A 72089-nucleotide genomic window follows, 5' to 3' on the forward strand; every position below is an offset into this window, starting at 1 on the left:
TTTCTTATCACGTATTATAGCTTACGATTTCTTGTATATACCATAATTTTATAATGCGAGCTATTTAGTTTGTAGACGAGAATTTTAAGTACAAAATAATGACTTGAAATAATTATTACATTGACCACCAGCTGTTAAGTACTTAAAAGCCATGAAATAGTAATTTGCTCAAGCCATTAACTTTCGACTTTCCAAAATTTGTTTGAACAACCCTGTATACTCGGAACGCAATGGGTGCGCAACTTTCAACTGGTGAGTTTATTCCGCTGCAAGAACCTCAAGGTATAGTTTCTTATTCATACATATAGAGTCACCTATCGACGATTCCTCCAGTTGCTTACAAGAGGTGAAAGTCAACATTGGCGAAGAGTAGTACTGTCCAACGGAGCATGCGCAGTACGAAAAAAGCACTTGTATAAATAAAACGAAAGTCTGCGATCACTTCTTGGCTAGTGCTTGAAATTTCAGCATGGCTGACAAAAGACTATGGCTGTGTTGTTTTTTATTATTCACAATTGGTAAGTTTTTATTTTAATAATATTTCGAAATTTATTTAACATTACAATGTTGTCAACATGGTTAGCGGAAAATCTTTTTTTATGTCAAATGCAGTTTTGATGAACTTTCTCTCCAAGGCGTAAGGATTATCTACAGGGTGATCTAGTATATAGTGCTTACGCCTCACTACAGATAGCGGTCATTTTCACTAATCAACATATTATAGTATTATGATTATTCTTTTGTTTCTTATTTTATTTTGCAGTAGATGTCTTGGATTAATTAATTGGAAAAGGCATTAGATATAAAATATATTTAGTATATAGTTTGTTTATATTCAAGATACTTGCGATAATTGACTGATTAGAGTTCGCAGATGATTAATATTGGATTTCTAATATTTCTACGCCGTTTATTAAATTAAATCAGCTTCAGCTGAATACATTCCAGATGTGCGTCACCACAAAAGCCCTACCCTTTTTTCGATATTTATTATACCTGTCAGTTTACTCCTAGAAGTTTAAAATATTGTCTTCGTTACCTTTATTTTAGGTTCTGATACTTCCTTTTTTTCTTTTCTTTCTTAATATCTAACAATATGTTGCTGTCCAATAAAAATTCCATGCTTCTCACTACTTTATATTTTAATGGTACAAATTTTTTGACTTCTGTAGTAAATTTTCAATCTTTTTCTTTTGTAGATTGTTTATTTATTTCGGCCTTTCTAAGATGTTAGTGGATCAAAAAACATTAACTCGAACTACTGATATTTACTTACTTTAATCTAACGCAATTCATGCGTAGAATGTTGCACACAGCTGTGTGAATGAGAAACTCGTCTAACCTCTTAAAACTACGTCTCCGTGAAAATGTGGTTTAGTGACAATACTTGCGAATAAAATTGTTATTTACCTTTTTTTTATTTCGACCTTAAAAATAAATTATAAGGATTTACCTCTTGGAAAAAAGTATTCTTTGACCAACTCTCTCTTCGAATTAGAACCATCTGAAATTTCTATTAATTGACTACATTATATATAATTTTTAAGTCGTCATAAATTGATCGACATATTGCACTGTAAAGAGCACAATGTCATCTCTAGTTTTCCTCTTTTATGATGTTGACGACTAAAGAAATGTGAATATCTTGTTGGTTTTATGTTCATTGTGTGTAGTAACTTAAACATAAGAACTTAACGTTTCAAGGCACATTACCGTTTAATTAATGTATGCCGGCTTGCCTATTATGTATCAAATTGAGTTATTTTATATAGTTGTTCGTCATATGATAGAATTACAAGGATATCAAATGCATCCAAAGTCAAGCAAGCATTTGTTACATGTTCTCCACTAAAAAACTTCTATATAAAAGAGTAAGTAGCAATTTTTTTCCTTTCTCGAAACATCTTATGTTTTTTCTCTTATAGTTCTCCCGTTCTATTAATGTGTTTCTTTTTTTCTTTCTCATAACTATGGTTAATCTATTCATATATTCATTGGTCTTCCCTTTCTCTTTTTTGCAAGTGTTTTTCATTCCATCACTTGCTTTTTATTCTGTTGTCTTAAGAAAGCTATATGAATATGTGTCCATATTTGCCTGGCAATACTGTGTTGTCTTTTAAGTTTATTTCTATTTACTATTTTCTTTTTTCCGAAAATTTTATTATTAAGTATAGTAAATTTTATTCATTTTCTCCTCTCGGATTGATATTTCTAGATCCACTTTTTGATATTCTGATTTCCAGTTATTCTCTTTTTTGAAAATTTGTTTAAATTTTCAGATTTTCTATTTCTTCTACTTCTAATCAGGAATTAATTATTATCAAAATTATATTTCCACCAAGAAAAATGTGGAACTAGACAAATAAAATGGTGGACATGAGAAGCAAAATTAAATGTCAATTGAAATATTTTACTGAAGATATTAAAACAACTGTCCAAACATGAATGTCCATTCATACGTTCTTTAAACACTAACTTAGAATAAATGAATATGTTGCAAGAATTAAACACCCTTGTAAAATTCTGCTCAAAATATGATAATCTTCGTTTTATTACTAACATCTACTAGAGCGACGAATGTTTCTTGGCCAGTGTAAAACAAAGGGAAATACTTCAAAGATTTTGCAGATCGAAAACTTAGCCATCGATAGCCATTTTTTACCGATTTTTTTTGCCATTTATTTCGTATTTAACATCATTAGTAATTTGGAGATTTTTCAAATATAGGGTTTTCGAAATAACCCTCTATCACAAATGATATGAGATATGAGATGCGATATGACAGATATAACAACAGTCCTTCAACAACAGTTGGTTGGTATCTGTCCCCGTAGTTCTCATTTCGAGTAGGGTTCAGTATTTTCCCGTAAAGTTAAATCTTTTAACATCAACTGTATGTTCAATATAAAAGTTATTACACCTTTTTGGGTGGCTAGTTTTAATTGCTAACTACGTGTTTTGTAATTGCGGAAACTGGGGAAAAATTTTTCGAAAATAAAAAAATTTTCCCTGCTCCTGGTGCATACCATAGACTAAAATTTTACACATATTTGAAAGAAATAGAGAGTTATTTTGGGACGATTAGATAAAAATTAGAAATCATTTTTTTTAATTATCAGCTAATTTGTTTATAATAATTAAAAAAGTAATTAGTTTCATTTAAAAAATAATGACTTAAGGATTTATTACACAGTAGATTAATTAGAATGGTATGAAAAATTTAAATTTATTAAAAAAAAAAATATTTTTTTAGCTGTTTAAACAAATTATATTATTTTTTCATTACTAATATTATTAACCTCACATCATTATAATATGATAGAAAGGTTTTTTTATTATATATATTCTAATATTATTAAAATATTGCATAATTGTAATGTACGCAAAAATTACATACGAATTAAAAAAAATCCCCGAAGTAGAACCTGAGATTAAGAAATTTTTAACTGTATTGACCGCTCCAATTTTTAGTTCGCGCTTAACATGGTCCGACTAATCTTCATTTCAGCCTTATTTTTAACACTCACTGACAATCCTGTCTAAATTAAATCTTATCCCTACTCTTTACCTAATCGTTCTAGAAACTTTGTTTTTGTTTAAATTCGTGTAAAACTGTCAGCTTCTTAAATATGAAAGTATTTACGAGTTATAGCTTACAAGTTATTCTAATTGTTTATTTGTAAAAATACAAGCTCTGCGCTCCTGAGAAAGCTAAAGCTGTTTTCACTTGAAGATCCTTTTGTGTAATAGATCATCCCATTCTAGGTTTGGTTGTACAGTTTCTGGTATGACTTTGCGGTTTCCACTATTTTTCTGTATGCTTCTTTCTCATTAATTGTCGTTCCTATATTTCTAATTTCCATACGATTTAAGTCTTCTTCCATTTGTTGTCTTAATTTAAATTTAGGTAGTGGTATCTATTTCGTTATAACTCTTAACGGATTGCTCTTGTCTCTTCTCATCATGTGTCCATATCATCTAATCTTCTAATCCACATGGAAACTAAATTCCTGTAGTTGGCTGTATACCATTGTATTGCAAACATTTTTATTTCCTTTCTTCTTCTTCTTTAAGTGCCCTCTCCGTTGCAAACGTTGCCTATCAACATAGAAATTCTGATTTTGTTTACTGCGCTTCTGAATAGTTCGACCGATGTGTCTTCTCTTGCCTGGCCCTCGCTTACTGTCTACTTTCCCCTGGACAATCAATTGCAGTAGACGGTACTTATCGTGTCTCAATATGTGGCCCAGATATTTAAGCTTTCTTTGTTTGATTGTGTCACGATTTCTTTCTCCTTTTCAATTCTTTGGTGTACCTCTATGTTGGTGACATGTTCGGTCCAGGATATACGAAGAATGCGTCGGTATACCCACATTTCAAATGCTTCTAGTTTTCTCGTGAGCATCTCTGTCAGCGTCCAGGCCTCCATACCTACCATATAGTAAGATCGGAAAAATGTAGCATTTAACTAGACGTAGTTTTAGGGGAAGAGACAAATCCCTGCTTATGAGGAGCTTTTTCATATTGTTAAATGCTGCTCTAGCTCGTTTTATTCTCGCCTTAATTTCTGTGGCCTGTTCCCATTTTGCATTTACATTGGTGCCAAGGTACACATAAGATTCTACATGGTCAATTAGTATGTTACTTATCCGTAATTGTCGAGCAGGTTGTTGCTTTTTTCTTATCTACATCCACTTTGTCTTCTTGAAGTTGAGTCTAAGGCCGTATTCCTCACTAACTGAATAAACTCTTTCCATTACCTGTTGTAATTCGTCTATGGTACTGGCAAGGATCACCGTGTCGTCGGTATTTCTTATATTGTTCGTTAACTCGCCGTTTCTTTTTATGCCCTCATTTGCATTTTCCATACATTTGTTAAATATTTCCTCGGAATAAATATTGAATAGGAGTGGGGATAAGATACACCCCTGACGGACACCTTTTTTGATCTGCACCCTTCCTTTTTATTTTCTTTATAAAGATATATTAATAACGAACCCTGTCGGGATACATTACAGAACGTTTTCGGAAGAACTATTCCATCATCAGTGCTATCTGACTGTACATATTTGAAGACACTAAATATTTGGGTAAAAACCCTTTAAATGTAGTTTGATGAATTACATCTTTGATATTTAAAAACTATGATGTTTAAGTTATAAAAGAAATTGATCACATGGCAACGTAGGATTCTAATGGGGTTGCTAGTCCTTAAACGTTTAAGGACTGGCAACAGCAGTGAAGTCCTACGTTTCTATGTGATCAATTGGCATATCTGGATTTGTCACAGTCCCGAACAAGGTCCCGTTTTTGCTTATTTGCCTTTACTATGGTGTCTGATGACCTGATTTATAGTCTGACATATTCTCACTATTACTGGATCGATGATCGTCTTTTATTCCCTACCATGGTAACGATTTCCTTTAGCATTGCTTTTTAGAGCGCAGATTTTGTAGCAGTGGTCTGGTTTTCCCATTCAGAGATATTATTTATTACTCTTTATATCTTCTTGTTGAGGGACCGTTCAAGTATTACGTAACGCAATCAGGATGGTGGTGAAGGGAGGGCAATATTGTTATTTTGGTCCCTTTGTTTCTGTTTTACGGGAAATCCATCGACTGTATTGTATATCCTTTTTATTTTGTTTTCATTGTCATCAACATTACATACTGTAATGTCATCAAAAGTTTAAAAAAGACGGGAAACTACAATGTTTCGGCGGGATATAGCTTTCGGCATCCAGCAGAACTTAATCTGGCATGGTATATCAGTCACACCCGTAATTCTCAATATTTCTTGCAAGTGATCAAATGCGTGGACGAATGCTGTTCGGCAAATTTCCTGCAGTCGGCCTATCCAATCCTTCAAAACCTGAGTAAGCTCGAGGTGCTTAGTCATCTAGATAAAGGTTGCACCACTTCTTGTGAGATTTTCATTTGATATGTCGCCTCCACTAAAAACATTTAAGCAGGTTCCCACAATTTCTTTGGTTCATCACTACAATGCGACCTCAAGAACACAATATGTGCAACCAGTAGGATCTACTTGACGTCCCACAGCGACTTGCTGCCAAAAGGGCAAATGAACTTCTCTTCTTTGTGCGCTAAAATAAAACATCACCTGAAGATGCCGATTGGCTCAACGAAGCCCAAGTTGATGCAAGTGGTTTAATAATTCCAGAATCCACTTCGTTTGCTCTCCGGATGCCAGTAATGAAAACATCTCAGTGTCTGCACAGCTACGAACAGAGGAGTAGTAACTCAAATTGAATTGTTTTTAAATACCTTTTTCTTTTTTCCATTCTTATCAACAAAAGATTTATTAACTCTAGCAATAGAGTTACTACATACGCTGGAGCAGATATTAGATCTAATCACAACCTTTTAGTCGCCTCAAAATCAGTGATGGTAGAGATCTACGTTTTTATGAATGTTTCTAGGAGAAAATTTATGGTTTAAGTCGTCAACTTCACAACGATACTTTACTACAGATAGATGAACAAAATATTAAGAGAGTTACTAACTTTAAATATTTGGTATGCTAAGATTATCAGTAAAAGTTTATTATAGCGAGTTAGAAATCGTTTTATTTACTATTATCTCAAATACGGATAAAAAAATGACAAAGTAACCGACCTTTCGGTAATTTTCGCAACGTAATTGTTACTTTTAGGTAAAAATGGTCATTTGGGTGTTACGTAACGTTTAGGTAGAGGGAGGATGGTCGTATAAAACTTTACGTTCCGTTACATGGTAGGGCGGATCAAAAATCGTCAAAAATTGCGTTAGGTACTACTTGAACGCCACCTTATAAGTTGGTATTAGGGCAATCAAAATATTGAAGTATTCTTACTTATTGTCTATGTATTTTAAGTGACGTTTGGTCCTTGTAATTCCTAGGCGTTGTATAACAGAGAATGTTCATGTTATAGAATAAAAATACAAAACATCGTATTTATATAAATTATTTGTTTAGTATTTTCTTATTTTAATACCTAAATTCGTTACTAAACATTCATTATAATATAAATCTATACGTAAACTGTTTTAAATAAAAATATTAAGGTTATTATTTATGTTGAAATCTGATAATATTAATATAACAAATAAATAAGCGAACAAAAAAATGTTCTTCTGCTACTTATTTTTTCAAGGACGATTAGTTGTATTCCAGAGAATTATTATATAATTCTGTTATTTTTTAATACATATTTTATTGAGTCACGATTATTACTAGTTAATGATGAATTGATTATATAACGTTAGTATATTGATATTTGTTTTAAATATTCAGGACAATATTTATTAATCAATTCTATCTTTTATTGAATCTTTATCTGAATATCATATTTCTATTCACCCTTTATAAGTAGCTGTAACACGTTATAGCTAATCTATATTGTTAGTAAACCATTTTGTGTTTTATTTTGACTAATGTTTTTATCTACGGCAGCCCTTTATCATTGATTATATACAGTATGTATGGCACGTAGCTTTGTATTTTTAATTTCGCATTTTTTCAACGAGAATTTTTAAATCATGTAGCAGTGGCCAATACCAACTTGTTTATTTGAAATTATTTTAAATATAAATGTAATTTAAATAAAACACCCTGAATACTATCAAATTTTTAATTCTTCAGAATGGGCTTCCCAAAGTGTGAGTGGTGACCCCGTGGGGTCCACGTTCGGCGGGCGTAATTTCGGCCGGTAATCCCTTGGCCTACCTGCATAAATCAAGGGGTACCATTTATGACAGGGGTAATTTCGGCCGAGGGGTTGATGTTTACGATGAGATTAAAATATTGGTAATTACGCTTCATAGTTTCTGTAAAATATTAATTGTGTATTTATTTGGAAATACCTAATCCTGTGTATCTGTCGGAAATACCTTTAATTTACTTATCTCTTTATTCTAATAACTATGTTGTACCTACTTAAGATTATTCCTTTAAATGTATAAAATTCACAAATAACAGGTATAAAATTATTATAGCTAGTCAGTATTATAACTTATCTTGAAGCTACTAGTCGATAGAAAGCATAAAATATATTATTTGTATACGATGGCATCTGTTTCAGTAATTAAGAGTTCACGCGGTTGTGACTTACTAGTTGTAGAAAAGTTTCAGTTTTGTAAACAGGACGTATTAAAAAGTGGTGAAGTACGTTGGAGGTGTATAAAGAAAAATTTAAGATGTTTAGCCAAACTGTACACTGTTGGTGCGGAATACACAGTTACTAGAAGTGAATTAATCCACAACCACGAGTCCGATGAAACTACGTTGGAGAGAAAAATAGTGACGACTTCATGCAAGCGCAAAGCTGAGGAAGACATATCGGAGAAACCTTCAAAAATTATTAAAAGCGTTCTTTCAAATCATTTGCCAGAGAATTTGTCATCGATAGATGTCAGTCTAATAAGAAGAAATTTGTACAACAGCCGCCGTAAGCTCTTACCAGCCCTGCCTAAGGATATTCACGATGTACATTCTGTACTCGATAGTTATGGACCGAAAACCACAACAGGTGAAAATTTTTTGTTTATTAACAGCACAGCTGATAATATCATTGTTTTTTCTTGCCATACAAATATAATAAGTTTATGTAAAATGAAAGATTTTTACATGGATGGCACATTTTCTTATTGTACAAAATATTTTTATCAGTTATTTACCATCCATGGACTGGAAAATGGGCATTATGTTCCTCTTTTGTATTGTCTGTTGCCCAATAAGACCAGTGACACATATATGAGACTTTTTCTGTTGGTAAAATCTAAAATTTTTGAACTTTATAATATTGTTTTTGAACCGAAGGAGGTATTTGTGGATTTTGAAATCGCAATTCATAACGCATTAAAAGTTGTCTTTCCCAAAACCAAACTAAATGGTTGTAGATTCCACTTGCACCAGGCGTGGTATAGGAAAATACAATCATTAGGGTTAACCCAAATGTATAAAGATAAAAACTGCGAGGAAAGCAAATGGCTTACTCATACTTTTGGGCTAACTTATTTAGACCCCTCTGAAGTTGAAGATTGTTTCATATTTGATCTCATGTCATACAAACCGGACCATAAACTTATAGATAAATACGCAGACTATTTATTAGAAAACTACATAGCGCCAGAATCTGATTTTCCACCAAATATATGGGCATATGAAAACCCATCAATTAAAAGAACCACAAATGCCTGCGAATCATTCCATTCGCACTTTAATTCTAGTTTTTATTCAAGTCACCCTTCTATATTTATTTTTATAGAAAAATTAAAAGATTGTCAGATCGATGCATATTTAAAAATAAAAAATTTAAATATTCCAGCAAAAATTAAAGACAAACAAGTAAAAAACAAACTAAAATTTATCGAAAACATGGTAAATATGCTTCGATCTGACAATATTTCTAGAATTAATTTCGTTAAATCTGTATCACATCAAAACGTTTTTTAAAAATTTATAGTTTACTTAATTTATAGAAATAAGTTGATGTAATAATTTTATTGAAATAAAGAAATATTTTAATATAAAGCATTCTGTTATTTTATTTGATTTGCGGCCGAAAATACCTATGAGATAAGGAAGCAACTTAAAACCTCCGGCCGAATTTACCTACCGGCTTTTAGTACCTGCTCTTTTTCCGGCCGAAATTACGTCCGCCCGGCCACGTTAAATAGCTGAGAGATTCTCAGAATGCTGTCCAAAAAAAAATAGAAACCTTTTATAATGTTGTTTATTTTATAGCTTAAATAAAGACATGTAAAATAAAAATATAACGCCCGATGTATTATAATTTTTATTGTTTTTTGTTTAGGAACATAAACTTGACTATCTCGTAGAACATACATAATAATAATTAAACACTTTATGTTCAGAATCTATATTCATTTATTTTAGCTAGTTTAATATTGAATTTCTATGCGGTTTTAATAAATTTTTAAATTATTATTATATAGTATTAATATAAGTTAAATTTATAAAAGTCCGTTCCCCCCTCGTATCTTTTGAACGTTTATTGTTATAATAGTAAAATTTGGAAGGAGGAATAAACAGACGTAGGCCTCTCAACTAGTCATAACAGGTTATGTAATAGTGACAGATGAAGTTACAGCGCCACTGACAGAAAATTTTAAATGGGATCTTATGGCAAGTGATACCTCGTTTGAAAGTTATTAAAAATACCTATTCAGTCATAATAATTCTGTTTGAGTTTAAGCTCATTTTGATAAATAAATTAAATAAATACTAAAATTGTAGCTTCTCATTTAATTAATTAATATTTAACAACCAGTTCATATAGTAAGTGTTCAAAATGTGCTCCATCTACTTCCTGACAGTAATGCAATATATTTCTAAACTCTTGCCGTACTCATTCAAATGTGTCGGAGGAAATTGCCCTACATTCTTTAACAATTCGTTGTTTCAAAATGTCATTATTGTCGGGTGCTGTAGCGTAAACTTTAGATTTCAAGTATCCCCACAGAAAAAATTTCATGGTGTGAGTTCCGGTGACCGAGCTTGCCAATCTATCGTACCTCGTCGTCCAATTCATCTATCACGATCTATTCCTCATCTAGGTAACGTCTTACTGTACCATAATGGTGTGCAGGAGCACCATCTGGTTGAAACGTTATTTCTAAGTTGCCGAATTCATCTGGATTATCCTTGAGAATTTCAAGTATTAACGGTTCAATTGCATTTTGTAACATCTCCAGATACACTTCACCGGTTAAGTTAGTATTGAGAAAAATAGACCCAACTATGTGGTTTCCCAAAATACCTGCCCAAAAATTTATCTTTTTTGGAAATTGAGTATGTACTTCACGAAAGACGTGAGGATTTGGGTCACTCCAATACCTCATATTGTGTGTTTATATTTCCATTAAAGAAAAAATACTTTCGTCAGAAAAACAGATGGTTTTTATGTAATGGGGCTGTCGTTTAATTTTATTGGACATATTTTCACAGAATTATAGTCTTCGGTCGAGGTCATCATCTGAAATTTGGTGCACAATTTTTAATTTGTATTGATGAAATTTTTGTTTACAGCCAACACTCGTTGTACTGTCTTTTGAATGATTCCAAAGACAGATACAACTTGGGCTGTAGAAGAAGTAGGGTTTACTACCATTTCTGAAATTATGTAAATTTTTTTGTCATCACTAATTGTTAGTCGACCAGATTGTTTGACATCTTGAACACTACCTGTTCGTTTAAACTTCCGAAGAAGCTTCCTTAAATAAGCTCTCGATGTAGGGCGATCGGAGACCTCTCATTAAAAAGACGTTCCGCTGCATGGAAATTATTTCCACATTCACCAATTATTAACACAGCTGCTAATTTGTCGGCTACAGTACGTACCATTTTGCCTTTTTGAAAATTTAAACGTCTCGTTAAACAATAATTAAACTAAATATTAACTAAGAACAACTAACTAAAAATAACTTCACTAAACTTGACGTCCGCAACGAGCTTTTTGATATTTTCATGGAAGAATTCAGTACTTATTTTGCAAATTACTAAGAAAGTTGTGCTGTGATGAATTGAATAATCACTCAAGTCTACGTAAGTTACCTAAGTCCATTTTTTTGTTTAAAAAATAATAACTTTGCTACTTAAATGTTTTCATATTTCCAGCTATTATATTCACTTTACATAAAAATACATTACAAAGTAAAGATTTTAGAGCTTCGCTTACCAATTTAAATATTCTTGCATTCTGGTTCAAAATTGATTCAGGTCTTGAGAAGAAAGTCTATTTTAACATTCTATCACTTGATATTTCAATAAGTTTTTCTCTCATTTTTGTTGGAATATCAGCTTGTTGAAAAGAACTGTCCAAAAGAGGATTCAGTACTCATCTTTAATTGTCATGACAGGTTTTAATTTCTTTAGAGAAAATATTAACAGAACTGTTGTTTTATATTTTCCAAAGTAGTTTGCATATATGTAAAATCTTGCTCAAAATTTATCCCACGATTACACCTTGTTAATTCTTCCATGAGCTCTTGAACGGACTGGAGTTAATTAAAATTATTTTTTTTTTTAAATCAAAATCGGCTATAATTCAAGTGTTTTTTATAAATCTATTAACTGTATCTATTTAAGTAATTATAATGACATCATGGTCTTGCAAGTCACTATTTAAAATATTTAGGTATTGGAAAAAATCGGCAAGGAAAACTAGCTTAAAAAGTCAAACGAAATTTAAATATAGATCTTTTGATACCGAATTACTATCTTCCAAATATCAAAAAGTCTGCTCTTAACTGAAAACCTCTTTTCGGGATGTTACCCTTTGGAAGCCATCTTACTTACGTGTGGTAAAAAGTGTTGACTTCAATCTTACTTTTTAAAATACAATTCATTTTGGTAAAGATTTTAAGGCAAGATCTTCTCGATGTAAAAATCAGTGAAGACTAGATCAGTGACGTAGCCTTTGCCTCATAGATACATATAGCCCCATAGGTACATATAGCAATGCATTTCGCCCAGTCAATACGGTTTTTTATATGTACTTTGTATAAAAGTTACAAACACTTTCTGGTAGTGCTAGTTTCTAGTGGAGAACAAAATAAAATATCTTCTGTGACACCATTTATTCCGCTGTACCTTATAAGTATTATAAACTCGGCAGCACAGTTGGAAATATCTGTAGATTCGTTAATCTGAAGAACAAAGTATGTACAGTTTTTGATAATTTTAATATTTTCTTCTCAAATATCTTTTGACTTATTCTTCTCTGAATAGTATTAATATAAAAGAGTATGGTTTTTACTTTTGCAGCCTCTTTTCACAGATTTTTGCAAAGCGACAAGCAACTCTACAGCCTGCTAGTAATGCGTTTTCATTTATTGTGACTAATGATGAAAAAATCGCTTGTTGATTGTAAAGAGACCTTAGCTTTCTTTAAAAGAATTCTTCAGGCTTCTCTTTTTTTTGTCTGAATATTTGCTATAAATATTTATGCCGAAGCAGTTTCAAAGGTTTCATATTTTGGCATTCTTAAGCATACTCTCAAGAACGTATTGATAATATGGCAAATGGTTTAGTTTGGAGAACTGCCAGTTTGATAGAAATCTCTTGATAAAAGTTTTTTGCTACTGAGTCATGCCGTTCCTTATATTCAGTTGTAGCAAATGCCTAGCAGCATGCGGAAAGATGTTGGATGGTTTCATGGGCTTAAAGTCCATATCGGCATTTGTGATTTTGGACCTGAGGGTCTATGACGATATATTTCAGGTAGTTTTTGGTTGGAATAACCTGATCGTGGACGACGTGCAAGGAACCTTCTGTTTTAGGAAACATATTTCCTAATATGAACCAATAGTTCGACGCCTTATTGTCAACATAGTCTTGGCTGACTTCATTGAGATTTCGGCAATGTAGAGGTTTACCCATCCAGTGCCCTTTTTTTTTTCTACAAAGGTGGTTTATGCGCAATTCTGGTTCCCGTAAGTTAAGCGATGTTGTGTCGTCTAATGCGCAAATCGCACGATGTAATCTAGATTTTATACCAGTGATGTTCATTTGCTGAAGTAGGGACAATTGTAAATCTGTTAAAAAATTATATTTATGGACTAAACTATAAGCCTCGTAAATTCCCCTAAGTTTCCGTGCCTGGATATATATATAACTATTAGTGTTATCACATACAGAACAAGATATCTTAAACAAATATAAAATGCTTTTGAAGATGCTGTTGAGTACAAAAGATGGACAAAATAAAAAATAATGTCTAATAAAAATATTTATCATTTTTAAATTACAGTTACTACAATTATTAAACCAAAATAAGTAGTACTGCTAGTATAACATAGTTGAATGTTTTATGACAAATTTTTTAACATTCTACTGGGAAACGCCTTATAATAACAGTAAATAATTCTCGGTAATAGAATCAAGGCTATTTTTTGTCATAATTCACTTCTAATACTATTCGATAACAAGGTTCTATATCTCCGACATTTATTTGTACCTAGTGTCTTCACCAGACATTTTTAAAATGTCATTTGTTTTAAAATTCAATTATAAAATGAAATACACCATGTGTTGTAATTTCAAGATAGGTTTGACCTTTTTCTTTTGTGCTTTATTATACGGATCTCGACTGAATTGTTGGGGAAAGACTCACAAATGCTACGTGTTGAGATATTCGAAGGCTTGGCAAGGTTGATACAGGGTGAGGTCTCTTAATTTCACGAGTATATTATAAAAATATATATTATAAATGCGATTTTAATGATTCAAAAAGAAAATCAAATAAAATTTATTGATCGTTAGTTGCCAATTTACAGTTCTTTGCAATATAAAATATAAATAAGAATCATTAATGAGTTTATCATTTATTTTTTCTGGTCTGGTATAAGATGTTTTGATTACATTATAATACAAAATATCTTAGAACCAATTTCTACATATTAATTAAACATAAACTCTGTTTTTCAACATAGGCCTTTCTGCCAATTTTCTCTTTATCTCAAGTAATTTAAATCCATTAATCCATCTTTTTATTTAAAACCATCTGATCATCTTCTTCCCTTACGTTGATGATACAACAGGCTTCACTGTTCGTGTTCATTTTAAGGTCAGCTTTATTACTATTTATAATTGCTATTAATATTTAATAATTTTTGCTAATTGGGATATTTCTTAAATTGTTCGTAAAACCTTGTTTTTAGTTAGACTAGTGGTCTGACAATAATTTAATAGTTGTTATCATCTGTGTTATCATAGATCTTTCTATTTCCTCAGCGTTATCTTTGGTAGATATATATGATGACCACACGGAAGAAAAGCGAAATGTCAATTGTTTATTATTTTTTGTTCAGAGCAGCAATATGTAGGTTTTTAGTAGTAGTTTTATGTGAGTGATTCAAACATGGGATAAAGACGAATCCTCATAGCTTAAAACACTTTATAAAATTCTTCGTACAGGGAAGAAAGACGAATGGTCCTCGCGTAAATCCGAGAAAGGTGAAATGTCAGTACTTGCCGGGACGTCGAGGGAGTACACGCCGCATTTTGTTTACTAAAAAAACGTTTAGTTTTCGATTACCCTTCATTAAATAAAGTGCGTGTTATTGTTCTCGAAAATAATGGATAGTAAAAGAGAATGATACGGGTCGCAAAAAACACTAGAAAAAGGAAAATTGCCGGTCGAATAAATGAAGTAATGAAGCGGTTAAGACAACAGAGCAATGAAACAGGTGACAATTGTCAATGTAAGATACTTGAGTGTTTTAAAACAGTAGTTAAGAACAATTTTAACTGTATGGTGCGTGATAAACAAAATATTTACTTGGCAGGCCTAATAACGTTAATGCCCGTAAAGCAAAGAAGAGTCTGAGATGAAGCTACATCAAGATTGCATGATGCAAAGTATTCTTTTAGAGTTAGAATAATGACTGACGATAAAACTACTGTCGTTCCAAAGCTATTCTAAGCCTTCATAAAATTGTTCGGAAGAGGCTTGAAAACAAAACAATTACAGTAAAAATAAAACTAAGAAAATGTACCTTCCGGATGATTTAAATATTAAGAAAATGTACACTATGTACAAATCCGATAAGGGCGCTCCTGTGTCTTACGAAACATATCGAAAAATCTTTTATAAGCATTTTAACATTAGTTTAGGCTATCCGCGGAGTGATACGTGTAGTGCTTGCGATCATTTTATGGCTGACCTTAAGGTCCTTTACAATAAACTGAATGAAACAAATGATGCCTCTGAAAAACAAAAGATAGAAGTTGAGATAAAACGAATAACTTTGGCAAATAGCCTACACAAATCCAAAGCGGAAGCATTTTATGAAAGAAAGAGAAAGGCAGGGAAAGCAGCAATGCAGAATATTAAATGTGAAGCAGTCGCTATGGATTTTGAAAAAAATTTATCCACTCCAAATATTCCGACCAACGACTTCTACTATAAGAGACAACTGACGCTTCACTTCTTTAACATTCATGTACTGTCAACAGGAAATGCTACATTTTATTGTTTTCCAGATACCATAGGAGGCAAAGGTTCAAACGAAGTAGTGTCATTTCTGCACCATTTTATCTTTGTTCAGCTTGATCTGTCAGTTCGTCACCACCACATACAAGTTTTTTTGTAATGTTTAGACCACCACTTTTTAAATTCAAAAATATTCAATGTTTCTACCATTTTAACAAGAAACGTTTTGTGTCGTGCAGAATTTACTATAATTTCTGTATATCCTTTTGGGCGCTAAACACGGTCAAAATTTTTGAAGTTATACTTCTATACGCGCGCTCCACGTTGGAAATTTGTATGGGAGTGAATCTGTGAAACCATTACATATGTAAGATAATGAGTAAGAGAGAGACAGAAGATATATTTTCTCTCTCTTCCTCTCTCGAATATAAAAATGTTCCTTTTGTATATATAATTTAATATTATCCATATTATATAAAGATATATATACATATAATATTATACATATAATAAAATATTTATTAATATTATTATTTATGTAATATGTTTTGTATTATTTACTAAATGTTCATAATTATATTATTCTTTTGTATTTCAAAATAATAATCTCAATAAATCACTGTATGATCCAGAACTGTCAATTTTGAAATACATTTGTGTTATGGCCTCGGTAGTGTAGTAGTCAGTATCCCCCCCCCCCCGTCACACGGGAGACCGGGGTTCGATTCCCAGTCGGGGAGGACTTTTTTATTAATGTTATTACATTATTGTCATTTTACCTTTTACATTTTACAAATGCAATATCCATAAATACTTATGGATATTGCATTTTAATTTGTATTGTATTATTATATATGGAATTATGTTGCACTGTATTGTAGTGTATTTTTTTATGTATATTATTGTCATTTTTAAATACTTATGAATATTGCAGTTTAATTTGTATTGTATTATTATATTAATAACAAAATAAACAATGAATTTTACTGCAGAGTATGTGTAAAAATATTTTGCATTCAACTCCTTTCATACATATATGAAAATAAAAATATACATTTTCATCAAAATATTGATTCAATCCTTCATTGTTAGTAAGTTGTTATTAATTCTGTTTCTCCTTCTGCTATGTCTTACCTATAAAATTACATATGTAATGATTGTTCAGATTGACTCCCAAATAAATTTGTAACGGCGAATGCGTGTATAGAAGTGTAACTTCCACCGGCAGTCCCACTGGACTTCCACACCCGTTTTTTTATTACTCTTTTTATTTTCGCAAGTTTCTATCGTTTGGCAAAAATGAATGGCTACGTTGTGGAAAGTACTGGTAGAAACTTCCAGTATCTACTAACGAAAGTAGAAATCTCACTACAGTATGATTCCGGTTTTGACCGGCACAGCTCTCAGAAAATAAGTGAAGATGTTTCACAGCAATAAGCACTTCAGACTTGATATAATCCATAAGAAACGAAGCAATTTTATTGGGACCCTTTCTGACTTGACCCTCGTGGTAGATATAAAACATCCCTTGTTTTTTTTTTGCATATTGTGAACTTTAAACACGTTGTAGGTTAGCTAAATAAAAAGTTTCCTGTACAATAATAAGTGGAAGTTAACTATTTTGCATTTAATCAAACGTTAGGACACATACAGTGGCATCTGTCTTGCATATCTCTGCAATTTCTTCCATTTTATTGTAGAACTTCTTTGTACGTCTTTTATGTAGGTACAGATAATTCCGCAACGGCCACGCGCTTCGTTGTCTCGTTTAAAGATGGACTCTTAATTTTTATTTCTAACTGTTCACATTAACAGCAAGTGTCTACCTGTGGACAAGCTTAGGAACTCTTCGAATTCTTTCATGAGTCACATTGTGAATTCCCATGAAAGATTTTTTGCAAACAATAATTTTGCCACCCGAGTCTGTCACGGAGTAACTAATGTTATATCTCCTATTCTTTGGATTTTCATTTCGAGGTCGTCTCTTTTTTACTTCACACTTTTCCATAAGCCCTTTTAAGTATGAATTTTGTGTATTCTTGGTAAGCATGCTTCTGAATTTGGCTAGTATTTCACATCTTACATGCGCATTAACTTTTTTAAAGGACTTCAAGCGACAACTACAAAAAATATTTAATAATTTTACCAGATCATTATTCGTACCGTTTATTGCAGCCATCTTGATCATTTTGTTTACAAATGGCAATTCCGCGCCAAAACAGCGTTAGCCGATGACTCACGTGGTTTTCGAATGGAATGGGAATTTATATTAAGCTGTAGCTTATTACAGCAAATCGAGACTGATGTCGTTGCTGCTAAGAATGGTGCGTCGATGTATAAAAAACGGATTTATGAAGAAATGTCAATATTGCCAAAATTGACTCATGTTGTTCCGCAAATTGTATAGAGTTTTCGATGTAAGAGAAGCCTTATTATGTAGAAGAGAGGAGACCGGCCTTATTCTTTTCCTTACTCCATGCTGTTTACTGGGTGAGAAGTGACATTGACACGGACGCCTGGCTAGGATAACTGATCTAGTAATAATTAATCAGTTATCGACCAGGTTTTAATTTTATTTTATTTTATTTTACTCTAATTTATTCTATGTGATTCTATTTTATTTTATTTTATTATACTATTCTATTTCTAAAATTCTAAAGGAAAATTCCCTGTGGTTGACTATGTACCATATTATAAAAAAACTTACAATAGAGTAAAAATTTCTTTTTTTAAAATAGTATAAAATTTTATTATTAAAATTAATAAAAAAAATTTTTAAATTATACAAAACGGATTTCAATTTCCACTCTGGAAATCGTTCTCAAACTCTTCTTCTTCTTTAGGTACCGTCTCCTCTAAGGAGGTTGGTAATCATCACAGCTATTTTCACTTTTGAGATTGCAGCTCTGAACAAGTCGACGGAACTGCAATTATACCACTTTCTCAGATTGTTGAGCCAGGAGATGCGTCTTCTCCCAATACTTCGTTTTCCCTGTATTTTTCTCTACATTATGGTTTGTAGCAACACATATTTATCCCCTCTCATAACGTGGCCGAGATATTGTAACTTTTTATCTTAATCGTATTCATGATTTCCATTTCCTTTGTCATCTTTCTGAGGACCTCAACATTTGTTATTCGGTCTACCCAACTTATTTTTAATATTCTTCGCTAGGTCCACATCCCCACATCCCGAATGCTTCAAGTCGATCGCTCACCTCTTTCTTTAAGGTCCAGGCCTCCACCCCATACAGGTATATGAACGTAGTATTCTTATTTTGAGTTGCAAACTAAGGTCTCTACTACATAATACTTTTCTCATCTTATTAAATGTTGCTCTAGCTTGTCCAATTCTCATTTTTATTTCTTCTGTATAGGTACTCGTTATTTTCATTAATAATTGTACCAATATGTCTGTATTTTTTTACTTTTTCTATTGGAATCCCTCTTGAAAATTGTCATAAATTTTGTTTTATTAGCATTAAGCATTAGTCCGCTTTCCTCAGTAGCATTTACTACATTATCTAAAAGTGTCTGTAGATCTTGTATATTCCCTGCAATTAGTATAGTATCATCGGCATATCTGATATTGTTGATGGGTCTGTCGTTGACTTTTATTCCAATTGTTACATTTTCGAGTGATTTTTTAATTATTTCTTCCGGATATAGATTGAACAATAAGGGGGAGAGTATGCAACCTTGCCTTACGCCTCTTTTATCTCTATTTCCTCCGAAAGTTCTTTGCCTAATCTGACTTTTGCTGTTTGGTTAAAGTAGAGATGAGTTATTATTGTTAAGTCTTTTTTGTCAATGTGTTTATCTTTAAGTAACTGTATAAGACGGTTATGTCGGACCTTATCGAACGCCTTATTGTAATGAATAAAACAAACATAGAGTGGTTGGTTTACATCCATACATCTTTGCATGAGGACGTTAAATCCAAATAATGCCTCTCGTGTACCCATGGCATTCCTAAATGCAAATTGGGTTTCAGTGATGTCTTGTTCCACTTTTCTGAAAATTCTTAAATGGATAATTTTTAAGAATATTTTTAGTGTGTGACTAATTATACGGTGGTCATTACATTCCTTTGCATTAAGTTTTTTTGGTAATGTAATAAATGTTGATTTGAGCCAATCTTTAGGAATAATACCCGTATTATATATAGTAGTATATAAGTCAACTAATACATTGATCTAATCTTCTGATATTAATTTAATTATTTCAGTTGGAATTGTGTCAGGCCCCGCAGTTTTATTAGATTTTGCCAGATTTATTGCATGTATTATTTCATCCTTAGTTATATTTGGACCTATATCATGTTCCTCGCAATCGCTCATGCTATCTTGTTGTATCTTGTCATCCTCAAACAATTCTTGTACGTGTTCTCTCCATCTGTTTAGTTTGCCTTTGATATCAGATATAATTTTACCATTCGTATCAACCAGGGTTATAGCCTTATACCTGCTAATTCTTTAATTTTTTTGTGCAATTCAAAACTGTCATGATTTCTCTGGAGTTCTTCTATCTCTAAGCATTTGTCGTTGTACCACTTCTCTTTAGCTGCCCGTATTTTTATCCTGATCTCCTTGTGTGCGGTTTGTATTCGTTTACATTTTTGTTTTTGTATGATCTTCTTTTGTCCGTTAGTTGCCGGATCTCATCTGTCATCCATGGAGTCTTAGCTTCATCGATTTTGTGACTACTCGCGTATCTTTAATTGGCGTCATTAATGTGTTCTTAAATGTTTTCCATTTTTCGTTGGAATCTTCATTATTATTGGTTATTGTTTTGCTTAACTCTTCGTTAATTTTCAACGTTAGTTCTATTTTTATATTCGGGTGTTTTAGCAGAGTGCTTATCTGTTGTGTCTTTTGTTGATTTTTTATTTTCTTTAAGTGGATTTCGAATTTTACTATTACTGGATTGTGGTCTGATGACACATCTGTTCGTGGATATGTTTTTGCCGATTTGATGAAGTTACGGTATCTCTTATTGATAAGGATATAATCTATCTGGTTTCTGATAATTTTTTCTTTGCTATCCATAGGTGATTTCCATGTATATAATCTACGTGGTGATAACTGAAAGAATGTATTTGTCGCTATCATTTCAAACTCCTGACAGAATTCCGTCAGTCTTTCCCCTCTTTCTTTCCTTATTCCTAGTCTGAATTCACCAATAATGTCTTGGAATTTACCTTTTTCTAATTTGGCATTAAAATCTCCCTTTGTTATTGTTATATCTCTATTATTGGTGCTGTCTAGTGCTTTTTTAATGTCATTGTAGAACACTTCTATTTCATTTTCATCTTTATCTGCAGTGGGGGCGTACACCTGTAAGATATTAAGAGTTCTATGCGCTGTTTGGGCTGTGATCATTAACACTCTATCCGATATAGAAACAAAAGAAGTTACAGCCTGGCAAAAACTGCGATCAACCAGTATCGCAAGGCCATTATAGTGGTGAATATCTTCATTTCCCGAGTAGTATATTTTGGCACTGTCGACTTCGATTTCGCCAGATCTAGGCCATCTAGTCTCGCTTAGTCCTATTATATTGACTTTAAGTCACCTCATCTCATGCATTACATTGTGGATCTTCCTCAAAATACAAACGTATTTATAAATTTTTAGAACGTTTTCGATCCTATCAGATCATCATCAGTGAAAAAACTACAAATAAGTATAACCACTTAAAAATAAAAACAAAAGGGTAAAATTTTCAATGTTAAATTGAAAATATGGTTAATATTTACGTCTATAAAGTAGTCGAAACTAGCCACATATTGAGGTCAGTCCATAAATCACATAATTTGAGTAACGAACATTATAATTATTAAGACGCTAGGCCGTTGATAAAAGATTACATTTTATAAACGAGCGTATAATTTTCCAGCTCGTAAAAGTGAACCTTGTGCCCTGAGAGGTAACAACCAACTGTTTATAGAAGGAAGTAAAAATTGTTTTGAATGACAAGACCTTCAAGACAAGTGATAGGTAGTTTTCTAAAAAATAATCAAATAGTATACGCCTTATAAAAAAAGATTTAGCTTTAATCCACACTTTTGATTGACAATTGTTCTCAAACTTTTGTTTTAGAATAAATAGAAAGCGGGATCAGTTTTAATTAACCCTGTATTAGTAATAAAGTTTCTGAATCGATGCATCTTTATAATGACAATATCCTTTGGCTTTTGTGCTCAATCTTATAATACCACTTTAATATTCATCCATACATATCTATTAACCTTTTACACATGATTAGTGTTACATTCTAACAGTATAATTTATGTTGGTAGCATACTAACTCACTTCCTTTTATTTTAAAAAATATTCAGGTATTTACAAGACAGTCTGTGAATATATACAACGTTTATTATTAGTTTAAAATTAGTGTCAGAATAAATGTGAATTTTATAATTATGTAATTATGTACTGCTGAAGACCAATTATTTTAATTATTCAGAGTGTCGATCCTAACAATTACTATAAAAAACAATACAAATATAATACATATTTTCTGAATGAAATGAACAACGTAAAATCAGGAAATAAATATAAATCAAAAATGAAGACGCCATATTTTCTTAACAAAATACTAATTGAAATTGTATCGCGAACGAATTATTTTAATACAACCCAATAATTCTCAAATATATAATAATAAGAGATGACCCTCAAACAGTTTCATCAAATGTGCTCAAATAAGATTTTCTGCAGGGCAACATTTGCACAATTAGTGATATGGAACCTCTGGAGATTTTGAAGTATATTTTTCCGAGTATCCAATAGGTTTATCCCATTTTGGTGAAAGTAATCGAACAAATGGAGATTTGAGGGATCTATCCACATCTCAGACACAGTTTTCTTTAATGAACTCTTATATAATACGTATTGATGCAACGTAGTCGTTTTAAATAACTGTTAAACCGATTTCTAAGCCAGTGATGGTCCGAAAAGCGAAAAAAATTGATGTGTATTATTTTTATTTCCTGTTTTTAAAATTTGTGATACGTTTCTATGATGCTATTTTGCTATGTTACATATATATTACAATGTTGCCACTAATTAATTTTTATTTTAGGTAGATAATAAAGGTTCTGTAAAAATTAGTAGATTTAAATTTAAGTGGTGATTTTAGTCAAACTTGCTACAATGATTGTTTTTTTACTACACACAAGTTTTTTACTGGCTACAACACAATTAGTACTTGGAGTAGATATGAAAGTAAAACTATGGCAACAGCAAAAACGTCAACTTCATACGTCTCCCACTATGCCATACCTCCGTGCCTAACGTGACTAGTAATACCAACAAAGTCTGGAGTATATATAATACTCTCCCCGCTAATTCTACCTTACATACATTGCTATCTAGTTTATGTATCCTACGTTCTAGTCAAATTTTTTGTTAGCCATTTTGTCTTTAGGTTAAACTCAGTATCTTGAATTTATTGCATTCATATATTTTATATACTGTAGCTATATCATTGTTTCTTTATTATTGTAACTAATATCAAATATCAGATATGTATTTTAAAGAATTTTATTTTTGTGTATGGTTTATAACTTAAATGTGGGTAATTAATTTTATAAAGAGAAAAGAATTACCGTTTCTTGGCCAGTCAAAATATCTTATATAAACAGCAAGATCTAACAGCATAGGTTAAGAAACCTGTTGTGAACAGTACTTTCGTTTTGACCTAGATTAACTTATTTACATCCAATACCGATATCATTTCGTTTTTATGATTTCTCATTAATATCTTTGTATCAAGTGAAAGAAAGTTGTTAAAAAAACACGAGTAAAGATTTTAATTTTTTCGCCATAGTATTATCAAAAGTCAATAAAAATACTACATACAATGAACGCAAAAACATATTGTTTCTGATATTGCTAAGCTTGAAATTATTTATAGAATTAGCGGTTACTTGACGAAAATTCATGGTAAATAATAGAAAAAAACATAAAATCGCAACTCGGCTTTTTATTTTTCACATAATATCATCAATTTGATACGTTTCGCTGTTTTTTAGTTTAAAAGTGTCTTCCGAGGAAGCTGTTGTACAGCGAAATACGTCTAGTTGTCGATATTCTCTAATAATTAAAAAATGTTGTTATATTTTTCTATTCTATCTTAAAGTTGAACTTTGATTAGACTCAAAATAATTAATTATTATATATGTTTGTTTATCGCCAAGAATATGTAAATACTGAAGAAAGAAAATAGTATTATTTTTTAATCTATAAAAACATACAGAATTGCCTCCCTCAATTAGCAATAAATACTCACTCTGGAAAGCCACAAGTTCAAAAGAATTCTGTAAAGTCAATATCACCAATCAAAAACATCACTGGACAAGGGGAGAAAATAATACAGAAAAAACAAAAGCACTCGGTCAACATTTAGTAAAAGTATTCTGATCGCCTAATTTTGTATCAAATCCTACAGAAACTCAAGCTATAGGGAGGGTTTTAGTCCAGTCGAGTCAAATGGAGTTGACAATAGAGAAATTAACACACAGAAAATTGAAATCTATCATCATGTAAAAAATCGAACCGAAAAAATAGCTTGGCTACAATCTTATAATGAGGGAAGTTTGACAAAAGCTACCCAGTAAGGTACGAGTTATATTCTGCAGATATTTAATGCTATTCTTCAAGACTTAGTTGTTTTTCGAAACAGTAGAAAGTAGTGGAAGTCATAATGGTCCCGAAGCCAGGGAAGAATCCTCAAGAAACTACATTATATAGGATAATCAGTATATGGCCAATTCTATCCAAAATATTTGAGAAATTGTTGTTAAAAAGACAACCCATCCTAGAAAACAAAAAGATCAAACCTGATAACTAGTCTGGTTTTCGTCGCGAACATAGCACTAACCAATATACATAGATTTATAACACAAATCGTCAACGATCTTAAAAATAAGCTTTTGATAAGGTCTGGCACACTGGTCTACTCTATAAAATCATCTACCGCACAGATTATATGAGGTGCTCGAATCTTATGTAACTAACAGATACTTCTCAGTTAGACACCAATACACTGATTTGTACCCAGTTAAATCAGGTGTATCCTAAGGAACTGTTCTTGGACCTGTGCTTTTCATACTGTATACCATGGATTTCCCAGCAACACTTCTACGAAAACCCTACAAAATTGTCTCAACAAGATTTAGCTTTGGCCGAATAAATGTAAAATTAAAGCAAATGAATCCAAATCCAAACACGTAACCTTCACTACTCAACGGTCAAATAAATGGTATATAGCTTCAACAAACCAATGACTTAAACTACCTTGGTTTGCATTTAGACCGACGTATGACGTACAGAGCACATATATTTAGAAAACGGAAACAATTGGAATTAAAACTGCAGCAAATTTATTGGCATATTGGCAAGAGATCCAATAAAAATAGAAAATAAACTCCTAATCTACAAATCAATCCTAAAGCCGGTAAGGATGCACGCAATAGAACTCTAGTAACTCAAATCAAAAAATCCTCTGAGAACTTTAAAATAAGATCTAGCACATAATAACAGATGCCTCGTGGTACGTGCCGAATCAATAAAGAATTAAAAATATAAAAATGTGAGAGGGAAATTTCCAGTTGGTGGCTGTATATCATAGTTGAAAAATAAACTTACCATGAAGTAAATACTTCCTTGTGTAAAATGGTATAAAATTTTTATTAAAATTTTTGAAAATTATTCAAAATGAATTTATAAATTTTCAGAAAATTTTCAGGTCATCATCAGTGAAAAACCTACACATAAGTATAACCACTTAAAAATGAAACTGGAGCGGAACCCAGCCTGTTCACAAGGTTGGTAACTATCCAGTTTGTTCACAAGCCGTTTTGTTATTATCTTCATGAATAGTTTGTATGTATGGGAGAGCAAACTAATAGGCCTATAGTTCTTTAGGTCTGAAATGTCACCTTTTTTGTGCATTATGGTTATTATTGCATTATGCCACTGGGAGGGGGTTACGCCTCTTGTCAAACAAGTATTGAACATCTTTTTCAACACATTTACTAACGTTCCTGCTCCTTCTTTGATTTGTTCAATGACTATCCCATCTTCTCCAGGTTATTTATTGTTTTTCATCTCCGAGAGTGCTGATTTTAATTCCTCTGTTGTGATATCTGGGATGTCTTCTGAGCCTACATTTTGAACTTTTGGTATTTGATTTTGATCAGGATTTGGAAGTTCTCCTCGCTTATACAATTCTAAGTAAAAATCTTGAGCAATTTTTAAAATATCTTCTTTATTTGTTGTAGTTTCTCCTTTTTTATTTACAAGTTTACAAATATTTTTCGATCCTTCAGTCATTTGTCGGTTCAGAACTTTTAAACTTTTTTTTTATCAATGGATTGAGTTATGTAATCAGTGTTGTAATTTCTGACATATTTTCGAATGGATTTTGTGATATCTTTGTTTAACTGTCTAAGTGTTATAAAATTATCTGTGTATTTGTCTTTCAGTTCTCTTCTTTTGTTTATAAGATCTTTAGTAGCTTGAGTGAGTTTATCCATCTTGTTTTTTCCTTTTTCCTCATATTTTCTATGAGCGTTTCGAATCGCACTATTTATTCGCATGTTTGTCACCTCTATATAACGCATTTTCATTTAGATGTTCTACTTCTTTCAGTTCTGAAGTTATGAGATTCTGATACTCTATCTGCTATCGATTTCCATTTATTAGAATGCCTCTCTGTTATCATTGCTGTCCTCTCTCGTCTAATGTTGATCATTATTTTTGCTCTAACCAAACGATGATCACTCCCGACAGTGATTTTATTAATTACTGTAACATCTTGGACAATATTTTGTCTATTTGTGATGATAAAATCAATTTCGTTTTTTGTTATGCCATCTGGACTAGCTTACGTTGTTGGTTCTTTTTGAAAAATATATTCATCACATAGAGCTGATTATGCAACAAAAAATGTAGTAGCACACCTCCTCTATCATTTCGCTCACCGTATCCAAATGAGCCCATAGCCACTTCTGCGTTATCTTCTTTGAATCCAAGTTTATCGTTAAAATCGCCCATTAAGATTAGGTGGTGGGTTTTATCTTTTTCTATAGCTCTATTTATATCTTCATAAAAGTTTTCGATTTCTTCATCGCTATGGTTCGTCATGGGTGCATATTCTTGGATAATTTTAATAGAGCGTCTCTCGTTCAGTTTTAATATGAGGTACACAACTCTTGAGCTTACACTCTCTATTTTCCTAATTTTATCTAGATGTTTCTTGTGCACGAGAAAGCCTACACCGCCAACTGCCTTATAGTTTTCTCCAATGGAGTGTAGCAGATGTCCTGATTTTAAAACTAATTGGTTTTCTCCTTTTCTTCGTATTTCGGAAAGTCCCAATACATCCCATTTTATGCAGTTAAGTTCATCCTGTGATTCAATGAGCTTATCTTCAGTTGCAAACGTTCTTAAGCATTATAATGTTCTTTATTCAAATTATGTAACTGAAGGGTCATATTACCTCATTATGTGCCTAGTTCCAACTACTTTATAGATGTAAGTATTAACCACATTTTCAATTTAACAGTCAAAATTTTACCCTTTTGTTTTCATTTTTAAGTGGTTATACTTATTGATTGGTTTTTCACTGATGATGATCTGATAGGATCGAAAACGTTCTTAAAATTTATAAATTTATTTTGGATAATTTTTAAAATTTTAAGGAACATGTTATATCATTTTACAAAGGGACGTTTTTACTTTATTGTAAGTTGTTTTTAAATGAAAATATCTGTAAAAACAAAAAGAATACGTTACAGTGATAAATATAAAGCCAGTGATTATGGTCATGTGTTAGTGCGTGAGCTACAGGAAACCATAGGTGAAGTGTGCTGCTTAAAACGATTTAAACCAACGGACTTGAGTAATAGATATAGTTAGATAATAATAGTATGTTCAATAGTAGTATATTAAACTAATATTAAAGGTCTTTTCTCGCTGAAAAAAATTCCTATATGTACTTAACAATATTCGTCAAAAAATTTGATTTATTGCTTCTATGCTAAGAAAAGATTGTAAATAAACTGAAGAGAAAAAAAAATGTTTAATCTAACCATGTTGACAAGTAAAAAATTTTGTTGTATCAATAAACTAAATCTGGTATATTATTATTTTAGCTTACGCTCAAGATGATGATGATGACGATAGCGGTGAACCACAGATCGACCAGCTGTGTGAAAACAGGCCTGCTGATGAATATTTTAGGTTAAGCACTGATGGAGACTGCAGAGAAGTTGTAAGGTATAAATAAACATGAGACGACTAGGCAAAGAGCTTTCACTAGCTGTCGAAATAAAAATCATTACCAATTCCTAAATGGGATCTTCATTTTAAACAGTTAATTCTAGTTTATCTTGATAGTGTGTGATATTAAGTATTTGCTTCCATGTTTGTCCTTTCACATTTCTACTGATTTATAGTCTTTGAAATTAATAGGTTTTTTATACCTTACTCTTTTATCTTTGGAATTAACGCATTCAATTTACCTGTTGTATGGTGTTAATGTCTAGTATCTACTGTTCTACTGCTTTTCGATTAATTTGTCATGAATTTGGATTTATCGGCATTATCTAATGATTTATCGATATTAACTTTCGGTCTTGGGGGCAACAACAATGAGCTATGCCTCTAGAGCTAAATGTCTTAAACGCGATTATTGTATCCTGGGTATACAAAAAACTTTGTTCATTTTGTGCCATTGTTAATGGTGTGTTATATTATAATTCTTAAATAAAAAAGAATGTGTTTTTGTCCATGATATCTTGGTACTTTATTAATGTTAGTATTCTCTTATGTCTAACCTATTCTTTTAATATCGGTAATGGCTATCTTCACAGATTTCTAAGCAGCGCTTATCGCACTCAATTCTGTAGAGATCAATTCTAAGCTGTGAGACTGTGTATATAGACAAAATAAACAGGTTACAGTAGCCTAGGTACCAGGACACGAGGATCATAAAGGCAATGAAAAAGAGGATGAAATGGCCAAACAAGGCTAATTAATGCCATTCATTGGACCGGAACCCTTCTGTTGTGTTGCAAAGGCGGTAGCAGGAACGGCTACAAGACAGTGGGTAACTCAAAAATCTGGAATGGTGGAGTAATTTACAAGGACAATGACAGGCCAATGACATGACATTAATTATATTTGCCAAATTATTCGAATTAGAACATTCGCCAAAATTTACAGCAGACCTAATAAGAAAAGACAGGAAAACAGTTAATGCTACAGTAGGTCTGCTAACCAGGTACTGTAAGCTGAATAAGCAGTTGAAGCTGATTCGGTTAACAGATGATCACCTGTGTGGATTATGTCCACTAGAGGAAGAAACAGCAGAGCACATTTTATGTCAGTGTGACATAATGGCAAATGTGCGGTTCTTTACATAGGCAAAAAAGCTACCAGCAAAGACCTACATAAATGTTTAGTTTCGAAGCTATTAGACCTTTTATGAAGGGTCAGGATAGAAAATGTAATCTAAGATATGATTACCATAATAGATCTGAAAAGGTCGCAGTGGAATTGGCCAAAAGCCACCTCATTGAATCGATCTATCTATATCAGTAATTAGACATTGATGCATACTATTGATTACTAATTGCCTTTACTTCGTAAGATAAAAGTTGCACTTAAATTCTTTGCGTTTTTTTATATCTCCAGTCGATATTTGTGGGACTCTTTCTTTTACTTTTATTCTAAGATATTCCGTTTTGTTAATGTTCATGGAGAGTCCTCAATTTTCTTATTCTTCTGTTAACTTTCAAATCGTATAAGACATGTCTTTCTCATCGTTTGCCATAATCAGTTGAGTATCTGCGAAGAAAAGATTTGTTATATGCTTGTTCCCCAGTTCTATTTTCATCCCTGTGCTTTTTGTCCTCCAGGTGTTTAATGCTTGATGAATATAGATTTTAAATAGAGTTGGAGATAAAAAATATCATTGTCACAAGCTTTTAATCACAGGAACTCCATTTTAACTTTTTGCATGTATGTACATGTTCGCTATAGCGTTAATTTATGCCTTACTTTGTCCTACCTTCGTCAATATTATAAACAATATGTTAAGGATACTGTATCATAGGCTTTATCTAAGTCAACGAATACTAAATGAGTCTGTAAATTTTTGGCTGTTTTCTATAATTTGTTGAAGTACAGTTCATACAGATATTATCAACACAAGATCTGTCAAAACGGAATCCTGTCTGATATTCAATTTCCTCATATGGTTTTTCGATTCGTTCTTTTTATTAATCGACCGTACAAACTTCCCAATGAGCTCATAACCCTTATACCTCTGTAATTTTTACATTTCGTTTTGTCTCCTTTTTTGTGAATAAAATTTATACACTCCAGCAGGAATATTTACTTGTTCGATTAGACATTCATTAAAGATATCTGCCAACAATCTATTAGTGTTGATGGCCCAAGTTCTATTAATTAAATGGGGATGTTTCCAGCTACTGTGGCTTTCCCATTTTTCATTTGCTTTAAGGTTCGTTTTATATCGTGTACACTGATTGGTTGTAATTCGTTTTTGTCTATTGGATTTTAGCTTTTTGGTATGTGAGGTATGATTAAAATATCGAGGAATTTTTGACTTGGTATTTTTCTTTCTCATTGTGAATTTACTTGATTTCACGTTGTAGTTTATATATACCAATAAACTAATGCATATTTAACTTGTCTGCTCCTTTAGTACTTTCTACTTTGTTTATAATATTGACTACAGAAAGATACGTTTACTACACTCCTCCTCAGTCCTAATCCCTTTTGGGATGTGGTGACACCATCAGGCCTTTTGGGATGTGGTGACACCTACAGTTTTTTTACGATTTCCCTCCATCCTTCACTGTCCTGGGCTAATTGTTCGACTTCATGTAACCCTTGGTTAATCAATATTTTATTTTATCGGAACTCTTCTTCTAGCAATGTGTCCAAAATACTGCAAATATCTCAATTATATTTGTTTAAGTAATATATCCTTTACTTTAAGTTGTTCTAATATCGGTGCGTTAGTGCGATGATCCATCCAGAATATTCTTAACATGCGGCGGTATACCCACATTTCAAAAGCGTCTAGTTTATTTTTATTCGCTTCCTTTAAGGTCCACGTTTCGGATGCATATGTGGCTATGGGAAACATGAGTGCCCTTACCAGCCCTAGTTTTGTATGTATTGTTATGCTAGAATTTTTCCAAATTGTTACCAGTTTCACCATAGCTGTTCTAGCAATAGTCAACCTTTTAAGTATCTCTGTCACACCATCCTTCATTTGTTATTAGGGACACCAGGTATGTGAAACTATTTAATACTTCAAGCCCCCAATTTCTTTAATGTGTTTAAAATTATTACGAACTCTGTCTACTATCATGATCTTTGTCTTACTCTTATTTAGCTTTAGTCCATATGTTTTGCTTTTCTCCTACAGACATCTCATTATGTCTTCCATTTCTTCTTGGTTTGCTGCGATTATTAAAGTGTCATCAGCATATCTCAAGTTACTGATTTTTTGACCTCATACTGATATTCCACCCTTCCATCCGTTTGGTACATTTCGCATAATGTGTTCGCTGTAGATATTAAACAGAGTTGGCGAGATTATGCATTCCTGTCTGACTTTATCGAAGGCCTTTGTGTAATCCACAAAGCACATAAGCATAGGAGTATTGAATTCACGGGTTTTTTGGATTAGATGTTTACTACACACCAGGAATGAATTTTCTTGTTAGATATAGGTTCGTTCTTTGTAACTGATAAGTTCTGTATATAAAAAGAACTTTTATTACCAATAACAATAGGCTTATATGAAGAGTGTTTTAAAAAATGATCAAATGAAACACGTAAATCTAAAAATCGGTAGCTCATTAATTTCTAAGCTGACTTTTATCGCTTATATCTCCATATAAGCAAGTCATCACCTTGGCATTTAAATTGTTTTAAGGAAATTGATTTTTAATTTTATCTTTTTCATTATCGTAATATGTTCATAAATACGAAAATAATAGGGTATGGAATGTGGTTTAATCGTTACAAACATGGTACAATATTTCCTTAAGAGCGCATTAAAGGAGTTCGCACACATTTTATGAAAAATTTAATGTCACTCAAATGCAATAAAATTTACATGTATAAATTCGTCTCGAAATTATAATTATTTCATATATCATTGCGCCAACTTAATTTTAATTAATAACTGCGTAAATTGATAGAAATAAATCTAAATGGATATGTACCGAAATTACAGTCAGAAAAGAGATTTTTTCTTCAAACGTCAAATAATAATGACATTACTTATCTAACTTGATCCTGTCAAAGTTTGATGTCTCCGCCGGCAGCAGTTTTTTTTCCCATTTCTTTACGGCGCGCGGAGGGAAAAATGTTGTCATGGCAACAATATGAAACATGTCACAAAGCAACAATACAAATGTCATTAACAACAATTAAACATCATTTTTATTTATAGTAATATTAAAAGTACAATTAGTTAATGAGGCATTTTCAAAATTGAAACCGTGCAAAAATGTTCCCGACTCTTGATACGCATTGGTAATTGTTGATGATACTGATGGTCGAGAACAACTTTCAGCAATCATTCCAACGTGCTACTGCATCATTAGCCGCGGACTCAATTTCGTTTAGGTTTTCCATTTTCGCACTAAATTTGCGCTTGCGGTTGCAACAACAATAAGCTGTCTTTAATAATTGCAAACAACTGTCAAACAACTGTAACCAGGGAGACGCAAATTACACCGACGACTTAATTATTTTAATTTCTAACATCTAGACGACTTTGATAGTTGTCACAGTTAATTTCGAGTAAAAATAGCGTATGAATTGTACTATTTATGGTTGAAAATTGCTACGTTTGAAGAAAAAATAGTATACTTTATTCGGCAAAGAAGCGACTTTTCTTGACTTGCCCTCTATTACGCGCCTCACTTCGTTCGGCGCGTAATATCGGGCGCGTCAAGAAAAGTCATGCTTCTCCGCCTCATAAAGTAATATACTATTGTTAATCGTTAGTTCATAAATCTTTCTGTAGGTAAAGTACCATTACCAAAGTACATAGTTCGTCTAATCAGCTTAGTTTACGCTCACGCAATGGTTACTAGACTAATAGTATCTAGTAATGACAGTTTTATGGACTTTAAAAATGTGATTTCCAGAAATTTTAATTATAATTTATGCCATTATTAATCAAAATTCAGAGTTAGTGCAATGATATGAAATTATTGTAATTTCAAAACGAATTTATTCATGTAAATTAATGCATTTAAATGACATAACATTTTCAATAAGATGTGTGCGGTTTCCTGTACCCCCACATTGTTTTTCTCTTCATCTTAATCAATACCGGTTCGTCTTTTTATGTTTCCCTCGTTTTCTGTAAATTATTTTCTTTTTAATCCGTATTTTTAACGTCTTGTTCTTGATCTCTATACTTTTCTGCGTTCCTTTTTTTTTTATTTGTATTTCTTTTTATGAAGATTTTTCGGCGCATGTGCTGTGGGTGTATTCCTTATAGTAAGCCACCGATTATTTATCTCAATATTTTTTATTTTCATTAGTTTCTTTTTAAAGTTTCGTCTCACCTCTTTCAATGTTTAATAAGATCCAGAAGTTATTTGTTCTTTTAGGTACGTTTTTATGATTAAGCATGCCTGTTCCCATCATTCAGTCTTTTCTACTATTATTTCTCATTGTTTAACTCTTATAGACCATGAAAATTAGCAAAAAAAGTACCCTGTTTGTGACACTGAACCGGCCAGGCAAATGACAGTTGTTTTGAGTATTATGGACCTCTGTAACAAAAACAACCGTAAATTTTCACTTTCTTCGTCTATCAGTAAAAAGTGAAATATGTAAAATAAGAAAAAAAGTAATAAACTTATAATTCACACAAAATCCTTTAAAATGGCGTTTTAGAAAAAAAATTTATCCTTTTAGTTGCTGAGAAAGTTACAAAATAAGTGAGAAATTTCGGTTTTAGATAAATTATAATAACTTATTTAAAAATAAATGTATGAAAAGTACAAAAAAAAAAAGTTGAAATCGATGAACAAGAACCAGAGATTCAGTTAAAAAGCTTCTTCCCCCTCCACGAGTTTCAATGCCGGCCTATTTTTGGATCACATTTTAAAGCTTTGTGAACGATTCCATTAAATGGCAGAATTGTTCGAATTTTGTGCATTAAAGCCTTCAAATCTTTTTTCAAATGCCGCCAATAAGATCTATTTATAACCAAAAAATCGACATGCTTTTAAAAATTATTTTGCAATATTCCAAATTAGTTTTGTTCATTTTTTGTAAATAATATTAGAATAAATATTCTAATTTCAGATGCTACAAGTATAATCGCAATAACTATATAGTTTTCTGACTTATATTGTTGCAAAAAAAAATATTTGGGGATAAACAAATTAAATAACTTTTAAACTATTTGACCGATCAATATAAAATTTTGATCACATTTTAAAAACTACAAGAACCAACATTCCTTGTAATATAACTTTTCTTATCTAATTTATAAAAACCAAAATTTTTGACTTATTTTGCAACTTCCTAAGCAACAAATAAAGTTAAAAACATTTAAAAAAGCCATTTTGAAGATTTTTATATGACTTATAAAAGACTGATAAGTTTCTTACTCTGGAATTGGTTTCAAATACTTCACTTTTTGCTGATAGACGAAAATAGCTTTTTGATATTAATTTGTTAATAATTAAGTCCAAAAAGTCGACTGCAGGAAATATATAGGTTCCTGTTATGAAGTATATTACTCAGATAGACTGTCGTTTGTCTGGCCGGATCAGCCGGATCTTTTTTTGTGCCGAGCCATTTTCTTTACTGTTTTTTTTTCTTGGTTTTTTTCTTCTTTTCTCTATTATTTTGTTATTGTAACACTTACTATTTTCGTATCCTTCTCCTCCGATAACTTCAAATGGATTGAATCTTTTATCCTTTTTTTATATATTCTATATTTATAGGTTGTTAATAACGTTTCAGACGCTGTTTATAAAATCACCTTATTCAGTTTTCTTGTAATCGTTACATGTTGTAATATATTTGTCCCACTTTGTAGTGTTCTGCAGTTTTTAGGTGAGTCCTGTTTTCTTACACTACTTTAATTTGATTTCCATTTCTGCTATTACTGGGAAATGATCTGATCCATTCTGCTCCTCTTCGTGGTCTCACATTTTTAATATTTATATTGCTCTTTTACTGTATTCTTACTTATTTTATTATTTTCTCTATTATTCCTTTGAACTTACGGGTTTCTTTTTTCCATGTGTACTTAATTCTTACTTAAATTCGTTTGTATTTTTTAAGTTGTACATTTCGCATTTTACAGTTTATTCTTTCAATTCTTTTTGATAATTATTCCTAATTTACCTTCTGCACTACTTTGTAATGAAAAGTATACCGTCGTCTGTACTCTGTAACCTTTCCCACTTCTTTACCATTTCTTTTATTATGTATATATCGATGTTACCGTTTGGAAATTTTTTAGTGTCCTCTGGTGCTTTTGTATTCCGTCAAATATTCCGTATACTTCGAACTTTTTTTATCATCCCCTTCGCCCCCACTATCTTCGGCATGCCTTGTCACCTGAAGATAGTATTTTAAGTATTTGGATTTTTCATTTTGCATGTTATTCTTCGTTCTGTAATATTTGTACGTATGTTAGGGTACTCTATCCTAACACTTTCAACGCCCACTTGGTGCCTTTATTAGTTTTTGCGTCCTCTAGTTTATTGTCACTTTAAACAAACACACATGTGTCACCCTTGATGAATTTTTATCTGTACCCTTTAACTCTGAGCAGAGGTAGTCAACCGGGCGTTATCACCTGACTCAGCCTTATCTCAGAGACACCTGGGCCACCTTAACCCTGGTTTTTGTTTGGAAGTTTTGCTTGTTGGCTGCAGCTCTGAACAACTGTATTGAACTGCACCCATACCACTCCCTTAAATTTCCAGGCCTAAAAACGGTTATATTGATAACAGAGCTATTTTATTTTATATATAGCCTAAATATACCCTAGTACTTAAAACTTGCCGACATAAAACAAATAGTTCTTATATGTGTTTGAATAGAATATATGGCAAGACTACAGGTAAAATAGTAAATGTCCATTCATCTGTTGTGCTCGTCCTTAATGTTAATTTACTTAAAACTGCTATTAATTAACTTTATTTTTTAAAATAATATAGGTGTGATCTCAATGCAGATCTTAAGGGCGGTACTCGATTGGCAGCGGTAAAATGTCCGACAGGACTTGCTTTTGATCTTTTCCGACAAACTTGCGATTGGAAAGTCAATGTCAAAAATTGTGATATTCTAGAAAGTAAGTCGATGCTGAAGGAATAGTGACTTTTATTAACTCATTTAACAATATAAATGTTGGAATAACAGGATTAACTAACCTGAAAGTAGGTAAATATTAGTTAAACCGAATAAACATAATGATAGCGTTACATGTTTACTTTAGATTAATTATTAAGCTCTTATACAAATCTTAATTAATTTTTTTTAAAGTTAACACAAATTTTACATAATCACAAAAAGAGAGTTTAGGAATTTTTCGGTTTATGCAGGTTTGATGGACCAACTGTTCCCTCCCTATAACGTTTTTTTTTCTTTTTGCATTGATTCTTCTCTGTAGAAGTGATTTTCGCAATATTTCGTTATTTAGGGTACTCAGCCTGCATCAATTTCTTTCTATTCAGCTGCATAAATCTATCATGATAAAGTAATTATTTTCCGAGTCCTTGTCGATCCTAAAACTCACATGTAACTCTGCATCGTCTGTGGGCTTGGACCTTAGGATTGACCAGAGATCATTCATTTTCTTTAACAAGACTAGCCAATGTTACCTTCGGATTCTCATATTTGGTCTCTACACATGATTAAATTTATAGAGTTCTTTAGCCTTAATAGCTCCCCACGCTTTTTTTTCTCTAAGTCCTTTGTGATATTTAAGAACTTATCTCTGCCATATATTAACACAAAGTTGATTTCATTCTCGAGCAGCGTTTTGATATTTCTGGGGGCTTCCTGATATCAATCCCGTTATTATCAATTTTAGATTTCATCACCATAATCTTTTGAGGAAAAAGTTGGAGGTTTACTACTTAGCAATATGTGTCACGACAGTTCTTTCTAGAAAGTAGTTGAAAGTTTCCGTGATATTACGAGACTTTACTAGTTTCAACATACTGCTCTCTTATGTTCCTTTGAGTTGCAGATATGCATTGCCGAGATACCTAAACTGCCTCAGTCATTGCTGTAAAAGTACCTACTAGAATCTTCTAAAACTGAGCTATGTAAATCAGCAAAAGAGCTAATTTAATATTGAGAACCAAAATTCATAATATTACAAAAAGTAAAAAGTGTTTAGTAAATTCAATGATTGTTATAAAGGTCACTATTTCTTATCTTTTTTCATTATATTAAAATTCCTTTTAACGTACAGGTGTACAAAATCCGGTCTAAAACAGATCACTTGTCCCAGTGGATTGGCGTTTGACATCGATAAACAGACTTGTGACTGGAAGGGAAAAGTCACAAATTGCGATAAACTTGAGAGTAAGCTAATGCAAAACGTTTAAGAGGCTATAAAAAGGAAGCTGAGTATTTGGGTGCCAAGTTTTTAGGATTTTCAATTAGTTTTTGTGTACACACAAATCAGTCATATTTCTTAGGTCATGCAAATTATAGTTAATTATATTTTATATTTAATTATATCAATATAAAAATAGGTATTTAATCATCGTAATATACTACATAAAAGATGTAGTGAAGGAGCGAAGTTGCAATGTATTCTTGGTTGCATAATTAATAGGAAGAATTTATTCCCTGAAATTCAGTTTTAAAACTCACTTTATGTACTTTCTTGATTTCTTTCTATATTTTCTTGATACATTAAAAAGTGTTATATCATGTAGGAGCTGGAACTAGCAACAATTGGAATTAAAATAATATTCATGAAAAAGTGATAACAGTGGAGATCATCTATCTTCTAAGACAATTTTAAAATTTATTTGTCCAAGCACTGCATGGTATACAGTGTGTGTTGTTAAAGAATACCTCTTTCTTGTTGATTAATTAATTACTTTGGGTTAACTACATAAATAGTAATGTTTTAAACATACTTTTAAAAAAGTGTCCTATACCTACCTACAAGTATATTATTCTAAAGCCAAGATTATTATCGTGCTATAACCCAAAAAGTGATTTTGACATTGCCAAAACTCGAAATGTATCATGAATCGCCTTATTTTGTGACATAGCTGTCTTTTTTTAATGTATATTCTTGTTTACAGATAAATGGCTTAATTTTAATGTCTTAAAATTAAAAAAACAGACGGTAAAAAAGAGACGTACCTAACATTAAAAATAGTTTCTTAATAATGCCATACGTGTGAAAATCACAATAGTACTAAACAATTATGGTCTTTAATCCTTAATTTGGCAAGCCTTAACATAACAGTTATTTTTGTGAAATTGTTGTTTAGGTAGTGTAATATGGGATATCACAAGGCATTTTGACCATTTTTATATTATTCTTTTTATAAATAAGGGAGATATGGAGTTTATCCCACAAGATACATAGTCAAATATCCAAACATATTGTAAAAGTTTATTATCAACTTATAAGAAACATAGTCTAAGATAAAATTTATTTCCTCATAATAAAAGCAGAAACTAAAAGTACTAAAACTAGTTTTTTAATAAAAAATGGAAGCAAAAAGTATTAAATTAAGATATTAACTTTTCATTCTAGTCAAAAACCAAAACTGTTGTAAAACTTAGTTAAGTGCTATTATGAAATGAATTAAAACAATTTCCATCCTTTACTAAACACAATCTAAGAGAACATTTTGAACATGACCAGTGTGTCTCTCCTGATTTGCAAGACCTACACCTGCCTTTAGTATCATAAATAGAAAAATGATCTACTTTATCAAATCGTCTCGGCAGAACGCACTTTTTAATTTTTTAATTTCTTCGTTTTGCTCGGCAAACACTCTTATTTTTCCTGCCCTTTGCTGTTAGAGCCTCTAATATGCACAGTCTAAAATATTTGAGAGTGTAATTTTTGGATGTGTGTTCTAAAATATTTGTATTCCTTCTATACAGAATCCATGCGTTATTTATACAAACATCTAGCATTTGTGCAAATATGGAGAGGTGCCAGCGACGAGTTAGGGGAATTCTGTAAAGGCGTACCAGCGTGTCCATCAGATCTACTCCACCCATGTGAGAAATGTAGTGTTTAATGAGAGAGGGACAAGAGATTTCAATTTTTGCTCGCTGACTTTTATCATGCCTTTTAATTGTTTGGACAGGTGTAACATATATATGTACTAGCCAACACAACAGGTTTGCTGTCAAACCATTTCACAACAATTATTTTGTTAATGTTGTCACTTCGTGAACAAAACGACCCTCTTCCTTTTTTCATCAGAGAGTTATCATCTGCTAAAACACTAAAATACAACTTTTTAATCGATCTTTTCTCATTGTTCCCGGGGCTAAAATTCCATAATCATGGTGAAGAATGTAAAACAAGTCAATACTTGAAAAGAAATTATCGACGTAGATAACACAGAGCGCCGGTGATTTCATTGATTGTGTTAGATCAAGAACAACTTTAGCCCTTATCAATCCTAAGGATTCTTCTTTGTGTGAAAAAGTATGCTGCCTAAAAGTATCATCCGCCCCATAAACTATGAAATCGTACACAAACCCTGAAATGCCGGCTCTAACAAATATTTTAAAACCCCATTATGTTGGTTTTGATTTTATGTACTGTCGTCGTGAACTAGCCTTTTTCCCTTTATAAGTGACCATCATCTCGTCGATACTTGGTGTTTTTCTTCTTCTATAATACAACAATTTCTGCTCACTATGTCCAAAACTGGGCGAATTCGGTAGTACTGATCGTTGTTTATATGATCGTTGTTAGCGAAGTGACTATACCGGCAAATTTTCTGATATTCTTTGATAGGCATTATTTTTGATATTTTATCGTATCTGAAGTTTCACTCCAGTAGTCCAAGTATGATGGCATAGCTACTATACCCATCAAAATCTGTATCGCTATGAAGTTGCTTATCTTATCTCTAGTAACGCTTATCGACTTGCCTGTTTGCTGAACGGAATAAAGGTTTGTATTGTTGACAACAACTCTAATAGATCGTCTGAAAAAAAAATTGAAATATTCTAGTGGTGACTTTAATTCGCCCAGTGGTATTCAACCAAATTCTGTCGTTTCGTGCGTTTACTTTGTAGTTTGCCTTGAGGTTGGTTAGTATTGTCGTTAATTTCTTTAGATGGTCCAAGTATAGATACTGACTCTGTATCTGATAATGTATCAAAAATCTCTTGAACTTCAGAAGGTAAACTTTCGACTTCAGAACTTTCATCGGTTTTAGAACTTTAAGTTCTAGATGGTTTAGTATAACTTTCATTTTCTTCATCGCTCGAATCATCTACATCAGATGAAGGTGGTGGAAATAATGCCAAAATTTTTTCGGACCTTGATAATGTCATATTGGTATTTCGCTGAAACCAAGGAAACACTATACTTATATGACTAAATGAATTCATTTTGAAACGTTTTATTCTACCAATGTATATATAAAAATATTTCACAATAGGTATTGAATATATGTCAAAGTAAACTATAAGATACATGGCAAAAAAATTCCATTAAGCTATATCTTTGGCAAAGTAGATTATAGGATACAAAACAAAAATGCTCCTTCATGCTTTATGTTTGACAAAGTAGATTACAGGATACAGCTTAAAAAATGGCTCGGTATTGTCACTTTTGGACATTTATATACAAATATTCATATATGTATGATCACAGCAGATCATCAAACTACAACTTCACCTCCTGTATTAAAACAAAATATTTATTTTTACACTAATACTAAATAAAACTTACCAGCCTTTTTCTAATCGGCGTTCACTAGGCAACCATATCATAAACAATTGTGACTAACTTTGAATGATCACTATAGATGGCAGTACTATTAGCTGTCTGAGTTTAGTGGACGTATAGGTAACAAAATTAACAAAAAATAGTGAGTAAATGATTTAAGAGATATACAATTTGAATATTTGAAAATGACGTAGCTTATAAGATACAAATCGAAATTAAGGGTTAAAACGTTTTTTGTCTAACATTACAATTGAGATGTATAGCTTTATATATAAGTCTTAGTGTTTCACTAATAAACTTATAAACAAACCCTTTATATTATAAATACATAATGTTTGTTTGACTAGTTAAACCAAACAGCAAAGTTACATATGGCTGATTTGTGCACATTCTTTATATAAAACACAAACTTACTTGAAAATCTTCAATATTTACCAAGCAAATAGTAGTGCTATAAAGTTTCAGCTGGTTTGGGTGAGAAAATCATTCTCCAAATATGATTCGAATACACACAAATATACAGTTCTTGTCTATAAATTAAAAATCTAAAATTTTGTTGTTTATTAGACACCCTGTATATTTAAGAAAGTAGTTGCAATAAAGGTTCCACTGCTTTTATGCAATAACCACTCTCTTCTATTTCACGAGCCTGACTGCACTGCGTATTTGACTAATATTTTGCTTTTTTTTTATTTTATTGCACATATTTTTGCGTAACACTTTAACCTGTTTTGCTTGCTTGACTCAATTAATCCCATTAAATCCAAATCGCACCAAATTCTTTTTAACCCATACTTACAAAACAAGATGTCCTTACTTAATTTATCTAAACCAGTTCTGCTACAGATTTAAATACTTCAAGCTAAACCGATCAAAGAACAAATTAGATACATCTTTGCCATATACATATATCGTAGAATTGTAGTAAATAGTAATAATAGCAGTCCTTGTTTGTATATTGTTGTAGGTATGCGAAAAGTTGGTAAATGCATTAGAGATACGATTTTAGGTTAATGTACTTACTATTTCGGTAAATAATATTACCGAGTACCAATATTTGCCCAATTTGGACATTATTTTTACATATTTATATAAATCGACAATCTATATTTTATAAAAGAAATATTGTGCTTTTGTGCGACAGGGAAGACATGCAGTACATGCTAAGAAAACTGATAGAAGAATATAACGACTGGGGAATGAATGTCAATACAACAAAAACCAAATATCTTTGTATTGGAAACGAGTCAGATAACATAGACCTCGAAAACGGACAACATATTTCCTGCTGTCAGAGCTATGACTACTTGGGTGTTGCCTTTGACAATACAGGAACTGATACACGGGAAATAGAAAAACGAATCACTCAAGCAAAGAAAGTCTTAGGATGTCTCAATGGTATACTGTGGAGTAAAGAGATAACGAAAGGAAGGAAATTTAATATATATGAGACCATGATTAAAACTACTCTTCTTTATGGCGCTGAAACATGGAGAATTAGTGAAAAGAACAAAAAGCGAATAGAAGCAGTAGAGATGGATGCAATGAGAAGATCTTTAGGTATTTCCAGACGAGACCGAATCAGAAATGATGTAATAAAACAACGTATGGGAATAGAAGGAAATATAACTCAAGATATAGAGAAGAAACAATTAAGGTGGTATGGGCATGTTCAACGGATGCCAGCATCAAGACTCCCCAAAAAAGTATGGCAACACGGCGTAAACAAGTCCATGAGCGAAAGAAATTTAACAACAAACGACTGCGAAGATAGGAAGAGATGGTGTTTAGGTATCGGACAACGTCGAAAGACGTTCTAAACCGATGTATATATATATTGTGCTTTTAAAGAAAAAACTGACGGCAGACAATAGGAAATAAACATCAGTACAGTAGACTCCCGTAAGTTCGGAAACCTCGGGATCGGACCCTAGGCCGAACATCTTCTTCTTCAAGTTCCGCTCCAATCGGAGATTGGAAATCATTCTAGCAATTATAATTTTGTTGGTTACGCGCCTGAATAGTTATGATATGATATGCCCCAAGTATTCCAATTTCCTGATTTTTATGGAATTTAAAACTTCTCATTGTTTTCCTAGTTGTTCGAGAACTTTTCATCGTTTGTTTTGCGATCCACCCATGATATTTTCAAAATACGTCGGTAACACCACATTTCGAATGCTTCTAGGTTTTTAATGTTCGATTTTTTAAGTTTCCAAGCTTCAACCCCATACAAAAGGGTAAAGAAAATATAACATCAAAGCATTCTTATTCGGAGCGATATATTGATATCGCGATTACAAAAAAGTTTTCTATTAAAAGTTGACCGTGCAATTTCAATGCGGCATCTTATTTCTTTTGTCTGATCAGTATCTTCTGTGATCCACGCTCCAAGGTATTTGTACGAAGATATTTGTTCAATTTCTGTATTATCTAGTAGTAGCTTAACTTTGATGTTTTGTGCTTTTGTAAATACCATGAACTTGGTTTTCTTCAAATTTATTTTTAGTCCATAATCGTTGCAATATATATTTAGTTGGCGGACGTCACAGCTAGTCTGGATATCCTCGGTCAGTTTATTTTCAACTTTCACTTTTGCTGTTTGGTTCCAATAGAGGTTACATATGATTCTAATGTCTCTACTGTCTATGTTTTTATTTAATAAAAAGATACTCCTACAAAAATTTAACTCGAAGCGATTCGGCAAATTGTTTTTTTGTAATGTTATTTGTTAATAACAATTTCCGGCCAACTTGGAAAAAAATACATTTGAATATGAAAAAAAAGTCGAATAAAAAAAGTTTGATGTGGTAGAAATGCAAAAAAAATTAGTCTGTTTATGCTTTGCTTATAGGGGTAAACCGCTCGCCTAATAGTGGTAAGAAGAATATAAACATAAGTACAAATTAAAAAGGAATGGATAACAGGATAAATGCTATACAAAAAAAATATGTCAGACTATAATAATTATGAAAACATATCTGTGGTCAGTGAAAATGCAAGCTGGTATATTGAGGGAAAGGCGACACTCAAAAAAATATAATTAGTAATTGCAAAACTAGATTTTAGCAAGGAAGGCACACAGTTACAACGGAGTAGAGACAAGTTTAAACAGAAAGAAGACAAAGAGATAATTTTGTTTTTACCTATTTTACAACATTAAAATGTGAAAACTTTGAATTATCCATGACTGTCTGCCCATCCAGAACACTGGTATTAAAAACTCATCTGGTATTAAAACAGATTTAATGACAAATGAGATGTCAAATAAAAGCTTTTGAGTGAGAAATTTGACTCCAGACTTCTGGTTCTAGAGTACCGAAAGTACTGTTTAAAACTCGTCAAAATAGTACAAGCGATATATTATTCGACGTGCGACAAGAACGAATATATACCTCCGTGTTCATGCCTGTCTCGGCCATCTGTATGTCCATCGGTATACACAATGCCTCCGTTATTATATTAGATAGAATGAGAAATGGGGTGTTAAACGAAAGCTTATAACTGAAAGATAGTAAAGAAGATGAAAAATTTTACCTTGTACTTTCAATTTTGTAGTTGCAACCGGAAGTATTATTTTAAAGTCGCCACAATAATACAAGCAATATATTATTCGACGTATCTTAGAAATATGGGAACAAATTTATACTTTCGGTCAGAAGGCTGTAACCGGAAGTGACACATTATAGTTGCAGAAATAGTACATGTGATATATCAATAGGCGAGTATTGAAAAGTCAAGTTTGAATATTTAGTTCCGGTTTTTGATATCATTTCTGGTTAAAAAGTAATGACAGTAAGTTTGGTAAAAATGGTTTTAAGTTGGTGAAATAGTATTCGCTGTGTGCAAATACCTGGAGGAGATACGAGAAACGATCGTGCGGGTGAAGCAGCGAAACCTTGCATTTTTATTAGCACATTTTATAAGTAGGTGCTATCATTGAAGAAAATGAGATTTCGCAAATAAATGTTGTATTATACATTGTAAAAATACAACTAAAAATAGTCAATTCAAGTTCTATTCGTTTCCAACTTATAAGCAAAACCTTAGACAAGGAAAGAGAAAGGACAGATAACGCTCATTTAATAAACCTTCTCAAAGTGAAGCCAGTTTCGATGTGGCCGCCATGTTTTGGTGCCTATACGTTGCTCATTATTACCTTTCGCAGGGTTACTAGGTGTGCTGATTTTTCAGTAGATCTACTGATTTCAACTTTAATTTACTGATTTACTAAAACGCTATATCTATATACTAAAAAATATATAATGCTAAAATCGTGTTCAAAAAGTAATCATTATATCAGTGTTTAATTATAAATTTTGAAAATACTATTTATTGATATATACCCATTACTCTCAATCTACTGAAGAAATAAAATATGACCTGGCAACCTTTCTGGTGCCGGTTTGGCTTCAGTCAATTCCATACGATTACGCGTCTCCTCTCTTTCCTTGTCTAAGGCAAAAACTAATGCAAAGAGAAAAGTGGAATTCTAATAGAAACTACAATAATTCTTATTGTATTAAATAAATAAGTTTTTTATTTTATTTGCAGTTTACTAGAAACTTCGTTGATTTATGACACTAGGTCGCTATTCCAAAATTTTACCTTTTATTAACCTAATATCTTTAATGTTCAAATGATTAAATCTAAACGTAATCATATATTTACCCATTTTTACAATTAAAAATCCTTTAAAAATTTTTCATTATTATTCAAAAAGTCAAATATTTATATAAATTACAATAATTAATGTATTAAATAAACCAGTTTTAAGTCATTCTATTTACATTTTACTAAAAAGTTCGCTGATCTATGACACTAGGTGTCGCTCTTTCGAAATGTTTACCTATTGTATTGCAATAAATAATTATTGTATTAAATAAACAAGTTTAATTATTTTCTTTGCAGTTTTATACGGGTAATATATTAAAAGTGCTAATATTTTCGCTGATCTATGACACTAGGTGTTGCTCTTCCTAACATTCACATAGCGAATATTAATCGACACAAAGTTACACAACGAGTGTAAGAAAATATGTACTTCCGGTTACGTTTCGGTGAAAACCAAGTCCAACTGCTTCTCTTGTGTTGCATTTTACAGTGTTAATTACTCACTAATTAAAAATATAAAGGAAGTTGGATCAATAAATAACAATATAGCGAAGATGATAGAACTGGTGTTTCAATATATTTGGAAAGACCTAAAGATTGGTATTAAAATGGATATAAAATTTAAATATAGATATATCTTATCAGGTCAAAGCTCACCAGTCAAAGCTCACCAGTCTTATCAGGTAATTTCTAAGAAACGAGAAAATAAGAACTAATCCATCTAGCTAAACTGGACAAGATTTGTTCTAGCTTATAAGAGAAGCTTCAATATCTAAAGAAATGTAAGAGCTTATTAATAAATACGCTTACTCAAAATAAACTGCCAACTTGAATAAACAGTGCCACCGTATTGTATCAAACAAAGTTCTCCACATCACTAAATGCATTATCAGTAAAAAAAATCAGTTAAAAAAATCACAATGAAACCTATTAAATCTTAATCAATATAACAAAAAAAAATAAAAATAGGTATAGAAAAAAGAAATTAAAACTATCACAGATTCTAACCTTGCCGATAGCAAGCTCCGCCCTATATAGGCGAGCGGTTTACCCCTCAAAAGACGCTTAGAAACAGAATATACCGACTAAAATTCTTTTTGCATTTCTAATGCACCAAACGTTTTTTATTCGATTCTATATATTTTTCCAAGATGAAATGTATTTTTTTTAAATTGTTACAAGTGGGCCGGCAATTGTTATTAACAAATAACTAATACAAAAAAGCAATTTCACCGAATTGCTTCGGAATTAATTTTTTTAGGTGTATCTCATCAAAATAAACACTTTTTCTTTCTTGATAAGTTTTCAAAAAATGCTTCCTTTTCGAGTTATTTGCATTTTTTTGTTGAAAAAATGCCTTAATTAGTGATTTTTGGGATTTTTTTTCTAAAAAACTACTACATGAATTGCAATTCTACAAATAGCTTTATAATCTTTAAACCGTCGAGTACCAGTTAGAATATTTTGACAAGGATAATTTTTTTCTCTCTTGCTAAAGACGTGGACCCAAATATTTCGAATATGCCTTTCGAGCAGTCTACCGCTAAGTGTGTACAGCGGTTGCGGCGATACAGGCGTGCGGCACGTAGAAATATTTGTTTAAATTTAAAAAATTAATTCAATACAAATATTACGTACAATTTATTAAAAAAAAAAGATATTTCTAATTATTTTTATATAGACATATTATAATTAAAACAATTAAAATTAATTTTTTACAATGCTATAGGTAATAATGTAATTTTTCTTTTAATATACGTGGAGACTATATTATTGAATGTTTTATTACAGTGAAATACATTAAGCAATATATAATTAATTTTCATTGAAAAATATAATAAAATTAAAATTTAATATTAATTATACATCGTTTTCATTGTCAATAATTTGAAAATTTTCGTCAACAGCAACAGGATTTCCATCTAATAAGCTGATTTCATTGTCTTCAATAAAGTCGTCTTTAACATTTTTACAATTTTCTGGTGTACATGCACATACTGCGCAGCATTCTAAATTATAGGAAATACAATTACAATTTTTCGTAGAACATTTTGCGGTACATGAGCAGAAATGCTTTTGTAACATATCTAAACTAGTTAAGCCTTCAAAATAATTAAAATCGAAACAATTATTTTCCATTGTCCAATCATGGGTTAATGGATCAAGAGATGAAATAATATTGTTTTTTTGCTTAAATCCATTCATTTATTTGCCACTTTGCTCTTAAGTAATGTTGTAATAATGCTGGTTTCGAATGTGGTAATTTTTCATTAGATGCATTTTTTTTAGCGCCTACAGCACCTCAACCGCTGTACAGGCTTAGCGGGATACTCTCGAAAGGCATATTCGAAATATTTGGGTCCACGTTTTTAGCGAGATAGAAACCATTTATCTTTGTCAAAATATTCTAACTTGTATTCGACGGTTTAAAGATTATAAAGCTATCTGTAAAATTGCAATTCAGTTTTTTAGAAAAAAAAATCCCAAAAATCACTAATTACGGCATTTTTTCAACAAAAAAAAAATGCAAATAACTCGAAAAGGAAGCAGTTTTCGAAAAATTATCAAGAAAGAAAAAGTGTTTATTTTGATTAGATACACCTAAAAAAGTTATTTGTTAATAACAATTGCCGGCCCACTTGTAAAAATTTAAAAAAAAATACATTTCATGTTGGAAAAATATATAGAATCGAATAAAAAAGGTTTGGTGCATTAGAAATGCAAAAAGAATTTTAGTCGGTTGATGCTCTGCTTATAGGGGTAAACCGCTCGCCTAATACATGCGTAGATCCTGGTGAAATACGCGTATTGAAACACATAATCCGTTCGCATGCTACCCAATTAGTCCAGCCGTCAGAGATTTGACCTCTAAAAATCATACGAACAAGCTGAATTTTGCCGATAATGTCAATTTTGGGACCCAAATACGATGCAAAAAAGTTTATTACCCCGAAGGCTTCATCCTAAAACCTCCCTCGTGGGGGGGCGGAAAAAATTGATTTACTACGAATATGTAAGCTGTAAAAAACGTTGCAAATGTAAAATGTAGATGAGATAATTTTAAACAAAAATATTTATATGAACTTTTTGTGTAGAATGAATCATTCTCTCATAAACAACTCTTGACGCGACCGGTGATTTTCAATGTCAGGTACGCGCGCGAAATCAATTTTAAATAAAATTATCAATCACAGCAAATTTAGACAAAATTTATCTTCATCTTTGAGAGGTTCGGTATCATTTTCGTCTCTGACGACTGGAGTAAATGTAAAATTCAAACGTTAAAATTTGATTTCATTATTTTGATTGAATTTTACTTATGTAAATATTTGTTATATTAATATGCTAGCAACAATAGAATACATTTTATAAATAAATTATTTGACTGGTTTATAAATTAAGAGGGATATCTTATATTTACAGTTTACAGAAATACTTCAATTTTTCGATATGTGTTCGTAGGCGTGGCCACCTCATATCTTACTCTGGCTAAAACCTTGTGTGTTAACTATTAGTTCATTATTTCAATAAGTGTATTGTTTAATAATTATCACATAAATATTCACTGTTCCATTATTGCCTGAACAGCATGTTTTATGTTTTACTTCCTTTATTTTCATATTCCTATTGACCGTCCTGCTGGTAAAATTAATTATATTTATGCAATGATTTTTAAAATTTGGCTGTCATTTATTTTTTGATACATAATTAAAAAAAAACTGCAAAAAATACAGTTAAGATTTGATTACAATATAGTGCTTCCACTATTCGCTTATTCATATTTGGTTCTATCAGGACTTTATAGAGGTACTATGTAGAAGCTATTAAAATAACTGTAAAGACTTTTCAAAATCTATGCCGAAAAATGAAAGATAAAAAAATAAATTTACGCAAGTACTACTTTTAATGGGAATAAGCCAAAATTTAGGTTTAAAATAAGTATATTTTTGACGTTTTGACTTCCACTTCGGAAATCGTTTTCATCGCAAAAATAACATGAACAAATTTATCTTATTATAAAAACAAAAAGAGAAATCAAACGATTTCTACCCAGCGAAATCGAATTCAAATTTTTACCACTGTATTTCTTAAATTTGCGACACAAACGGCTGGATAAAATACTCGGCAAGGGAATCTAAAATTGCATTCCACATGCCGTTCATCCTGGTCAAAATTCGTAGTAGTCAGAATGACGGTATTAAATTTTTGTTTTGATACAGGGCAGCGACAACCGCTGATACGTATTTCGACCTCCTTACCGAACCAAAACAAAAATCTCTCCCGTCCTAGACAATAGTTATTAAAATAACTATATACGGTCGTAACTACGCCATCTAAAAACAAAAAGAGAAATCAAACGATTTCTACCTAGCGAAACCGAATTCAATATCAAAACAAAAATCTAATACCGTCATTCTGTTTTATTACTTACTTCGTTTGGAGTATCACAAACTGAATTTACTACGAATTTTGACCAGGATGAACGGCATGTGGAATGCAATTTTAGATTCCCTTGTAGAGTAATTTATCCAGCTGTTTGTTTCGCAAATTTTAGGAAACACAGTGGTAAAAATTTGAATTCGGTTTCGCTAGGTAGAAATCGTTTGATTTCTCTTTTTGTTTTTAGATGGCGTAGTTACGTCCGTATATAGTTATTTTAATAACTATTGTCTAGGACGAAGGAGATTTTTGTTTTGGTTCAGAGCAGTGACTATACCGTTCTGACGAGACCTAAGGAGGTCGAAATACGTATCAACGGTTATCGCTGCCCTGTATCAAAACAAAAATCTAATACCGTCATTCTGTGTTATCTTATTATGTTATAATCCAGGATAGATAGGTCTAGGATATATAATTTTCGTAAGATCCATGGATTTAGATATACGGTTTAAGAGTACTACAGTTCGTCCCAAACCCTTCTTTCAGTGCGTCATAGTTGATCGAATTCTCTCTAACGCATTAAGTTAGAAGTGACAGAAAAAAACGTGAGTCTGTGATTATTATACATAGAACTTAGAAAATTATGTATCGTTTACGGGTATTTGTATATTAAAGCGAATTCTACCTACGGACGTATAATTGGTTGGAGTTTATAATACGCTAAATAGATATCCAATCAATGATGCGCATAAATATAATTCGACGCAGAAGGTCTTGATCTTGACAGTACTTTCACAACGTCAACTGATAAAATGATAATTGTCATTCCAGGTTAGTATTTTCAGACATTTATTTTACAGTGAAAATTTAATTTTGTATTTATTGTCATAAAAATATTTTAAATATGCCGATATATACCGAGAAGGAACAAAGACTAATATTAAAATTATTAAATTATTTTCAATTAGAAAAAGAGGCTGGGACAACTTTATTACCAGTTTCTGGCGTTCATTAACCTATAGCTATGAACATGTTATTAGAACTCGTATATACAGAATGTTTAGTGAAGGTTTGTATCAAAATATAGTTTGCCATAATCTACTGAAATATCACTAGCGTCTTTAAATTTTTTCTTGTTAATTTTAGACCAACATGTTAACTTTCATACCAAAAATACCAAATTCATGTTGGACTAAACACTCTTTAGTAGAATGTTTAAAAGGGAGACATATACGTGTTTCAACGACCATGATGAAACTTGAATTATTATTGGAGATGGTAAATCTTAGCTATTAAAGCACTTTCTTTGGAATGTAGAGAATAGGAATTATGACAAACTGCCGTTTCAATATAATGCACAATAAAAATTTATATACAGGACGAAACCTTTAATATGTAAATTAAAAATTTTACCTTTAATATTAAAAAATAATTTTGAATGTTCAAGTTTTTATTTCATATTTAAAAAAAAAATAACCTTTTCACATTTAACCGATTACGATCCTGCAACTGTCAGATTTAACTAAAATGTCATGCAATAATTTTCGACATTCTTAAAATGTCGTCATATATGACGACCTATATGACGTCAAAATTAGTGACGCACTGAAAGAAGGGTTTGGGACAGACTGTATCTCGATTTGACAATTGATCATTATTTATGTTAATTTTTACGACATTTTAAAATCAATCTATAAATCTATGGATCTACAAATTTTGGTATAAAGTCCAGACAATCTATGACAATGGCGTCACATTTGTGTTCATTATGCAGTTAATCAACTATTGCTCTTAATTTGCAAAACTGTAATTAGTGAAGTGTACCAAGGTTTTTAACTCCGAATTCTATCAACTTGAATCGATTTTATTGAAATGGTAACAGTAAGTAGGGAATACCTTATTGCAAAATACCCTATACCGAAATGCGTTTTTATCTTAGCGGTGAAATTCACTCCAACTGGGGGTTTGGAACCTGTATATTCAAAATGACCTCAACAATCGATAAAAAATATATTCTAAGCAAAACTGTTCTATAAAATTTTTTCGAAAAATCAGTACTTTTAGACATATTAGTGATTTTTTCTTGTTTTTAATCAATTTTTCACGAATAACTCAAAAACTTTACATTTTATCGAATATAAACTATTAATTGATAAAATGTAGCTACACAACCAAAATATAAATCGACGATATTTTTATCATAACTCCCTTCATCATCATCATTATCATCATAAACCTGTATGCGTCCACTGTTGGACATAGGTTTCTCTCAGCTCTTTCCATCAGTCCATCTAGTTAGTGGGCGTCCTCTTCTCCTTATTGTTTTTTGCCTTGGTCTCCACTCCAAAATACGTTTTGTCCATCGGTTGTCTAATAGTCTGGCGACGAGTCCTGTCCAATTCCATTTTAACGACGAGATTTTTTCGATAGTGTCTGTTGTTTTTATTTTACGACGTATTTCTTCGTTTGGGATTCGGTCTCTCAGAGAGACACCCAACATCTGGCGCTCCATAGCCATCTGAGTCACGCGAATCTTATTAACTACGTTTTTTGTGAGTGTTTCCGCTCTATAAGTGAGTACAGGTAGCACACATTGGTCAAAGATTTTCCTTTTGAGGCATATATGTAAAAACGATTTAAATACATATTTTAATTTACCAAACGCTGCCCAGGCTAATCCTAATCGACGTGGGAGCTCACATATCTGGTTCTCTATGTCCAACCGAATTTCATGTCCTAGGTACTTATACGATGTAGTATGCACAATATCCCTTCCATCAAGAGCAATATTTCGATTTAGCACCAGATTAGTCATTATTTGCATCTTGTTCATATTAATCTTTAGTCCGATCTTCAAGAAAGCGTGGTATAATTTTTCAATCATTTATATTGCATCATCCATACGATCGACTATAAGGACAATGACATCTGCAAATCTCAAATGACTGAGCTTCTCTTCATTTATGTTGATACCATGCTCGTTCAGATGTGCCTTCTTACAAGTATGTTCTAAAAGCAACGTGAATAGCTTTGGAGACTGTGTCTCCTTGCCGTACTCCTCGCTGTATACAGAATTTAGTATACAGAGGTTAGTGTAGCGGTGGTCTAATCGACATTCTGTAATTTTTTTAACATTTTCTGTTGGCTTATGGTATCGAATGCTTTCTCATAGTCGACAAATATCAGTGCCAATAGTTTGTTGTATTCTGCAGACTTCTCTATCAAGTTCTTTATCACTAGTAAGTGGTCGTTAGTGCTGTATCCTGATCTAAATTCAGCTTGCTCTCTGGGCTGATAGAAATCTAATATATCATTTATATACGTGTGAAAGCAAACTGATAGTACGGTAGTTTTTTAAATCTGGTATGTCTCCTTGCTTATGTAATAAAGACTGCATTATGATTGCATTATTCCATTGAGAAGGAGTTTTTTCTTTTTAGGTGCATTCGGTGAAAAGCTTGGCCAAAGCCTGGACAATTTGATTTCCATCTAGTTTGATCGCTTCGATAACTACTCCGTCATCGCCAGGGGATTTGTTATTTTTCATTTCTAAAAGTGCCGTTTTGATTTCGTATTAAGTTGTTTCTGGCATTAATTCTGATCCCTGGTTTGTGATTTTGGACAGGGGCTGATCTTGCCTTCGTGGATAAAAGGATTTGACAACTTCAAGGATTTTGGTTCTATCAGTAGTAATGTTTCCTTTTTTGTTTTTTACTTTGTACACATTTTTTTGCCTATGTTGCTCGTATTTCTCCTCAAAACTTTTAAACTTTAGTTTCCTTTAATTATTTTAGTTATTTCTCTTGCGTCTTTTCGGATTGACCGGTGGATATCTTGATATCCACTCGTCAATCCGATATTTAATTTCTTCATTGTATTGTAGTTGGAGCCGTATTTTTTCGTCAGCTGTCTTCTTTTACCTTCTAGCTCTTTGATATTTTGGCTTAGTTTTTCTTTATGGGTCAGAACGGTCGGGCAGTTCTCTCTTTCCGTTTCTTTTAGAACCTTCATTATGCCATCATTTGCTTGATCTACATCTTCTATTTCGTCTTGCAAGTCTTGTATATGTCTGGTTAGTGTAGCTTAATACAGGTCGTTGTTTTCTGGGGGAATCCATTTCTTTTTTATTGTTTTTAGGATCATCTTTGTTCTTTCCAATTTAACATTTAATAGTATCTTAGCTCGGATTAATCTGTGGTCGCTTCCTATTGAAAATTTGTTTGAGTACTTTGATCTCTTTGATTATTTCTTTTCTGTTTGTTTTAATCTATATAATCTATTTCATTTTTAACACATAACTCCCTTAGTTCATACTTAAGAGAGTCTCATTTTAATTTATTCTTTCTCTTCTTCTTCTTCTAATGGCGCTACAACCCTTTGTGAGTCTTGGCCTGCTTAACAATGTTCTTCCATTCTGCCCTGTCGGATACTTTCCTTCGCCACTGCCTGATGTTCATGGTTTTAAGATCCCTCTCTACGTCGTCTATCCATCTTTTACGGGGCCTTCCTCTTGTTCTGTTTGCTTGGGGCTTCCATCTCTGGACTACTTTTACAGCTCGATTATCTGGCATTCTTTCTAGGTGACCAAGCCAGTTTAGTCTTTGTGATTTTACAAATCTGACAATATCTGCGCTCTGCATTAGTTCATCCAGCTCGTGGTTCATTTTAATTCTCCACGAACTATCGCTGCATTGGGTTGGTCCAAATATCTTTCTTAGTATTTTGCGCTCAAATATTCTCAGTTGATTTTCATCAGTGGTTGAGAGGGTCCACGTTTCACATCCATATGTGACCACTGGTCTAATTACTGTTTTGTAGAGTCTCAGCTTAGACTCACGATTCAGTAACTTACTTTTCATTAAGTCTTTGTATGCATAAAAGCACTTATTACCGCTAAGAATCCGTGCTTGTATTTCTTGACTGATGTTGTTGTTGTCATTTAAATACTTTAAAAAATATACAATGAATTTTTCCAGTAAAATTGACCATTTTCGGTTGTTCCATATTGAGTTTTTAAAATTTTTCGTTAAATACGAAATTCTTACCTTCAATGAGGTAAAACTCAGTTTACATTAAGCTTACAGATAGAATAAAAAAGCATTCGATAAAATATAGTTATATATATATAGTTATTCGTGAAAATCAAGAAGAATTGAAATTAGCAATCACAAATAAGTCTTAAGGTACCTACTGCTTTTTCGAAAAACTCTTTTTTGCTTAGAAATATATCTGTCGATTCTTGAGGGTATTTTAAATATAAAGGTTCCAATCCCCCAGTTGGGATGGATTCCACCCACAAGCTAAAAGCACACTTCAGCTTAGGGTAGTTTTTGAAGTTAAGGGTAAATAGATCCTAAAAAATACCTAAATTTCATCAAAATCGATGCGTATTGATAAAAATCGTGGATTATACCATATTTTTACCATGGTACACTGGAATAAATGTGTTATTACGTAAAATCATTGCATATAAACATATTTCATATCTAAATTTTACCACAAATAAAATTTCCTGTAAAATAACACTTAGATTCTTCTTGTAAATTTCTGTAGAGAACATTATATGCCTACTTTCTGATGCATTCTTCTTTTATAATTATAAACGAATTGTAAATATTGTAAAAATGTATAAAAACGCCAATCAACAAAAAACCTGTACAAAGAAAATTAACAACCAGTTTATTTTATGAATTTTGATCAAATAGTTTCGTTTCTTAATTGCTTATTTTAGAACCACGAAAAATTCTTCCAATTTTCAAAACCGATGAACCAAGATGCCCAGAAGGAAAACTGATGTGTGGTAATGAAGAATGTATCGATAAAGACCTTTTCTGTAATGGAAAGGCAGATTGTAAAGATGAATCAGATGAGAATGCATGCGGTAAGTAATGAAACTAGATCAGACATATGTTCTTTTTCTTCAAATGTGCCTCTTCAATCTTGCCATCACTGTTCTTATTGACAGTTATGCATCACTAGCTATGTTATTGTATTCTTCTTCTAGTGCACTTCATTACTGGAGGTTTGTGATCACTACATCAAAATATTCTTTATTCTGCGCCACTCTTAGTAATTGTTAAACGTTCATATAAAGTTATGATACTGCGAAGCCATGACATGGCTCTTCTGCCTACTTCTCTTCGTCCCTTTATCTTCCCTTCAATTATTATTCGGAGCAGGTAATTGTATTCTTCTTCTTAAAGTGCCCTCTCCTCAATGGAGGTTGGCTACTACAATTTTAAACTCTTCTCTATCTTCAGCTGTTTTTATTAGCTGTTCAAAATTTAGCCCTGTCCATTGTCGGATGTTTCTGAGCCACGATAGTCTTTTCCTTCCTAGGCCTCTCTTTCCCTCGATTTTTCCTTTCACTATAAGTTGGGCATATTGGTACTTATTATTTCTCAGTATGTGGCCTAGGTATGAACTTTTACTGTGTTAAAAAGTTCTCTTTCCTTGCCTATTCTATGCAGCACTTCTTCGTTTGAGGTATGCGATGTCCATGAAATTTTGAGTATTCTCCGGTAGATCCACATTTCCAAGGCCTCCAATTTATTTACGGTTGATGTTTTAAGGATCCACGTTTCAACTGCATATAGAAGAGTCGACCAGACGTAGCATTTTGATAAACGTAGTCGAATTTCGAGTTTTATTCGAGAATCACAAAGCAGTTTTTTTATTTTTTCGAAAGATTTTCTCGTCTGTTCTATTCTCGATTTTAGTTCTAGATAGGTATAGGTATTGGCTACTTGAAAAAATAATCAAAATTTTCTTTTTTTGGTGTTTTCTACCTTATAAAGGGGGCGCTTGTGTTCATAGACCTTTCCACGCTGCGTTCTAAAATATATTTTCTATATACTTTACATCTGTTGCTATCGGATAGGTTTTGGCGCCTACTGTGAAGCCTCTTTTGGGTCAAAGACCTGTTTCAACAGCCATATTAACTTTTTACGAATGATCCGAGGACCTTTTATGGTCCTTGCTGTATGCTTTATCGCAGTGTTTTTGATTAGTTCATCTTTGGAAGTATGACCTATAACAGTATCCCGTTATTTACTTTCCAGATAACTGAGGCTACGTTGTTTGTGTGTTCCTGGTTCATTTTCTCACAAGAAGCCAGGAAATGGATGGATATTTCTGGCCGAGTGAACGATAATGAAACTTATACCTACTGTTTTTAGTTTCCACTCAGTCTTATTCACATCACAAAAATAGATACTACGATGACGTGTGAGGAGCACCTCCTCCATGACAAAGTCTTAAGTTTCTTGAGAGCACACAATCATCTTATACCAAAATTCTAATTCTTGATCTTTTTGAGTTACATAATATAAAAAAAATATGCTGATGATTATTGCTACTATTAAATGGCATTAAAATAACTTGTTTATAAGAAACCAGATATTTCTCGAGTTCCACAAGTACATTTACGAACTAACTATACCAAATTATTCATCTTTCTTCTAACAATAAGATCCTAACAATTTATATATTGGCATGGATATCTTCTAGTACCACTTCTTTACTGTATGTACCGGCTTTGAAATTCATAAGTTTAGCCTATTAATTGTATACTTTACAAAGGAACTCAACGTTAAACGGATTTTATTGTTTTATACCGTCAATGGACCCCCAATTATGAAAGAATCGTGGAGTGCTACCATTTAAACAGGTGCATTTTTAAGAAAGAGGTCAATTAGTTCCTATGCACTTTTTTGTAGGGTGCATTTGGGTAAATTCTATGTACTTCAGTTACATCAACAAAAAATTTGTTCAAGAATAAATTTGCTATCGAAATGGTATCATGTTTTTAATATATTTCGTCAAAAAATTTTATTTTTGAATTTACATTTAAGGTAAAATTTCGTTTCACAAAAACGTACCGCTTTAAATGGTAGCACTTCGCGGTTTTTTCATATTGACCTTATGAAACAATAAAACTCTTTAATGTTGTATCTCCTTTTAGAGTATGACTTAAGATATTTCATTTACTTGCTGATTTTACACCAATCTTTTTACTTAAAATTATAACTAATAGTACAACAAATAAGTATATTATTGGTTTAATTGTTATCTAATATTTATTTCCTGCATTTTTCCACATGATTCGAGACTTTCGATGTAGGAGAAGACTGAATGAGCAAGTTTTTATTTTGTGACACATTATTTATCTATCGATATGCCTGGGCCTCATGAAATTAATATGGGTTTAATATGTATATTATTAGCTTATTGATTATAACTAGTTTCTTAAATGAATTTTTTATTTTAGATGTCGATAGTGATCCCAATCGTGCACCTGATTGTGATCCAACTCAATGTGTAATTCCGGACTGTTTCTGCTCAGCTGACGGAACTAGAATTCCTGGAGCGCTGGAACCAGCAAATGTACCACAAATGATTACCATATCGTTCAACGGTGCCGTCAATGTAGACAACATCGATCTATATGAAGAAATCTTCTCAGGCACTAGACTTAATCCAAATGGTTGTCAAATTAAAGGAAATTTTTTCGTTTCTCACAAATATACAAATTACTCAGCAGTACAGGACCTACACAGACGTGGTCATGAAATAGCCGTGTTTTCTTTGACTCATAAAGAAGATCCAAACTACTGGTCCCAGGGATCTTATGACGATTGGTTGGCTGAAATGGCTGGAGCTAGACTGATTATCGAAAGATTTGCAAACATTACCGATGGATCAATTATTGGAGTAAGAGCTCCCTACCTCAGAGTAGGAGGAAACAGACAATTTGAAATGATGACAGATCAATTCTTTATTTATGATTCATCAATTACAGCTTCTCTTGGACGTGTCCCAATCTGGCCTTATACTTTATACTTCAGAATGCCACATAAGTGCAATGGCAATGCCCACAACTGTCCCAGCAGAAGCCATCCCGTATGGGAAATAGTCATGAACGAATTGGACAGACGTGATGATCCTACTTTTGACGAATCACTACCTGGTTGTCACATGGTAGACTCCTGTTCTAATGTTCAAACTGGAGATCAATTCGCAAGACTACTCAGACACAATTTCAATAGACACTTAAATTCAAACCGAGCCCCATTGGGTCTTAACTTCCATGCCTCATGGTTAAAGAGTAAAAAAGAATTCAAAGAAGAACTTATTAAATTCATTGAAGATATGTTGGCTCGAAATGATGTTTATTTCGTAACAAACAGTCAAGTCATCCAGTGGGTTCAGAATCCCACAGAACTCAGTGGATTAAGAGACTTCCAAGAATGGAAAGAAAAGTGTGACATTAAAGGTCAACCCTACTGCTCATTGCCCAATTCATGTGCATTAAATACCAGAGAACTTCCAGGAGAAACTCTACGATTGTTTACATGTATGGAATGTCCCAACAATTATCCATGGATTTTAGATCCAACTGGAGACGGTTTTTCATCTTAGAAAATAATTTAATATTTATTTAGTTTTTTTTTTAATAAACCACTGATTTTTGTTTGAAAAACAGATAATACTAGTTCAGTGAACTTTGATTCTAAAAGACTTTTGTATATAGCTGTAATAATTTCTCATATTTCTGTTTTCAATTATTACCTGCCTTGCCAAAACTTTTCTTTGTATTTATAATTCAAAGTAAAATCAAATCATGTTATGACAAATAATATTTGTTAAATAAAAAGTTGAAAACCTTTACTCTTTGTGTTTACTTACTTTGTGAATTCTTGCCAAAAATGTCTAATTTATTATAGTGCATACCAAGAGTGGCCTCTTGTTTTCTTTAAGTTGCTAGAGGAGCCTGGGTTACAATGATAAACTGTTTTCTATCAACCATAAGTACACTAATATGACACGTATAAAAAAGTACTGTTATAATATTTTGGTTACAAAGGATAAAATCAAATTTGAAAACATATCTGTTGTACTTATATTTGTCATATTATAATGTCAAGCTGTCATTTGTCTCAATGTTACCCATGCCTGGGTAACAATGAGACAGTATAAATTTATACGTTAAAAAGGACTAAAAAAGCAAATTTAATATGCAAAATACTTATCTTTAACAAAATTATAAAACGGAAACAGTACAATCGTGTCAAAAGTAAATTAAAATTTAACTCAAAAGAAAAAATAATTTTATCCTTTAGTATAGCCATAGTTAATTGGCTTTGGTAATATCCTCTTAATGTTCATCATTGAAATTATGGAAAAATAAAATTTCGACTCAACTTTCAGACTTTTTCTCATAAAAGTTACCTCCGCCTCATTGGTCTGTATTGCGCAAGTAAGTAATTTTCCGATATAGTAAACAGACTTTGCTTTTGTATTTTCTGGCTTGAATTCTACCAGAACATAATCATCGACCTCAGGAGTTCTCGACAAATCTTCGCTGTAGGATGTAATTCAGATTTAAATCGGTCAGATGAGGCATCAAAATAACATTCCTCTTCTTGGTCATCTTCATCACTATATTTTATTTTTACCTTAACCCTCTTCTGTTTCTGTTCTATTGCAGTTTTAGTTTATTGCTTCTATTGTTATTGCTATTTACGTGAATTCCTCGGCAGAATGTAGGATCTGGTTACCCATATTGAAAGAGGAAGTTATTAAGAGGATAATACCAGTATTGGTAAGTCAGTAACATATGGAGGATACATCATTTATGTTTTTAAATAAGAAACATATAAAATCAGAATTTGGTGTTTATTTAAGGTAAATTAAATGCACAACCAAATACTTACCATGTCGGGATAGTATTATGAGGTTTTTTTCCTGGTTTTTCCCCCATAATTTACTATGGAATCACTAACAGAAGAATTTTAATGTCATTATGGCATGTCTTTGTCTTTTTAAAGACGAATTACATGCTATGATCATTTTCTGACGGATATTCTCAAGTTAAAGTTGACTTCATGTAATCGAATGAACTATCTTATAAGATAAGTAAAGTCGTTCCAGGAACGCAACTCAACAATATTTTACAATATTATTTTAAAGTCGTCTACTTTAAAATGTATAATGTATGTCTGAATTGTCAATATAGATGAGTCAGATAAAATTAAATTATTAGAAGAATTTTTCACTAAGTAACAAACAAACAAAATTTGTTTAATTTACTAATGTTTGTATTTTGAGAACGATTTCCGAAGTGGAAATTGAAACGCCAATAAACGTACTGTATCCTTTAATTGTGGCTTATTCCCATTTAAATAGTAATTACTTTAAAATGCCACAAGAAAATAGCTTCAGAACAATATCAAGACTTTGTAAATTCAAAAGTGTATTTTTTATTTTTGTGTCAAACCTATTTTTAACGTAACTCTGTTATATTATGCAAATATTAAGAGCAAAGAATATATTTAACAATCAATAATAATGCTATAATTCCATTATTAGCATATAGGTTACTATAATGGAAATATATTAAAAAATATAACAAAAATAGCTTCTTATCTCTTGTGATAATCGAAAATAGAATTATTCTGCATGGTCTTGCATTTTATCATTTATTGAAAGACGTGCCACATCATAATCTTCGATGGAAGTCTTCTTGCCGCTTTTTTTAATGTAGTATACTTTTAAATATTACATTTACAATCGTAATTAAAAATAAACGTATTCTTTAACAATATGTTTTAAAATTGTTGAACCGATGGCGCCACAGTTTGACAACTGAAAGTATAATCATTAAAATTTCATAATATTTATGTTTAAAAAAATTATCTCAAACTGTAACAAAATTTTGTAACAATTAAATAAAAATCAAAGGTAATTTAATTATTACAAAGTTGTATTAAAATCAATGATGATGCTAATGCTAATTTAGGTTAGATACCTATATTTCTTTTTAGCGAAATATTAAAATATCGGTAAAATTACACTACTAGACCAAGGATGGCGCTACCAGTCTCGCAGTAGTCTGCTTTTTCAATTCCACATTGTTATCTAACTACGGAAAAAAAACCTAATTTTCTATATACTGTTCGTTAAATTTTATCTCAGATGTAACTAATTTAGTACATGTTTCCTCTTGAGTTAAAAAGTTACATTTTAAAAGAAATCTCCTTAAATGTGAAATGCCTATGATAGGTACATTTAATAAGTAGATAACCAAATCAATATACAGGTACTTTATCTTCTCTAATCGTTTTACATGATTACATTATATTAACAGATGGATTGCAAATAGTATGTTTGTAATAAGATTTATGACTCTGGATTAGTTTGTGTCAACTTACTTGTGGTCTCAACATACCTACTTGGGCTACTTGTCCTTGGGTGCCAGCTGCTGATCTTCATATTTACGTACAATAATAATTCTTCTTGAAGTATCTCATGTTTTTTCTGCGTTAATTATGCTCATGATACTATTATGCTATTTTTGAGTTTTTCCCAGCTTCCTCGACGTAATCTCATAGAACATAGTTCTCGTTGTCTAACGACTAGCTAGGTGGCAGCACTTGTTCTTGTTGTTTTGAAAGGGTGGATGAAATGGGGATATCGTTTGTTGACATTATAATGTTATAATTTTGATACTGAATACTGAATTTTAAAAGATCCCTAGCTGAAGGGCAAGCAATTTTAGATTCCAACCATATTATTACTTGTGGAATATTATCATCAAGTATTATCATGTAGTAGAAAAATCGCAGTGATACAAGCATTGTGCCTTCAAACAAGCAATTTGAGATGAGAAGAGTACCCCACAAGTACAAGTGAAAATGGAAGTGATTGATATTAAAAATTGCTGTTTATTTTAAAAAAAATTTGAAAATTGTTTTCTTTTTTACAGAAATGTCGGTCTTATTAATTTGATTTTTTTTTTTTCAGTGCATTAATTTTTTATCAAAAAGCCCTTATCTACCATTATAGCATCCTCATTTGTTGCCAATTTGTCCACTAATCTTGATTGAATAAAAATTTCTTTGTCTAAAAGCGGCCACCATAAATAGAACTTAAAAATGTAATTAAACTTGATGGTACTATTCCAATCATAACTTTTAATGTGTGGTCCCCTTTGTAGTGAGAATAAATCATTACACAACACTTGAGATACTTGCTTTTTTGTAAAAGTAATTCTGTGCAGTCCAAAATAATTGTTGTTTTAGGAAATTTCTTAAAACTAACAAGTATTCTATTTTGAATCTCTTTTTTCCTGGTCAGGGGATTGCAGGTTTTAATACTTCAGAAAGAACTTATCTTATTAAACCAAAATAATTTCTACGTGTACCTATGTACCGAGACACCCAATATAACAGAAAGGCAAAGAAAAGTGGGGTCAGTTTTTAACTTAGCAAACACTTGAATAATACGTTGTTTTAGCGCAATAATGGTTTCGAATTTTTGTTTTCTAACAAACTAGCAGATTCACAAATTGTTTGATTTGTGATCAAATTTAGATTGGGAATTCCAGTGAATGCATTTAAATCGCGATTTTTTGTATCAAATCATACAAAGTAACTTTGTTGCCTTCACTGATTACAGGTGGGGTCACTTGGATCCCATCTCAGGGATTACATCTGTCAATCATTACATCTTTTAAATAGATACTATACTAGATAGATGTCTTTGTATTGCTCGTTTTGATCTTTCTTCTCGAGATGATCTTTTTGAAGAGGACAACACTTTATCCAACAAAGATCGAATAGGTAGATTCTCAGATGGAATGGAACCTAACATCTTAAAAATAAAATATTATTTCAATGATTAAAAGAGAACCAGGCTATCTTACCTAAATAAATTTCTTATCAAATATGATTTAGAGGAAAGTAGCCTAATTTCGGATAGTGTCTTAATTTCGGATAGCGGTGTATCTAAAAAAGTTTCTTTATTTGCGAACAGAAACCTATACGTATGTCACGCTGAATACCACAGAGAACATTATCTTAAATTGTTTAGGTAGTAGAGCTGCTCCCCGTTAGATGGCAGTGCCGAAACCACCAAACGTTATTGTGCAGTTTTTTTTCGGTCGTATTTCAAAGCCTATTTTTTCGTGTTTTTATTCCTGTTTGAAGTTTGATCTTTTGGCAGGGGTAAGCTAGAAACCTGTTTTATTTGATTTTGCTACTAATTTAAAGCAGATTTTAATCACATATAAATTAGAGAGCCCTAACCTTAAAAATAAAAAATTCCTAATTTCGGATAGTACAAGTCCCATAATTTCGGATATCCGAAATTAGGAACCTTAAATTGATGATCATGTTAGCATAAAAACTTTTGTTTCTTTTCAGAAGAAAATGCCAAAAACAAGTAAAAAACATAAACAATGGGATCCAGACCGAATGATACGTGCTATCCGTGCCGTCAGGGGAAAGGAAATGGGGTATCTTAAAGCCTCGAAGTTATTTGCTGTTCCGAAATCAACTCTGGAAGATTATGTTAAGCAAGAAAATAAAACTCCGGAGCAATTGGTTGCTGTTAAAATTGGAAGAAGACCAGTACTTTCTGCAGAAATGGAAGCAGATTTAGTCTCGTATTGCCTAGAAATGGACCGGCGATTTTACGGAATTTGGACCGCTGATATCAAGAGACTTGCATATCAAATAGCTTTACGAAATGGTCTTCGTCATCCATTTGCCCATGCCAAATCTGCCGGTAAAAAATGGTTAAGGGGATTTATGAGGCGAAACGCAGTTTTGTCCCTTAGAAAACCACAAGGAATCTCGAAAGCCCGAATTAAGGGATTTACCCCAGAAAATGTCAGCAGATTCTATGATCTTTTAGAAACGTCAATGGAAAAAGTTAACTTCAACCCCGCAAGAGTTTATAACGTTGATGAAAGCGGCCTAACAACGGTTCAGTCCAAGAATACTCGTGTTATAACATTAAAAGGAAAAAAACAGGTTGGATCTGTTACCGCGACTGAAAGAGGCGCATTAGTTACTGTTGTATTTTGTATGAATGCTGCTGGTGGGTTTGTCCCTCCATTATTCGTGTTTCCAAGAAAGAACATGAAAGTGGAATTATTAGATGGATCGCCGCCTGGCTCTATTGCAGCTTGCCATCCATCAGGTTGGATTCAGCAGCACATTTTTTCCCAATGGCTACAGCATTTCGTAGCTCACGTGAAACCATCCCGTGAAGACCCAGTGCTGCTTATTCTTGATGGTCACTACAGCCACACAAGAAATATAGATGTGATAGAAGCAGGACGTGCAAATTTCGTTACAATTTTGTGTATCCCGCCGCACAGTTCACACAAACTACAACCTCTAGATTTGTCTTTTATGTCACCATTTAAAACATATTATTCGCAACAAATTGAGATGTGGTTAAGGCAAAATCCTGGACGCACCATAAACTCGTATCAAATTTGTAAGCTTATGTGCCCGGCATATTTGAAAAGTGCTACTGCAGAAATTTCCGCGAATGGTTTTCGCAAATCTGGAATATATCCTTTTAATAAAAATAACTTTTCTGATCACGATTTTATAATGGAGAGACAAAGAGAAAGAACACCACCACCCATAAATCAAAATCATGGGGAAGTATTACCAACAAGAGGTCAGTCAAGACCAGAACCACAAAGCATTATCGAAAGAACACCTCCAAAACATAACTTAACAAATAAATCATCCAATGGAAATGCAACTGAAACTACGGCAACTATGATAAGAGCTGAGGATATTAGTCCACTGCCTTCTTGCAGTTATACCTCACAAACAAACAAACAAAAAAATCCTCGAAAAGGTTCTAGTTGGATAATAACTAGTACACCTTATAAAGATGAACTTGAACGAAGTGTAGCCGAACAAGAAAGAAAAAAGTCTTTGAAAGAAAAGAAACCAAAAATAAGCAACGAATTAAATTAAGTCAACAGAAAAAAAACTCCACGCCAAAAAAAGCAAAAGAAAAAAATTGAATCGAGTAGTAGTGACACTTCACATCCTGGTGATGACCTTATTTTGGATGATGATTCTGATATGGATGTAGACGATGAAGATGGAGACACAGAATGTATGTTTTGTGACAGTTTATATTCCGAAGATACACACGGTGAGAAGTGGATAAGGTGTATAAAGTGCTTCAAGTGGTGTCATGAGATGTGCGCCAATGCTGATAAGAAGAAAACCTATATTTGCGACTTTTGTCAAGATGTGTAACTATTCTTATGATGAACAAAATGGTGTCTTAATTTCGGATAGGGTATCCGAAATTAGGAGCCCTAAAATTTTTGACATACAAAAGCACTAATTTTATTGAACAATATTTTTTGTAAAAAGATTTTCAATAAATTGTCTATGATAATAAAATTAGTTTCTATATTACTCTGCAAGTACTCTTGAGTAGATAAAAGTTTAAAATGTGTTATTAGGTGAAAAATATGACACTAATTGTAAATGGTATCCGAAATTAGGCTACTTTCCCTTACCTGGAAAAAAGTAATCCGATTTCTTAGTGTCGTCTGCATATATTCATGAATTTTGTCACAGGTTTTGCAGGTAGAGATCACTAGTGACAGGGACATAAGAACAGAGACCACAAGGCAAGCATCAAAAGCGGCAAGAGTAAGTGGTTGCCTCCGAGAAACCATATGGAGAAACAAATATCTGACCACGGAAAGCAAAATGAAAGTATACAAGACAACTGTAAGACCAATCCTAACATATGCAGCGGAGACAAGGACCGATACAAGAAAGACGAAACAACAAATCAACAATATCGAAATGAAAGTATTAAAATCAATAGCGGGCATATCATTAAGAGACAGACAAACCAATAGAAGTATACGCGAACAATGCAAAATTCAAAATATTAACAGGTGGATAAAAACAAGAAAAAAAAAAACTGGAACGAACATGTAAACCGAATGAGACCAGACAGATTATCGAACATCTGTAAAAACAACAAGCCGTATAGCAGAAGACCCGTTGGAAGGCCGCTAAAAAGGTGGAAAGATAATGTACAGTCCACAACGACTGAAACATAATAAGAGGCAGACAAACAGGAGTAATCCTAGTCGCGCGAAGAAGAAAAAGAGTTTTGCAATACGAAGACCTACTTGCCAGTTTTTTCGTAATTTCTCGTCCTTTGGACAGTAGTGGAGATGTATATCTTTCGTACATCGAGCAGAACATTGTGGTACGGAACAATATCTATTACTTTTCTTCTTATCGCTTATTATTTTTAGAATTTGATGAAATTTATACCAGTTTTAAACTGTAATCTATTCAAATTTTTGACATTTATGTCTACTTTATTAGTTATCTATTTTGACAGCAGTTGGCAGCACGGTCATTTGAGAACGCGAATTGAATGGACATTTTCTTTTTTAACATTCTCATTATTTGTAATATTAACATTTGTAAATATCTAAATTGACGAGTGGTAATATAACTTTTCGAAAGTGATGTAAAATACTGCCTGTCAGTACTGCTTGGTTATCTGCAAACTGTAGGGTAAATATTTTTCTGTCTGTTAAAGGTATTCCCATTCCTGAGCATTCACGTTTCCATTTTAGTAATGCTTCTTTAATATAGATTTTAAAAAGTGTTGGTGATATACAACACCCCTAACGTAATTCCTTTGTCATCTGGATACAGTATTTCCATTTTTATTCTTAAGGTGGAGTTTTATAAAAGATTTTGACAATATTTATGAGAGTCTGAATCAATAATGTGTTTTGTAATGTCTCCCATACCCACAGCTTGCAAGTTGGTATATTAATATAGGCTTTTGAGAGAACAATGAACAGGATGTGCGGTTCAACTAACAGGTTACCAGAACTGCTGGTCTAATTTGCTATTAATTGTTTTATATAGAATATATTGTCGGTACATGATCTTTCTGCTCTTAATTAGCATTGCTTTTCTTTCCATAAATTCTGCTTCTATTAAGTCTATCGATATCATTCCATATTATAATCTGCTAAATGTGCTTTTAACTGATGTAGGTACTCCTATAATTCTGATAGTCTTCTGTTTTGCTTTTTTTTATAGATGGACGATATATATAGGTACCTACCACTTTCCATTGGTTAGGAACTTCCTAGCCGTTCAGGCATTTGTTAAAAATTTGTGTTATAGATGTTTCAGTTTCTTTGTGCCGCAGAGTACTAACAATTTTTACTCGTGATTTTCGATTTTTCTAATTTGCTAAGAGATCATTTTTGCCATTACTATATCTTTTTGCACCTGTCGTCCTTCAATGTTAACCGATGTTTCTTCCTGAATATATTGTGATCTTGTTTCAGTTAATACGTTTTTGTAGTGTTCTTTTGACATGTTTTGAAGTGATACTTTTTCAGTAGCCGTTTATTAACTCTGTTGATGAATCACCATGATTTTATAGACCTTCTTTCGCCAATATAATCGTCATTTCCTGACTTTTGTATCCCACATCTAATTTTTTAGGTAATTTATTTTATTTCGTGAGAGATGGACAGATGACATAAAAAGAGTGACTACAAATTGGATTTATGAAACTATCGTCGATTTTACACTGGTTCCTTCAATTTTTGTAGGAGTTCTCCACCTTAGAATATACATTTTAGTTCGTTACAAGTAGTGATCAGCTCCGCAGAGTACTCATATTTGCACTCTAAGGGTACGTCGAAGATGAACGCTGGTTTTCGAACGCTGAGTCGAAAATTTCTGGTTAAGGCACCTGATACCGATGATTATTGATTTTTATTGGTTTAAAGTGTGATTACGATGGATATCGAGAAATTGTTTTTTTTTAAACCATTCTCACTAAGGAGCAAAAGAACTGCTCTTGTAAGTTCCATGCTACACTAATCAGTCAATGCGACAGTCTACACTGTCGGTGCGGAAAACCAGCGTTCTTAATGGCCATATCCATCAAGCCGCTTTAACTCAGACAGTCGTAGCGGGAATCTAAATGTGACTACCAGTTTTCATGTTGGACGTACCTTAAGGTCCTTTAATTGTATGTGTGTTAACTGTCTCGTAATTACGTACTCTATTATCGACGTCAAAGACTACGAGAGACGGTTCCCCAATAGGAAGACGATCAGTAAGAAGACCACGAAAACGATGGAATGACAACTTACTGGAGGCACATTGAAAAACAGACAGTCATATTTACGTAAAAATAAGAAACAGAAGATTATCGACTTCAGTTTTCTAATTTTTTGTTTATGAGTTTAGAGATACCTACTGATATAGATCATTATTATCACTTTCGAACATCTTAAATATTAAATTTCTGAATATATGCGTCCCTAAGATCTTTCCAGTTGTCTGTATCCTTCTCCTGATGGCTTGTATTCGACTATATCATGTCTACATCTCCAATTTAAAGTAACTATATATTTTCTACACTCTGAACTCCTACCTTATTGCAAATCACTGTGTTCTTTACCTCAAAGCCTTGTTTTGAGTATAAACTTTTCCATTTTTTTCTATTACTTTTAGTTTTCTACGTTGAATTCTGTAACAGATCAGGTTTAGGAAACGTAGGTCACAGCAATAGAAACAAGTAAGTTGTATCCATAGTTTACCCCTATTATGTTGGCTCCAATGCGGTGAGTTTGTGAACTGAACATACATATTCTCTGACTATAGCTATATTTTCTGCTTTGACTTACATCCTCGTGGTGTTCCATTCCTTTTGTTTTTGACACGTTCATTTTTAATATTCAAGTAAGTCGCTAACCATTACAACCACGTGTATTAACTACTGTTAAAAGGTAGTGGTATTAGTTAAATTCCCAAATACAAATATAAATGACTGTTTAATATCCGATAAAAACGTAATGTTGCTCATGTTTTGAATGACACGCTGTAATATCACTATAGTATGTTCTATTTATCGAACAAATCCTGAAGGGCGTCTATTTTTTGCAATACAACCTTCGTTATATGTATTATGTATGTATCATTCACTCAGCAAAACCGAACACTGTAAAAAATGTGGTACAGTAAGCGGTCTGTAGACAAGCACGAAGGTTCATATTGTTTTCAGTATTTTTAAAATTTAAATGTGGATGTGTTAGAGTATTCTATCCTCATTTATACAGAAATCAACCAGCCGATCTCCACGTTCATTCCTCTCCCCGAATCCATATCGCCCCACACAATGCTCCACTTCTCCTTGGCCCACTTGAGCGTTTCAATCTCCCAATGTAATATTTATATCATGTCTTTTAGTCAACTTTAAGATATTGCTAATTTGTTCATAGAAGTTCTCTATAGTGTCTTCATCCTTGTCTGCAGTGGGTGCATATACTTGGATTATATTTATTTTACGTTTTAAAGGAGAGTTGATGTGCGGTAGGTAGATTATTGATCTTCCTACGATCATTTATTTTTGTTTTTCCGGTGTTGATATGAAGACCGAATTCTTCGCTTATCCGGCTTAGCCGTTCGATGATGATAATCATGTCGACTTTATTCGCTGCTAGTATAAGTATGTAACCTGCGTGTGGTAGGTTGCTGATTTTTCTGCCTCCTAGGGTGATTCCTCCATCTCATTCGTCTAGTACTTTTCTTAGTCTTATATATTCAGAATATATATTGTATAATATTACTGGTAGTATGCGGTCCTGTCTAGTTCCTTTCTTTGTTTTGAACACAGCTGAATATATTCCATGTATTTTAACTTTGGCTGAGTTTTATCAAACAGATTTCTTATTAGGTTAACTAGGTGGTTAGGTAATCCCATATTTTTCATTTCCACGCGATGTCGCTATAAGTGCATTAATAAGGAAAATAAGGTGTAGTGTCTTCTTGGTAGTCGCCTTGATTGTTTTTTATATAATATAATCTTGCTTAATATAATCGTTATCCCCATCCGTTTCATTTAATATATCACACGCTCCAATCGCACTAATAACAACGGAGATATAATGAAATGTCGTCGCAGGGGTTCTTGTTACGGACAGACAGACAGATAGACAGAATAAGCAAATTATATATATTGATGTTTAGATATTGTGGTATTCTTCACTCCAGCGAAAAATAGCAAAACATTAAAAAAATGTGCAATATTTTTGCGCGTGAGTATATATAATTTCTTATTAGACTGACGGTAATAAGGGAATAAAAAAACATATAAATTTGACATATTGGTTTATTAACTCTACTATACTTCAAGAAAATGAGAGGTTAAAACCTCTGTATGATCTACTGATCATCATCACATCATTAGTTTATTCTTATATTTAATTAATAAACAATAATATATCAATCGACTTCATTATGTCTGTAAGACATAACGTGAACATGACAACTTGACAAAATGTTTGACTATTTTATTATAGTTTACTAAACAGTTACAAATTAAGAAGAGAATTTTGGATACCAGTTAAATACATAGTACTGGAATGAGATACTTCATTCGATAAATGTATGGCACAAGTAAAAAAATCATCAAAACAAAAATCCTGGGAAAAAATCAGTATCAAAAGGCAAGGATAGTCGGCGCGATCCTTAAAAACTAATCACACACTTTATCAAATTTGTTCACTCGAACCAAACGACAGGTATATAGAAATTTGATCTTAACATTGCCCTAAACGAACAATCAATTTTATACAATATTACAAGAATAAACAACTTTTAATATCAACGTTTTACTTTAACAAAGAAATGAAATGTGATATTTCGTCCAAGATGGCATCGAATAAAAAACAAAGCTAAATGTTCTATATGCCTGTCGCGAATTCAACAATAAGGAGAAAATTTGTCCAATATCATATGTATTTTTCCAAAATATCATGCATACACTCTTATTATTTTACATTTAATGATCATTACATAAATATCAATATTATACATTATATTTATATTTTTCAAAAAATAATCTGTCAATTTTTATGCCAAATGTTCTTCTCCTTACTTCTGAATAACCTCGCCCTCTTACAGGATTATTGTGAATGAATTCCTAAAAGTAATGCCCATCTACCCAACATTTCTGACACTTCTACTTTGACTATCTTGAAAATTGTTGTATTAAAGAACACTTACTATTCTTTTGCAATAAGTAGATTAAAAAGAGATTAGAAATGTTGGGCAATCAGCATATATAACCTAACCGAAGGAGCTATGTAATCGTAGCAAAGATACGTTTACTAGAACTCCTGGTTATTGTTCATAATAAACTGACGGAAAACAATTGCTTTCACATATATTGAATCATCATACTTTTGTTTTCCCTCAGAACTATTGCAAACTACTAACGTTTGCATATTTGTGATGTGACT

At 32.2% G+C, this 72089-nt stretch overlaps 1 protein-coding gene across 2 annotated transcripts; it reads left to right on the forward strand.

Annotated features, from left to right (window-relative positions):
* The first annotated feature begins 239 nt into the window (after positions 1–239).
* Positions 240–59620, forward strand: verm (LDLa and CE4_CDA_like_1 domain-containing protein vermiform). Of its 2 annotated transcripts, none has more exons than XM_072532719.1 (5): positions 240–518; positions 28119–28242; positions 37478–37590; positions 55683–55832; positions 58221–59620. In XM_072532719.1, exons 1-5 carry the CDS (start codon positions 470–472, stop codon positions 59369–59371), a joined length of 1587 nt encoding a protein of 528 aa, XP_072388820.1. In that variant the 5' UTR covers positions 240–469; the 3' UTR covers positions 59372–59620. The 2 variants fall into 2 exon arrangements, with proteins under 2 accessions (XP_072388820.1, XP_072388819.1); XM_072532718.1 differs by lacking the exon at positions 37478–37590 and adding an exon at positions 36216–36349 and having other exon boundaries at positions 243–518.
* Positions 59621–72089: the final 12469 nt, after the last annotated feature.

Source organism: Diabrotica undecimpunctata, chromosome 5 (assembly GCF_040954645.1).
Source record: "Diabrotica undecimpunctata isolate CICGRU chromosome 5, icDiaUnde3, whole genome shotgun sequence".
NCBI lineage: Eukaryota > Metazoa > Arthropoda > Insecta > Coleoptera > Chrysomelidae > Diabrotica > Diabrotica undecimpunctata.

Coding starts and splice junctions, on each gene's coding strand:
- verm (XM_072532718.1), top strand. CDS start 470: ATGGCTGACAAAAGACTATGGCTGTGTTGTTTTTTATTATTCACAATT. Junction 28,243..36,215: donor GACTGCAGAGAAGTTGTAAG/GTATAAATAAAC, acceptor AAAATAATATAG/GTGTGATCTCAATGCAGATC. Junction 36,350..55,682: donor AAATTGTGATATTCTAGAAA/GTAAGTCGATGC, acceptor TGCTTATTTTAG/AACCACGAAAAATTCTTCCA.